This window comes from Falco cherrug, chromosome 2 (genome assembly GCF_023634085.1).
Source record: "Falco cherrug isolate bFalChe1 chromosome 2, bFalChe1.pri, whole genome shotgun sequence".
Taxonomy (NCBI): Eukaryota; Metazoa; Chordata; class Aves; order Falconiformes; family Falconidae; genus Falco; species Falco cherrug.
Window position 1 is genome coordinate 39,919,611 of NC_073698.1, and position 72,089 is coordinate 39,991,699.

Here is a 72,089-nt window from a genome sequence, read left to right on the forward strand (position 1 = left end):
AAGTACTGGTAGAATGAAATCCTGGGAATGGTATGAATAGAAGTACAAGTGCAATTTTGTTGGTGGTGGTTTTTGAGGGGGTGGGGTAGGTTGGGGGGATATTGTGGTCATTGCCACTCAGACTTGTTAAAATAATATCAGCTATGACTGCAGTAAATTTTATTTTGGCACAATTTTTTCAAAACCTTTATTTCATAGTATCTTGTTGAGAAGATTACCTGATTCTTCCCATATGTGGATTACAATCCTTCAGCTTCCTTTTAGTCCTTCCTTTGGTGCACTAGAAATGCATCTAGTGTATGATTGATAAATACATTCTAACATTTTGTTCTAACTCTACTGAAGAGACTAATAGTAAAGCTGCTTATTTGTGCAGCTAAAAATATCCTCCAGCAGAATAGGAAAATTAGTTTTATATTTCCTCTTCTGTTATTGGCAGAGCACCCAGTAATTATTTGTGTAGATGTTTTCAAGAAACCTTTTATTTTTTTTCTTTATTTCAAGAAATAAATTTTAATCTATGTGTCAGTAAACTCAGTTAAGAATTCCAGAATTTGGAAGAATAAATTTTTCAATTAGTTTTAGAAAGTAAGCATCTATAGAAAAGGCACTGCTTGTGTCAATGAAATGAGGGATTCTTAAGTGTAGGTAGAAGTCTGGTCTAAAATATAAGCAAAATGTGAAATTACCCTTACCGCATTTGGGAACAAGAAATCTCTTGCAAGAATCATTGACATATGCTAGTAGACTGTTAGATGATAACATATATCACTGTAGCATAAATCCAATATAGCTGAAGTATTCATATGAAAATAATATCATAATGTGTAAATAAAATAGCATAATAAAAGTATATCAAAGTCATTCTTAATAAAGAAGATCAACTCAGTTTTCTCTAAAAGCCATACCAGGGGATATAGATCAGCTTCATATATACACAAGTTCTGTTTTATAGTTTTTATAGTAAAAAATATACTCCCTACCAGAATCATCCAGAAGCTACAGATCAGTAAAAAGTCCTAGAACTATTTCGTCTGCTTTTAGCAGATTCTTTGTATTTTTATAAACTCATAAAATGACCAAACTGCAATGAGAGTATTTTTCCTTTTGACTGTATGTGTTGCCCAGAGGAAGTGTTTGTTGTGAAAGTGTTTGTTGTGTAATATAAAAGGACTTCAGTTAAATAGGGATGTTAATCTTAAGAAAAGTAAGGAAACTGATGTTTCATTGTTACTGTAACAAACATAATTTATACTCTTAGTCACTTAACAGCTAATGGATTTTTTTCAACTAAAAAAAAATCTAAAACTCCTATTCACTTATTTAGATAATTAGACACAATATGTCTCTAATTCCCTTTTTAAATCATTCAGATCCATAGTACATTTTACATGTAATTTGATTTTGAATAATACAACATTATAAGAGAATAGAGGTGAAAACCCCCAAACATTCAGATATAGCTACAATATAGATGACATTGCAAGGTCCTTTCCAATAATTTAATCTCACTGCATGTGTTATAGGTTCAGCCACATTTACACATTATCAATAATGAAACAGTTTTCTTCATTAATACATTAAAATAATAGATAATTTAAATAGAGTTGATTTTTAATTTTACTTCCTTTATATAAAAGCAAAGAATCATACAAAAATCAAATATGATTTGAAAATACTGTGGTACATGGCATGTGTGAACGCTGTTTTAATACCTAAGAGATATTTGATGTCATAGTAATTAAATAAAGAAATAAGTTATTTAAAGGTTAAAAAGAATGTTTCTAGACTATCCCCAGCTAAGTCTTATACAAATAGACTATGGGGAAAAAAATAGGAAAAAACCACATTATTCAATTCCAATGGGAAAAGGAGGAAGAGAGACCACCTCCAGAGGAATAAAGACCACCTCCAGTGACTTAAGATAAAAACTAGAAATTGTTGAATTCCTGGTAGAAAAATTATTGGCCACACTTTTGCTACGCTGGAAATAATCAACAATAATCATCATCATACTTTACAGATGATTTTGCTTCTGTGACCTTAACTAAATACAATTTCGCATTTAATCTTTTTCCTTCATTTATGTGTGAAAGGTGCGGACTAGATTTTCTATGAATTCCATTAGTAAGAGCGAACAGGATATATGAATTTCTGTTCAGTTCTGTACCATTCTTGATATTTTTGGTTGATCGCTTTGAGAATTATATGCATCACAAAGAGATCTCTGGTCGTCTTATGCTTGTCTTACCTTTACTTACCTCAGTCCTTAGGACTAATCTGTGTACTGCCAGAGACTTGGGGATTAAGGTCAATAAACCTTTTCATAGAATATCTTGATGAAATAATAATATAATAAATAATTTTAAAAATATATAGATACTTTGTCCTCAAGGATTTTATTTTACCTTTTTCTCCTTCCACTGTCTGGTAAAACATAAATAATGTTCTTAAAAAAAATATCCAAAGTACTCCTACTCATCAATTAGACAATTTTATTATTATTATATTTCTCTCTGATTTTATGCTATGGTTCATGGGCTATTTTGGGTTTAAATCTTTACAGTATCCTCTAATACACAATAGCTCTCCAACTGGTAAGATACTATAATATTATCTGGAGCCTCAGAGAAACAGGGGAAATTAAACAAGCTTCTGTAAGAATGAACAACTTTTTTAAAAATTGGTTTGTTTTATTCTATAATGACTTGTTAGGTTAATGAAGAAGACATTTAAGATAAGAAGTGTTCCAGTAGTGGAATCCGTTAATCTCCTATAAAAATATTGAATATATTATCTTTTTGCTCTCTTTCATGATCAGGGAAGAATCAACATTATATTTGAAACTGTGAGAAATTCTAATATCCTAAATCTTTGTCAGTGGAATGGAGGAAAGACCTGATCAGATTACCTGATACTGTGTAGTTATCCTAGCACTTATTTAATTATCTAGTGCTTTCTTAACATTTGGTAATAATCTATTAAATTACTTTGGTTTCTATGGACAAACCATTTCTAAGGCCAGAAGGGAATATTTATTCCGACTGCCTTTATAGCATAGGTCATTGAATTGCTCTAATATTTGTCCCCACATTTTGTGTTTGAGTTTAAAATCTCTTAAGAATGCACCCAGTCTTGACTTGAAGTTTTCAGTAAAGGACTTCCCTTTGGTAATTGGTGAAAAATGTATTCATTGCTTAAAATAGAATAAAACAATTTTGGTGAATCTGCTCTACTGATGGTCCGTTATCTCACTTTTTTTTTGAATGTTAGCTATTTTGGTGCCACTAATGTGGACAACTGAGATAACGTATTTGTTTCTGATTGATTAATTTAAATATTATATGAAAAAAAGTAATTATTTTCAGGAAGAATTATCTTACTCACAGGTTGTTTTGTTTTGGTTTGGTTTGGTTTTTTAAGATATTATCACTCCAAAACTCTTAAGTTATTTAAGTGCTTTGTTTTCTCATTGTATAGGTTTGTATCCGTTTGATCCCAGCATGGATTCCAAGACTGTATTGGAAACTGAAGGTGAGTTTGAGGAAGAGGTGATGTGCAACTCCCCTCCCACATGTGCCTCCATTAGCTAAGTCTCCAACTCCTGCTGGAATTGCCTGACAGCTTGGAGCAACCACTCCAAAACTAAACTTTACCTGAAAGAGGGACTTCTACATATAGACATACAGCAAATGATGGTACTTCAAGGAATTTTATTATCTAAATAGATGTAATCCTAGCCAGGACATGGTTTTGGCAATCTTCTGCAGGTTTCAAGGGACTGCTAGACCCTTGGTAAGGTAAGAAAGAAGAGAGAACAAAATTTTCTTTGATGTAGTGAAAGAAAATGCATGCTCCCCACCACCAAATAAATTAGGCAAAACAATGACCTTTGTTATGTGTTGAATGCGGTAAGCAGAACCTAGTCCTGTGAGGGAACATCATGGGCAGGCTGCTTCATGAGGGGAGGCAAGCTGGCAGCCAGAGGTGAAAAGAGGTGAGCGGAGCAGTGGCCTCACTGATAAGGAGTCAAGAAGGTAAGTCAGCGAATCCAGGGTAAGATCAGGTCCTGAGACAGAGTTCAGGGTCATGTACAGACCACTGATCACCTGGCAAGCCAGGAAGCCATATCAGAAGGTCAGGATCAGGGTCAGGGTAAACAACGTGGTACACAACCAGGCATTGACATGCATGTGGCACACTCGAAGTGTAGCACAGGTGGGACCAAAAAGGAAAACCTCAGCTTCAAGCAGCTCCAGAAGGAGAGACAAGCCCTCATGGGCTTTGTTTGTGTGGGGATTTTTTGGTGGGTTATTTTGTTTTGTTTTGTTTTCACAACAGATCTTATCCACAAAGAAACTGACCTTGGGCTTAACCAGCCAAACACCTAGAAGCAGGGGTTGCACTCAGAACCCTGACAGATGTTCCCAAATCCTGTCAAATTGAGACTCAGAAGCTTAATTTCACCAGCATCATAAACAGCAATCCACATTATTAAGCTTCAAACCTGCCTCAGTTTCTGGCATCTTAAATCATTGAGTTAAACTACTATTCTCTTAGAATCATAGAATAATTTAGGTTGGAAAAGACCTTTAAGACCATCAGGTCCAACCGTTAACCCAGGACTGCCAAGTCCACCACTAAACCATGTCCCTAAGCACTGCATCAATGCATTTTTCAATTACTTCCAGGGATTATGATTCTACCACCTCCCTGGGCACCTTGTTCCAGTGCTTGATCACCCTTTTGGTGAATACATTTTTTCCTAATATGCAATCTAGACCTCCTCTGGAGCAACTTGAGGCCATTTCTTCTTGTCCTGTTGCTTGTTACCTGGGAGAAGAGACCTACCCTCCCACCTGCCTACAACCTCCCTTCAGGTAGCTGTAAAGAGCAATAAACGTTCCCACCCGAGCCTGCTCCTTTTCTCCAGGCTGAACAACAGCCCTAGTCCCCTCAGCTTCTCCTCATAAGACTTATTCTGCAGACCCGTCACCAGCTTTGTTGCCCTTCTCTGGACACGCTCCAGCACATTTATATCCCTCTTGAAGTGAGGGGCCCAAAACTGAACACAGTATTTGAGGTGCGGCCTCAAAGTTCTTCCAGCATCTGACGTTAGAGAGTGGTGCACAAGTGTTATTAATGGATTATAATCTCATTTCGTCATTTCTTTTTACTCTTTTGACTGGAAGATAATCTAGGTGTGGAAAGCCAAGATGTGGAGATTAAATATGTAGCCAGCACAGGCTGGTCATGTAATAGGATTGTTAATGTGGGTAACTTGAAAAATCATGATCCAAACTGAAATAATTAACAAGTAGAGGAATAGTTTTATTAAGACTTTCCCTCTCAATGTCCTTTATTCTTTCCACTGAGATTATACAGAATGTGTGAATATATAGGTGATAAATGTGAAAGAAATAAAAAGAGTCATATGGGACCAGTACAGTTAGTATTTCAAGCAGTAACCCTTTTCAGACAAGAAAAGAAGATTGACTACCCCATCATCCTCTACATTGGACATTAGATAGCAATCATACACTGTAGGCAATAATCTTCCATTGGATCAAATGTGAATGTAGGTGCTTAACTTTACACACCCTGAATGCTTTGCTTGTAGTGATTTATTCCAGTTCAGAAAAAAATAGTGTGACAAAAAGAATAAAACTATGCACCTTATTTTAATCATAACTTGTTAAGTTATTGTTACTGTATTTGTTCTCACAAGGAGCATAAGCACAGCTGATCACTCCCAGTCTTTTATAAAAATAACCACAGTGGTGGTTCAATAACCTTCCTAAAATTGTTAATTCTTTTGTACTATTTGCCAACACTAAATAAATGCTAGTTTGATATCTGGTTAATAACTAAAACACTTGGGAAAAAAGCATACAAGCTATGCCTTTTTCATATTCCCTCTTATCCTTAGAAAATATTATTGCTGAAGGTAGAATTTTTTTTTTGTTGTTGTTGTTGCATTGTCTATTAAGTCTCCCACAAGGCCAGGGGAATTGTGTGAAAGTTATCAGAATAAAATTATTGTCATTAATAGTATCTAGACAGAACCTGTGCTTGATCATAATGCGAATATCTTCCATCACCACTTTCTGTACAACTTTTCATCCTCATTGTAATTTACTCTGCAGCTCCATTAGGCAGTAGGAAAGCAAATTATTGTACTGCTCCCAAATAGCTCTGAAACAATGGTTATTTCATCAATAATTGGTATCATGGATTTGAGGTTCAAAAGTTATAGCCTCATTCTCTTTCCTTTTCAGTTTTGTACCATAAAGAACTGCAAATATTTACAGAACTGTATGGAGCCAAGTGGTTCTACTGTTCAGTTACAAAATTAATATGTTTTTTTTGGTTCATGAGAGTTCATGCAAACTGAATATGCTTTGAATCTAAAGTTAGACCAATCATTTAAACGGACAGCAAAAATTAAATGAAACGTTTGATACCTGTATGTTCTCTGCTTGAAAAAATAGAAACTATCGTTTATGTGAACATAACGTCCTTAAAATTGGTCCAAGGATGCCTGTCATGGAGAAATGTTGAAAGATATTTATACCCTGCCACACCTTGTTCCATTTCAGAAAGAAGCAATTGTATACTTTCAGCAATAAAAAATATTAAGTCATGACCTTGAAGACGTGTGGTGTGGGTTAGCTTCATTCACATGCATAAAGCTACTTCACTCTGGAAATTACATACCAGAGAAATGTGGAGTTGTCTGGAAAAAAGCCAGGGTGTGAGCTTCCAAGTACAGTGTAGACTGTCAAGTGAAGATACGAGATTTTCTTTATTTAGAAAAGTACATTTATAATTGAATAATCAGTTTGATCTACTGATGACTTCCCTTCCAATTAGTGTAAAGTTCAAAGTAACTGTTTCTGGCAGTGTAAGACACACTAAAGAAACGCGAGTCTTTAATAGCAAACTCAACTGAGAATTTTTTTTTTTAATTATTATTTTATTTTGTTGTTGTTGTTGTTGTTAGAAAGAGTTGTAAATTCTCAGGACTTTGTTTCCATACAACAGTATGGCTAAATAATTTATATATATATATATACCAATATGTCTTCATTTAATGATACTGGTAGCATTTTTATGAAACATATCCAGCGTGGCCAACAAATACTGAATCTACTATCTTTTCTCCATCGGAACTCAGCCCTGGAATCAGCATTCCTTAGTTTTGAATGAAATCCTTTTCAAGATTGCTAAAATAGTGGTTTGACTGATACAAATAAGACATAAGCTGTAATTTAGGACCAGTACTACATGCAACAGCATGCTTACTATCCACCCCCACATCAAAAAGATTATACCAGTATTGGTGCTCTATATTCATGCAGACTTAGACTTCCTCAGTTTGATCCTCATTTCAGTTTCCTAAAAAGATTAGAGTTTGTTTAGGCAGTATTTATCTCATGTGTTTTGTGAGATAATCTAAGATCAGTAGGGATACCTAGATAAGCACAGATAATTGCTCTGGGGCCGACATTCTCTGAAGCAAGCCTCATAGTGTTTAATTTCCTTATCTTGTAGGCAAGTAGGAACTGGGTCTTAGTTCCTGTTTCAGAAATCATCAAATCAGATTTTCATTAATTTTTACCAGTGTAAGACTGCAATTATCCAGGCTTCATTGTAGTATGGGTTTTGGACAAATAGGGATATATGATTTCTTCCTATGTTGTATTAGCACATGGCTTCTTTTCACAGTTATAATGCCTAAGAAAATGCTATTCTCTGCCAATCATAAAAGTTGTCTGGCACTGCTCTGAGCTGACCAACAGGTTTTGAACCAAATAAAGAGGACAATACTTTCACTTGTTGCTTGTAATTCTTTTTACCAGTGGTGAATAGCACTCTTCATAAAAGAATTAATAGCTGTTTATGTGTGTAATGATAACTGACTGCAGCTATTTTTAAATTACTTGTCTTTTGTCTGCCATAGTTAAAAACAGAAAAAAATGAGTTTATCTTTTTCTTTCAGGTAGGTCTGTGTGCCCTTTTGTGCAATACATCCTTTTCAGCATGCATCAAACACATTGCGTAATTGGCATACATTTCCCTCAGTAGGGATCACATTGAGGAGAAACTATGGTAGGCGTGTGGAATTTGAATAAGTCATTAAATACTGTTTTTTGAAATGAATGGTATAAAATAAACAGTAAAAAATGTTAAATTTCTCAGGTTATACATCCCACTCTATTAAGAGTAAGGATAATATAAGCACATCTCTTATGTACATTTTACTGTGTCATAAGAGCACAATGAATTAATACCATTACAGAATGCGTTTTAATATAGATTACAAAAAAAGCCAAGACAGAGGTTGTTACAAAGAAAAGAGAATGCAACTGATCTCGTACATGGCACTTGAAAGATATATTTGGAAGATTTACTTCTCAGAAATGCATTCTTCCACAGCTGCCTCCGTCTGATGAAATGGTTATTTTAACTTATTTTGAAGATTCCTCCATCAAAGATTCTTCTACCTCCTTTGCCATTTTCCAGCCTACCAGTCTCAAACTATGGTTTAAGATTATTAAATTTTATTTGGCTGTTTCTATCATACAGAAAAATACAGTGGCATAGTATGGAACAGTGGGTACACATGCTGCTCATACGTAAAATATATTTCTTATAATATTCTTTAGAAAAAGAAGAAATACCATATGTAAAGGAATAAATTGCTTAGTGATAGAAGGACAAACTAATTTTATAGTGTAAGGTTGTGTCTGAACCAAAGTCTCAGGTTGCATGTTAGAATTGTGCATTACACACAATTTGCAGCCACCTAATGGTTATCTTATGAATCATTGGGTAGAACTGTTGTAGGTTTTTTTCAAATGTCATTAACTTTTTATTATTCAAAAAAAAATCCACCAATATACTTTGGATGAGCAGCTGGAAATATATCTGCAGTGTGAGATTCTGCATTTCTCTAAATCTATAAAGTAATTTTTCCAATTGTTTTGTTCTTGTAATTTTATCTGGATTTCAGAACAAAAAAAAATTAATTTTACTTCTCCCTTTCCTATTTTAAATTCCTTATTTAGGTGGCAGAGGCACACGAACTACCTAAATAATGCTTTGCTGTTAACTTTACTTAATATGCCAAATCAGTTTAATTACAGTTTCTATAAATAACTGTGCAAAATACTTCCCTGAACAGAATGCACTTTTCCTTCTGTATGTGGCACATTTTAATACTTAAAAGCATTAGAACAGATGTTAGGTGCCTCCTAAACTTGTTTTCAGTTTTCTTTTATTTATATGTTAATGAGAATTTAATTACTTCATGAATACTTAAACAACATGAGGGTGCCTGATATCATTAGCTTGAACATGACAAGCACCTCAAGTGACCACATGGGAAGACTAAAATTGCTTTTAGTTCACTTGAAGACAGAAAGATGAATTCATTTCACCCCCTGCTATGTTTTACCTGACACACAAAACTGAATAATCAGTGGCACTGATTCAGTCTCCCTTCAGTGTGACTGAAAGTATCTGAGGAAAGAATGTACACTGAAGTGCATAAATGGTTCCTTTTCAGTTTGCTTCACTATCCTCCAGTAAACAAACTGGGAATGTTTTTTTACTGCGTCTTATTTCTTCTTAATAGTTTAAGGCAAGATTGCTTTCTGTCATGTAAATTTCCTTGTTCAAAGCTTGAAAAATTATGTACAACTTAGACATACCCTACAGTGATCAAATTGCCTGAGATGAAAAACAGTATGGAAAATGCTTAACTATGTCTATCAGGAAAGTTGTAATAAAAGCATTATTTGTGGGTGTTTCAAAGTAAGAGATGGAAGCTGACACTGACCTATGGAAATAAGCAAAGAAAATAACTAAGAAACTGATATTCATGGAATAGGACTATTAACAGTAGCTTTATTTTCTGCATGTTATGTTTGTGCTTAAACAGTGAATATATGAAGAAAATAATGTTTCTGAAGTGTGTAGGACACTGTTCTGATTTGTTCTTATGGTTTCATGATACACACAAGGAAAGAAAATGGTAATAACATAAGTGCTAAAAGCAAGGATGGTAACAACAACAAAAACAACACAGCCCCCCCCCTCAAAAAAAATATCAAAAAACAAAAACCCAAACCACCTTTCTTTTCAGGGGGTGGGAGAACATTTGCCCAATTTGATTCATACAATTCATCCGATTGCACATCAAGTGATGTCAGTTCCCACCCAGTCACATGGCCAGCCAGCTGAGGGAATGCTCTCAGTTAACTCACTAGTCAGACCCTTGAAGAGGCAGACAAGGGAACCCTTACAGAAACAATGTCTTTATTATCAAGTACAGGATACCTCAGATCACCCCATGTTTACCAGGAAGAAGGAAAGCTGTGGCTGGGTGACATTCAACCAGATCTATGTTGCTTAATGGGAGTCTCAATACTGATCTTTGGTGAGGTCAAGCTGGAACTTTCTTTTGTAATGTTTTCTTGTATCCTCTCCCCTACCTCATCAGTCAGTCTTTATAAAAACCTCTCTGTGCTTTGCAGACCTGATTTCACTTTCTATTCCCCCTTGCTTCATGTGGTCTTCAGAACCACTTGTTTCCCTTACTACTAAACTAGGTTAGCTGTCTAAACAAATAATAGTTGTTTACATAGACTATATTTATTGCTACATCTTTGTTGTAGAGGTTAGTTTGGCTGGGAGTAGGAACTATTCAGGGATATCCAGGGTAAGACCAAAAAGCAAATTAACAAAATCTTGTTTAGGCATCTGTATCAGAGCCAGTCAATCACAGACAATCCAGTTGTACTCATTAAGGTGAAATGGATACTGTTAGAGGAGGATTCATCTTATCCTAAACTGGCATCAAAAGTAGGTCAGAAGAATCACAATCTAAAAGTGACCCTGTTGATGATAAGGGAGTGTATGAAATCTAGCTTAGGTTCATATGTCTGTAGTGTAGGCATCTAAAGTTAGATGAAAGATGTATTATCTCTAGAGCTAGAAATATTAGTTGCTACAAAGGGCAAGACTGCTCAGAATCCTATCTTCTGTAGTTTGAAAAGCAAAAAAGACCTATAACTCCTCTGTGTTTTTAAACTTCCATATATGTTTAAAATATCAAATGCCATCTTTACTACTAAGAAGTGACTTGGAGCAGTTGTTTTTCACTCCAAAAAAGCTCAAATGTTTAAGGGGAAATACCCAAAGCTCCCTGAGAGAAATTTTATCCCCCAACTGGTAACACTACAAAAAAATTTACTATAATGGATTTTTCTTAAGATGACCATCAGCTGCATTAATCAGTTTACCAGGGGACTTTTGAGAAAAGAGGGAGTCGGTTTGAAGGAAAGTATGAAAGAAGCATGACAATTTGTGCTGTGAGGACAGCCTTGGGAGTGAGAAGAGGGTGCCTGAGCAGCAGTCAAACCTGGTTCGACACTGCCAGAAGTCACCCTGTGGCACTTCAACCCCTGCCCAGGTTGGGCACTACAGCATCCCTGCAAGCTGCTGTGAGCAGCTGCACTTCAGCTAGTGGTGTGACACGAGGACCCACACCTCTGGTGTATATGTGTGGCATCATGGGTTGTTCTCCCACTGGCAAGTGCATTAGTGATGTCTAGGGTTCATCAGGGCTGCACAAAAATCTATAGCGTCTGCATCTACCCCAGCGTGGGGGAGGTGGTGGTGTTCTGTGTGAATCTTGGGGAGGGATTAGAAACTCCTGCAAAGAGTTACAGAAAAGTTTTTTAGGGTATTGGTCCTGAATGTGTAGTTCATTGACTGCTGGTTAATTACATGTTGTTAATAAATCAATAAACCACTTCTATCCTGATTTCTTTCAAGACAAGTAAATTGAGCAGGTTTTTTTCCCTGCAACATACAAGCTAAATTATTAATGATAATTTTAATTAATAATGCAGATCTCTGATATACACAACGGAATTAAAATAATTTCAGACAAAAGAAGAGACTGACGGACAGAATATCTCTTCATTTGAAAACAGAAGCAAGCAGAAATTAAGAAATAAACTGTATGAAATTTTATAAATGATATGTGAATCTATAAAATGGGACTGCTTTAAGTTACATGTTTTATGCAGTTAAAAGAAACAAAGTAAATAAAAAAAGCTGGTTAATTTTAAAAGCCTAATTCTTCACATTTTTAACTACTTACGGGTGCTACGTTTGACAACATTTTTTCATGTCATAAACAACTTATTCACAATTATCTATTTTTATAACAATATCTGTACCAGAGATGGGAAGGATGCTAAACAGACAAACCACAGGTGCATTTGGCAATTAGACCATCCCACAAGTTGTTCTCAACAAGTAGTTTTCATGCTGCCACCCCGTTTTGAAGGCAAAAATAATTTACTGACATTAGCATTGACAGGGTTGTTTCAGATAGCCTCACCTCCTGAGAACCTGCCTTATGGGGTATAGTATATATGCCCTATTAGTATAAATCACAACCTCACAGCAGAAAATATGAGGGAGCTTTCAGGACACCATACAATTTTAGAATGGAATGGAATGGAATGGAATGGAATGGAATGGAATGGAATGGAATAGAATAGAATAGAATAGAATAGAATAGAATAGAATAGAATAGAATAGAATAGAATAGAATAGAATAGAATAGAATAGAATAGAATAGAATAGAATAGAATAGAATAGAATAGAATAGAATAGAATGGAATGGAATAGAATAGAATGGAATGGAATAGAATTAGAATAGAATAGAATATAGAATAAAATAGAATAGAATGGAATGGAATGGAATGGAATAGAATGGAATAGAATAGAATGGAATAGAATAGAATAGAATGGAATGGAATGGAATAGAATGGAATGGAATGGAATGGAATAGAATGGAATGGAATGGAATGGAATAGAATGGAATAGAATAGAATAGAATAGAATAGAATAGAATAGAATAGAATAGAATAGAATAGAAATAGAATAGAATAGAAATAGAATAGGAATAAAATAGAATAGGAATAGAATAGAAATAGAAATAGAATAGAATAGAATAGTTCAGCTGGAAAGGACCTGCAATGATCATCTAGTCCAACTACCTGGCCACTTCAGGGCTGACCAAAAACTAAACCCATGTTATTAGGGAATTGTCCAAATGCCTCTTAAACACTAACAGGTTTGGGGCATCAACCACCTCCCTAGCAAGCCTGTTCCAGTGTTTGATCACCTTCTCAGTAAAGAAATACTTCCCGATGTCCAGTTCAAACTTCCCTTGACAGAGCGTTGAGCCATTCTCACACATCCTATCACTGGATGGATAAGAGGAAGAAGAGCTCAGCACCTCCATCTCCCCTTTGCCTCCTCAGGAAGCTGCAGAGAGCAATAAGGTTACCTCTCAGTCTCCTCTCCAAGGTAGAAAAACATAAAGTCCTTAGCTGCTCCTCATAGGACATGCCTTCCAGCCCTTTTACCAGCTTTGTTGCTCTCCTCTGGACACATTCAAGGACTTTCATATCATTCCTAGACTGTGGGACCCAGAACTGCACACAGTACTCAAGGTGAGGCTGCACCAATGCTGACTACAGCAGGATAATCACCTCTTTTGACAAGCTCCTTATACTGTGTTTGATGCACCCCAGGATGCTGTTTTCCCTCTTTTCTGCCAGGCCATGCTGCTGACTCATATTGAGCCTGATGTCAGCCAGCACCTCTAGATCCCTTTCTGCAGGGCTGATCTTTAGCTACTTCTTTCCCAGTTTATTCTTATGCCTGACATTACTCCATCCCAGGTGCAGAATCCAGCATTTGGTCTTGTTAAATTTCATGCCATTGATTGTTGCCCAATGCTCCAGTCTATTCCAGATCCCTCTGCAAGGCCTCTTGTCCCTCAAGAGCAGAAACAGCACCTGAATTATAATGGTGCATTTAACTTCTGCTTATTTATTGAACAGAAGTGGGCCTAGGATTGAGCCCTGAGGAACATCACTGATCACCAGCTAGATGTAGGCCCATTCACTACAACCATTTGAGCCTTGCTGTTCATCCAGTTCTTCACCCAGCGCACCATGTACCTGCTCATCTTGCAGCTGGACACCTAGTCTAAAAGGCTACTGTGAGGGACATTATCAATAAGCCTTACTAAAATCCAGACCAGCTACATCCACTGCCTTCCCATCATCCACTAGGTGGGTGACCTTATCATAGAATAATATTAAATTAGTTTGACAGGACATTAATTTAATTAATATAAAAGATTGGGGGGGGAATCAACAAAAAGCATTAAATGTCTCCACCTTTCCTTCATCCCCATTAGTCAGGTGACCGTCTTAATCAAGTATTAGTCCAATATTCTCAATAAATGACCTCTTGTTATTAGCTTACTTTAAAAAGTCTGTCTTTGTTGCCTGACACAGCACTGGCCAGTTTCAACTCCAGCTGAGCTTTGGTCTTTTGTATTTTCTCCTTACACGTGTAAACCCCAGCTCTGTAATCTTCCTGCAAAGCCTGACCTTGCTTCTGGAGATCATATAATTTCTTTTTCCTTCTTGAGCATCACAGGGAGTTCCCTGTTCAGCCAGGCTGGTCTTCTACCCTGCTGGCTTGACTTTTGTCACTATGGGATTGTCTGCTTTGCTCATTTTAGATGGTTCTTAAAAACTGACTAGTATTCATGGACTCCTAAGCCCACAAAAGCAGATTCCCAGAGGATGGGACACTGTTAAGTAGCTCCCTGAACAGCTTAATATTGCTCTTTTGAACTTAAAGGTAGCAACTCTGCTGACTTTTTTTCTCATGACACTGAAAATTTTAAACTCAGCCATTTCACGATCACTGTGGCCAAGACAGCCACCTACCATTCCGTCTCCCATAAGTCCATCTCTGTTCACAATCAACAAGTCTAGGAGTACACCTTTGCTAATTAGCTCACTGAGTCCTTGTGACAAGAAATTATCTTCAACATACTTCAGGAATTTTGAAGACCTATTAATCACAGACACATGATATTCCCAGTTATCTCTGGAAAGTTGAAATTTCCCATAAGGACAAGGACTACCAATCCAAAGAATTCTCCTAATCACTTACAAAATAACTCATCAGTGCTTACACCCTAGCTGAGTGAGTGATAGTTGATATACACAATGACGTCTGCTTTGTTTTCCATCCCCCTAATCCTCATTCAGGTTCTCAACCACATCATCACTAACTGTAAGGGCTGTACAGTCAAACCTCTCCCTTACTTATAGTGCAACACCTTCACCTCACCTGCCTTGCCTATCCCTCCTGAACATCCCATAGCCCTTCATCCCAGCAGTCCAGTCATGGCACTCATTCCACCAAGTTTCACTAAAACCAATGATATCATAGCTCTGGAAGGTGGACAGCACTTCCAGTTCCTCCTGTTTGTTTCTTTTACTGCGTTTGTGCGTTGGTGTACAAGCACTTCAGATATGCTCCCACGTCCTCCTTGTTCCCTGGAGCAGTGTAAATGCTCCCATTAGCACTGCCACCCTCAGACAGTTCCATGCCAACCCTTGACTTGTCTTCAGGTCTCCTGATGGTATCCCCTTCCCCCATTGATCCTGGTTTGAAACATCCCCAATCAGTCCTACCAGCTTACAAGCAAAGAAGCATTTTCCCCCATTGGGACAGGTCGATTCTGTTAGATCCCAGCATACCTTGGGTCTTGAAGACCCTTCCATTATTACAAACTAAATTCTGGTGGAGGCACCAGTCTTGGAGCCAGGAGTTGATGTCCTGGGCCTGCCTGTTACTACCAAAGTCTCCCCCAGTTACTGGGAAGTTTGAGGAATATACTACCTGTGCACTTGAATCCTTCCACACTTTTCCCAGGGCCCTGAAATCTCTTTTGAGTGACCTTGGACTTGTTGCAACATTGTTGGCAACCATGTGAAAGAGTAGGAGTGGGTCATGTGAAGGCTGCACTGAGCTGATAGTTTTCTGGTGACTTCCCTGACCTATATAAAGTGCTCTGGTTCCTTGTTAGTTAACAACACCAGTGAAATAACAGCAGTACTTTATTCACTATTTTATAGGTATGCTAACATAAGATTAAACTATTAATATTTCTTAGTAATATTTCTTTGCTTGGGAATATGATACTTCATACTCTATGAAGTTCCAAGATGAAATCCTAAAGTCTTTGAACTATGCCAAAAAAAACCATTGTATTTGCAAGGTTTAGGATGACACATGAAGTCAGTTAAGTAATGTCCTGCACAAATCCAAATTACCATGATTTCAAACAGTTTAGCACTGAGTTTTAAAATTTGTGTATCTGATCCAGTGTCCCAAAATACTACCTTGGGATGCAACACTGGTCTTGTCCTTGCATTTTTAGTATAAGAATAGAGAACTTTATAGTAACATCTGTGTTACTTAAAGCTGCAGCTCGGGGTGGGAAAAAATAACTTATAACGTAACATTTAAGATGAATTAAAATGCCTAACTTCAAAAATTAGGGGTTTTGTTTCTATGTTTTCTGCCAAAATTAAAAGGAACAGAAAGTCATAGAAATATGAAATTATTTCCTATAAGTTTATGTCCACTAAGATAGAAAATCATCTTTCTCAATTTTCTTCGGTCTCCATTCTTTGATAATCTATATAGCAGTAGGATGGGATGTGCTGTTTTTCCTCCCTAGAGTCTGGAGGTTAGAGTGCTTTCTTGTGAGCTAGAAAAAATTAGTCTGAAACAATCTTTTCGAATAGATCAAGGATGAGTTCTCTAAGCTAAATGGTACAGCACAAATTCCTTTTTTTTTTTTTTTACATACTTCAATACAAGCAAACAAAAATTTGCTAATTCTTTTGCTTGACTAGTCAATAAAGTATTTCAGGTGCTGGATTATACAAGTATAATCTAAAGTATAAAAAGCAGTTTGTGGACAGGTCATGATATACCTCCATATGAATTCTACTTTTGGATTATTGATATACATCTATATTCAGAAGAACCAAGTAGGATCTGAAATTTGACAAACCTAATGCTCTTTCATATGTATTTATGCTCTAAGTTATTAACTGGTAGGAAGATTTTTACAATGTTTTCATTATTTTAAACATTTGCTGAAAGTTTTTCTTCTGGTATTTTTTTCAATAACATTATTGATTTCATGTCACAGTTGACAAGTACAGTCTTCCACCTTTTTTAACAAACAAAAACAAACTGCCATGTCGGGAGTTCCTGAAGCAAGTAACTATACTTTATCTAGGATGGATGAGTGTATTCTGTTTTGTTTTCAAAGCAAAAGCTTGGCTTCTGCTTATGTGGAGTTTATGAGAATTTTATGAAGTATAAACATGTGCATCACTTGAAATAATAACATAATGTAGTTGACCAAGAACACTAAGCAATTTCTTTGTCATTACTGTAATAAATTTTGCATGAAGCAATTATAATTAAACACTATTATAATTACACTAAACTTTATGTACTGATGATTTTATTTCTGTAGTATTGTGATAAGATATTGTCTTTCATTTGAAATAACTCTTGAAAGGTTTATATTTGATAAACAGTGAGTATAAGTGAAGTTCCATGATTCCCTGCCATAAGAAATAACATTTATTTAAAAATAATCTGGCTTTAATCAGAAAAAAAATATAATTAGGAAAAAATCTAAAACAATACCTTTATAAATCTACTTAGAATTATTAATTTGTAAGTAGCATATAGTCTCCAGCCTGACTAGGTGATTCTATCATTTCTGAGACCACGAAACTCAAAGAAATGAAAAGGAAACTAGCATAAATGCCTCCAAAGAATTAAATCAACACCAGCAAAGCCACCATGTAGGAAGAATGTTTCTAGCTGGCTGTAATTGTTTACTCTTCCCAAGTTCATATTTAGCACCAAAGGAGGATACCAACTCACCACGATATCTTAGGCTTACAAAAGTTGCCATAATTTCTGTTGTTTCACAGGTAATCTTCTTCACACTTTGTAAAATAATTCCTAATAGAGAACTTGAAAAATCAAACCATTTAACTGTGTTGCATATATTTATCCTAGTATTATGTCAATTGGAAGACCAAAATAATCTATAGAGTTTAAATGTAATGAAAGTTCAAAAATCAGGCATTTCCTCTGGTTTAGGCAGATGTTAAGAATCCAAAGAATAAAAAGGGACAAAGCATTTTCCATTGAGTGTACAAGTTTTTCTATACATGTCGGCAAAATATAATTAAGTGTGTACAAACCTAATTCATTTAGTCTGATCAAATGTCAGCAAAACCAAGACATTTGTTTTCATTTTCTTTGACACAATTGCTAGAGGATATTGCTTACTGGTGTGTGTGCAAGTTGCTTGCAAAGGCAGAAATACTTACAGTTCAGTTAAATAGTGATTTTTTCCCTCCTTTGCTGTGGCGTATAGATATTTATGTTATCTTCATTGGCTTTGTAAATTATAAGTAGGATAGTTTTGTCTATCAGTGATATAACTTACTCATGTCCTAGGAAAAGCAGAAATTAAATCTATGCTGGATTTAACTAGTGTTTTTGGTTTATATCTCGTATTTAACCAGCTTTCCTGTCGGGTATTTGAAGTGGCGTATACAGTCCAAAATGGAAGGTAATGAGCATTAGTGGCTAAATTCTGGATTCAGGATGGACTGTGTGCAGTAATAACCACTTGCCTCCAAGCATTCCTGGCTGATACAGTTTTGCAGACTCTTTCAAAAAAATAATTACATTATTTTATTGTTGTGCTACAATGCTATGCTATTTGTAGTAATTACATATTAACACATACACATTTTTTATTATATAATTGTTATACCACTCAGTTCTGGAATTTGACTACTGACCTGTATTTTGAAGAAGCAGAATCCTTATTTATATTCATTTTGAACCTCGTGAGCTGAGCTACGAATTCAATATCTGGCACTTTTGAAAACAATAGCACCATTACTTTTAGTGTCTACTTTTAGCTTTTCAGTGTTGCCGTATATCCATGAGTAGATAATACATACAATATTTTACTTAAGGCTGCAAGGTATTGCAACTCATACTTTTGATATTCCATTAGAAATTAAAAAAATAAATAATAACAGTTTATGACCGCCTTCAAAAACAAATAAAAAATAAATGAAGGAAAACAAAGGAAGTCCATATGCCTTAAAGCTGAAGGAAGTTTTGAGAAGAGATAAGTTTGTAATGTTTGTCAAAACTGTGCTTGTGCTTGGTTGTGAGTTTATCTTATGTCCATGCTGATATACACCAGCCCAAACCAAGTTTCGATAATCTTTGTGAATTTGGAAAAGGAAGAGGGAACCTGTATTTATTTAGGATAGATCTAATACATAGCACTGCGCTGTCTGCCAGCTTCCATAGTGTCTCTTACCTTTTCTTAAAGCCACACATGAGAAAAAGAAGTCATGTAGGAAATTTTGCACAGTGTAGTAGGATTTTGATAGTGGACATCTAAGATTTGAGAGTGATGACATTCAGGAAGCCCTGTAAACACTCATAGAAAAACTTCCAGGTAATAAAAAAGGCAATGTGGATGCATGAAAAAAGAGGAAGATAGTTCATTATGAGCTCTTTTCCTGGCCTGGTATAATCGAGCTTTAAAGATCTGTCAGGGTAAGTTCTTGTTAGACTTTTGAATATTTGAATTTTCAAATGAATGAAGAAAGTACAATTACCTTCCTGTAACTTCACTAAACAAACATAGGGTTTCCAAAATCTCATAATATGTAAATACACATAACAATTAGGCTGTTAGCTAAATCAGTAAGAAACATGAAAAATGTTTAACTATTTATATGAGTTGAATGGCTTTATTGGTCAGCCTGATAGCTTTATCACAGTGAAAGGTAGTGATTAATGCAGTGTTCTAACAGAGAGGAAAAATAAGTTGAAAACCTTCCAAAGAGAGAAAAGATTTTTCCCTGTATCTGTTAAGTGAGTTATAGGATATATAGTAATTTTTTCTTTTCTTTTTTTTTGCCCCAGCTGCATTTTGTTTTCAATATAACCTTGATATATTGGGGGGTGGGGGTGGGGTGGTGCGGGCATGTGCGTGTGTGTGAGTGGGTGCGTGTTTGTATATGCATGTTATGCATGTTCATATATGTTAAAATATCAGGGTATGTTTTGGTAACTGTTACATGGATCTCAACAACAGAAGTGGGATTTATCCTACTTTGAACCAGCGACCTAAGTTCTACTTACTTTCAGTGTAAAAAAAAGGGATAAGGCATATCCAGAATTAATATAAATGCCACCCTAAAATAGATATCAAAACAGGCACCTTCACAGCGTGAATTCTTCTCACCTGTGAGCCTCTGCTGACTACAGAGGGAATTAATTTTTAGACAGCTAAACTTTATTCTGAGGAATCCTGCCTCTAGACTCTCAACAATTAGTCCAGGCAGATATGTTATTACTAAAACTCAGGCACCCTCAAATATTGGTTGCTAACTGAGGTTTTACATTTTAGCCCTAGATGTCTAAAATTGTAGTTAAGCTTTGAAGTATTTCTATGTATTTCTCTCAGAAATGAATTCCCAGGGTTATGGAAAAAAGTTTGAATGGAAAAGAATCTGAACCCTAAACTCCCCAAAACCAGACTGATTAACCACTGCTCTTCAAAAGTGCATGATTTAAAAAGAATAAGAATGATGCTGTCCTGGTTTCAGCTGGGACAGAGTTATTTTTCTTCTCAGTAGCTGGTGCAGTGCTGTGTTTTGGATTTGGTATTAAAACAATGTTGATAGCACACTGATGGATTTGGTTGTTGCTGGGTCATGTTTATACTAAGTGAAGGACCTTTCCATTTCTCAGGCCCTGCCAGACATAGGGCTGGAGCGGCATGGGAAATTGGGAGGGGACACAGCCAGGACAGCTGACCTGAACTAGCCAAAGAGGTATTCCATACTATGGGACATCATGGTGAGTATATAAGCTGCGGGGAGAAGAAGGAAGGGGGGGACATTTGGTGTTATGGAATTTGTCTTCCCAAGTGACCATTACGCGCTATGGAGCGCTTGTTCCTGGGGATGGCTGAACACCTGGCTGCCAACGGGAAGTGGTGAATGAATTCCTTGCTTTGCTTTGCTTCTGTGCATGCAGCTTTTGCTGTTACACTGTTTTTATCTCAATCCATGAGTTTTCTGACTTGTAATCTTCCGATCCTCTCCCCCATCCCATTGTGGGGAGAGTGAGCAAGCAGCTGTGTGGTGCTTGGTTGCCAGCCAGGGTTAAACCAAAACACATGCTAAGAATAGGATGACAACAGGACTTTCTAGCATTGTTTGGCACAAAAATGACTACTGTTTTCATTTGGAGCAATACGTGATAAACTAGCAAATTCTGACTACACACTTTCATCAGGATTTGTATTAATCTTCTATTCAAAGAGACAGGACTTCTGAAGTCTTCCTTTTCCCTTGCCTTGCCTTGCCTTTCCTTTCCATTTTTCTCCCTTCCTCCCCTCTTGTCTCTTGGGTCAGGTGAAGTATAGATCCAGGTACTGCTTTTATACCTGTGAAAATTGCTGGAAAGATTTGCTTGTTTTCTCACTGGAAAAGTATGCTAGTGATAGCATTATATATCCTATTTATATTTTAATTATGCATGAAATAATATTACTATTTTGTAAGTAAATGAAAAAATGCAACTACTTTTTTTTCTGAACAAAATATTTTCTGGAAAATTCTGTATATAGTCACAAGGTTGGGTTTTTTTTTCAGAAACCTCTAATATTCACAAACTGACAGACATTCAGATAAAACTGATTAGCATGGATTTGAACTCATTTCTCTCATTTTTTAAAGTAAGACTACTGTGATAGGTTTTATAATCAATTTGAAATGATCACACATCATTTCTCACCAATCTGCATGCCAATACTTTGACAGAATAACCAACTTTATCCAATGTAAACAGAGTTCTAGGCAGCCATGCATCCATATTGCTATGGGGTATAAAATAAAAGAGAATGAGCAACTTCTGCTGTGAAGCCAAAAAGTACAGTTATGGAGCCACAAATTAAATGACAGGCTAGGACATGCTAATTGCTAAATCTATCCTTCTAGTTAAGCACAAGTGTCATACTTTAACCCCGGCCAGTAATTAAGTGCCATGCAGCTGCTCACTCACTCCCTCCTCACCCAGAGGGGTTAGGAACAGAATCAGAAAAGAATGTAAAACTTGAGGGTTGAGATAAGAACAATTTAATAGTTGAAATAAAATAAAACTGAAAGAACAATAATAATAATGACAACAATAGCTGTTAAAATGAAAAGGAAGAAGTGGGGGAGAAGAAGGAAATCCAAAGGGAAGGGAGGAAAGAAAACAAGTGATGCACAGTACAGTCAGTCACCACCTACTGACCGATGCTCAGCCAGTCCCTGAGCAATGATCCCCAAGCCCTGGCCAGCCCCCCCAGTTTGTATATTTAGCATGATACCCCATAGTACGGAATACCTCTTTGGCTAGTTCAGGTCAGCTGTCCTGGCTGTGACCCCTCCCAATTTCTTGTGCCCCTCCAGACCTCTGGCTGGCAAGGCCTGAGAAACTAGTGATTCCTTCACTTAGTATAAACATAGCACTTCACTAGCTACTAAGAAGAAAATTAACTCTATCCCAACCAAAACCACAGCAAAAAATGTTAAGAGATGGTTTGTATTTTCTAGCTGACACTTCCATTTCATGCTTCATATTTTGCTTTCTGCTCTATCCATACACCATTTCTAACCAAGCTATAAGTTTTCAGTTATAAGTCCTTGTAAGAGAAACGGAACTCTGAGTAGCAAAATAGCATATTCTATGAATCACAAAAAAATGAAGAATTTTCTAGAACTGAAGTTTAGACTATTGTCAGAAGGAGTTACTTTAGGAGAAAAAAATATGCATTTCATTTTTGCATCAATGCACAACGTGAAGTAGCTTAAGAATTTTTTTGATCCTGCACTACTAGTGGAGGACCAACAAATCCTTTCCATTTGTTTTGTATTGTGATCTTGTAAGTCACAATTGCAGGTAAGGCAGTCATCACTGGCACTCAGTGGATCTTGTTTCCACTTACATGCTTGGAAAATGTATTTTACATGTGTCAGTCAGAATGCCAGCTATAATTCAACAATGACGATTAAAAAAAGAACAAAGAGAGTAGAAGGAATATGATAAATATACAATGCGTATATAAAGTGGTATCACAAAAAAACTGTGTTCAGCAATTGGTTTTGGTGCTGAGAATCCTTATTCATGGAGAATAAATAAATCTGATTTACAGGTATGTCAATTATTTCCTGTTTGAAAGATTTCTAATATTTTTTCAAGAGTCCATTACTTTGTTGTTGATTTGAGACTGATGTTTACAGTTAGCTATGAGTTATTAACCTAATTTATATATTTTTCTTTTGCATGAAACTGAATTTATTACAGTTTTTGATGTGGACTTCAAAAAAATAGTTAAATAAAATAGAATCAATACTATGCTACTACTGACTGGCAAAAAAAAAAATATTATACTACTGATGACTGAGAAGAAAAACAAATTGAATTAAATTAGTTTATTGCTTTCTCCACACCATTCTACTTGGTTTCCATCTTCACGCTGGATATTTTCATTTATGAATCAAAATAGTCATAAGTTTAACGAATAGTTCTACAGTTGAAAATTCCATTTTGTTAATGCAAATTTTCCTGGAAAAAAAATACACAAATACACAATTACTCTTGTCTTTATAAATATCTCTATTAATGTAACAGATACTAACGATCCCAGAAAACCAACACATCAGACTTGCAAATATGAGAGAAGATTATTTTTCACATATAAAAGAATGTTTGTCTTGTCTTTCTTGTAAGTCTATATAGGTTATATTTTCAACTCTCATTTAATATCTTGTTTATATCATTATACACATACTAAGATAACTTAAAATTCATGAGACCTTGAATATTTCTCCTACTTTGCTTCATGCACACCAAACAATATATGTGTGCATAGATAATCTAAAATCGTTTTACCCCTTTAGAATAAATATATACCTGTTTTCACACCTTTCGATTCATGTGCCTTAAACCCATAAATTCCTACAATCCCTTGATGCTGTAACAAGGCCTTTCACCTCTAACATGAAAATACCAATGTCAAATGCGACTACTGTAAATGAACAATGGGACAGTTGTTATGTAATTATATTATTTTTTCCCTTCCCTTCCCTTCCCTTCCCTTCCCTTCCCTTCCCTTCCCTTCCCTTCCCTTCCCTTCCCTTCCCTTCCCTTCCCTTCCCTTCCCTTCCCTTCCCTTCCCTTCCCTTCCCTTCCCTTCCCTTCCCTTCCCTTCCCTTCCCTTCCCTTCCCTTCCCTTCCCTTCCCTTCCCTTCCCTTCCCTTCCCTTCCCTTCCCTTCCTTAAAACCTAGTGGAGCTAGAGATGATGGTTTCTCCCATGGGCTTCTCTTCAGCATCTCTGAGTGTGTGCCAGTGTTTCAAACTCTGGGAGTGCTCATTAGCAACACTGCTGCTCATTGGGGTAGGAGACAGTGACTGTACAGTGAGTTTTTCTTTGTGCTGCACATCTCATTAAATAGATTATATTGTTCCTCAAAACCAGGAGATTAATAAGAAGGCAGAAAAGGTGCCAAAGAATGAATAAGAGGAAAAAAACATATGTACCAACATGAGGATTTATTTCACATAAAGTTGCCCATGAAAGAGATAAGGAAACCTACAAACTGTGGCCAAACAGTTTCATAAGATTCATTTCATTACTTTCTTCATCCAAACCTCACTCTGGTATGTGTGATATAGCTGTGGTATTAATATGACATTAATCCCTAATTTGAAATGGAAACACTGAGAAAATCAGCCTTGAGGCAATGAAAGGGAAAGAAATAATCTTTTTCTATAGAAAATTGTATAATGATATGTTTCCCAACGGATGATTGTGAGAGCAAAGGTGAAAAAGCCATCCTTAACTGACAGGTGAATAGTTACCATCATTTAGTTGTTTCAATCATCTGCAGGAAACTCCCTTTCATGAGACGTATTTACATTACAGAGATAAAATGGAAACATTGCTGAAGAAAATTAAGGACAGGTTAACATGAAGTCTGGAGTATCGCTACAATAATTTGCAAGATTGCATTCTGTAAAAATATGGCAATTATTTAAATACATTTACCTATGGTGAAATAAAAGTATAGACCTAAGAAAATGTAATTCTAGAAGTGTAAACCATAAAGGATAGCTAAATAAAAATACTACAGTGTTCCTGATCTTTACAGTGGAACTTTCATTGATGTAAAAGTTCTTTGCTGCTTTAACTCTTTGAGAAACTTAAATATATATGTATTTTTATTTCTTAAATACTTTATTGAGAAATATTTCAGAATGACAGTCTACAACATTGGTTGTGATCATTCATCTGGCTTCATTGCATTGGTGACAAGCTCTAATACTCTGAAGGAGATGAACACTTCACAAATGCGAAGCTGTCCAGCTCTGCAATATTAATCCTGTAAGGTCTCAAAATCCTTGCATCTAAGAAGAAGTATTTAAACCTAAAATTTCTCAGTGGGGAGTGGGGGATGGGGTAGGGTATTTTTCCATTTTTCTGTTGTTTTCATTGACGAGACAGTATTTACTATGTTTAGTATGTCTGCTTTGACCTTGCAGATCCAGAGATAGTTATATGATTAGTGTTTAGGAAAAACTGCAGTAGTTAATCAATTGGTAATTTAACTTTTTGATGTAAACAAACCAGGCTCTTTATGCTTTATGTTCTAGGTAAAAGTTTTTGTCAGTAGTTTGTCAGGCACTTGGACTTTAGGATGGTGAGAGAGAAATATCTCTTGACATGAACCTATTTCTCCTCCGTGAAAGTTGTTATTTTTAGGCTGTTTGCTTTTCCAAGACTTTTCTTGTCTTTTGTAGGAAGAAAACAAACCCCAAAACCCAAACAACAAAGAAAACCAACAAACCTATCCTCCCACACCCACCAAACAACTCCCAACGTTGTTTATCCAGATGCCTAATTGCCTGATATTAACTATTTTCCCTTTAATTTCAAAGACACTTTATCAACAGTCAGGAATCAGTCGTTTGCTTTTACCTAATAATATTTAATTGTCTATTTTCATGAAACTGTCTAGCAGATCTACAGACATGCGGTACATCTGAGTACAATATAATGCTTTCCCCAAGATTCAAGAAACAAAGTTTTGATCGTATCACAATTCTCCATAATGTTTCTGTTATAATTTTTCTTTTTCTCTTAAGAATTATTTTACCATTATGTATATCTTATCTTTCTAGTTTTAATCCCTCTATTTAAACAGAAGAATAGGTTATATCATAATCAAGGATTACACTTTTTTACTCCTTATTTGTATGTCTTTTTTGCTACTCAGGGTTACTAAACATAGGTCTCTGTCTTTGATCTTCTCGGCCTGCATTTCATTATTATGTTTCACTGGTGTGTGTCTGGGTCTGTCTAGCTGAGAATTATTACACTAGCAGCATTTATATAAACACACTTCTGAGTAGTAAATTGCTTATTTTATGCTGGACAAAAAGCAAATTAGATTTAATAGACAGCTTTACTTTCAAGGTATAATTTTATTTCTATAAATAAAATTCATCACCCATGCACAGATCCATCAATAAAAAGTATACAATTATTTAAAATAATTATTTCAATAGTAATTGTTATTAGCTCTTATTTTTCTAATTAATATATCTATAATCTATTAATATGTTTAAATTAAAGCCTTTCTGTTCTTTAGTTGAAAAAATATCACATGATGACTTATTCATATACACAAGAGGATCATCAACAGTTATTTGGCAGGCAGATTGTTTACACTGAACTAAATAAATTATCAAGAAAGACTTAATAAAAGGTATGAAGGCAGGTGGAAAAAGGACTTATTTGGAAGTATATTCAATGTCCATTGCCTGTGAATGTAATAAGAAAAATAATAAAAATAAACCACAGTCTTGTTCTTGTACAATGTTTTTAGCACACATTAACATGTGTCCTTCAAATTAGATTTTACGTTGTGGAAAATAAGATTGCAGGAAATATTTGGCTCATTCAACAGGCCTAGTAATTCTTTATGTGTATTTAATAAAATAATAATAGAACTGAGTTTGAATCTGAACCTTTGCATGCTGCACAAGTCCCTCAACAGCACCACAGACAAAATATGCTAACAATGGAACTGATAAAGTGATTGTAATATGAAAAATGGCAAATATGAAATACATAAGTAACCAATGCAATGCTACAATAAAAGTACATTCTTATAGAAAGTGTACATTTATTGTACAACTTTTGTTTTATTTCATTTTATTTTATTTTCTCTAAAGTTCACAAACAGTAATCAAGTACTGTAAGCCCACGCAAACATGAAGAAAAAACAAGAATGACTTAGGCTAAATAGTCTAGATGTAGCTAAAAAACCCAAGGGCAATAATTACTAGATATTCACAATACCTCTTAAAATTATTCAAAATTTCTTTTCAAGTAAGTATTTTTGTAGATCCCACACAATGAGTCAGAAGGAGGTCATGGAATGAGGGTTATGGGTGTTTTGGTGGGAGAGGTACCTGACTACATGTAGGTCAACCAAAGAATTATTTGGAGGTGTGCCTGCTCTGAGAATTTTGAACCAAATATTCATCCTGGTTTGCATACAGGTTACAGATACCATGTTTCAATTGAAACTGAGAAAAAGCCATCATTAGTCTGAGGACTAGAACTGTTACTAACTGTTAGGATCTTCTAACTTTCTTTTACTAATGAAATTCTGAGTCACTTCGTAAAAACTGAAAGTTTGCCTTTTTCCTAGAGCTCCACAGAAGCTGAATGACATGGATACATACGTTCTGAGGCTACAAAAGAAACTGAGAGACCATCCTGATGAGATTATAAGAAAACTATATGTCTGCATGTAATTAAAGTATATAAATGTATATGCTGCATTGAAAATGCAGCATCACCAAAGTCAGAAAATCTGAATAAAGAACACCAGTGAGTTTGCTGGTTTGGGTTTGGTTTTTTTTATTTATTTGTTGAAAAAGCTTCCAAACTTTTAAACCATGTATTGTCTGTGACTCTGATGTGTATATGCAATATAGAAAACTTTGTTTAGAAATAAATAACTGCCAATGTGTCGTGGTTTAACCCCAGCCGATAACCAAGCCCCAAGCAGCCGCTCACTCACTACCCCCACGATAGGATGGGGGAGAGAATCGTAAGGGTAAAAGTGAGAAAACTCATGGGTTGAGATAAAACCAGTGTAACAGGCAAAGCAAAAGCTGCATGCACAGAAGCAAAGCAAAGCAAGGAATTCATTCACCACTTCCCATGGGCAGGCAGGTGTTCGGCCCATCCCCAGGAAAGCAGGGCTCTATCACGCGTAATGATGACTTTGGAAGATAAATGACATCATTCCAATTTTCCCTCCACTTCCTTCTTCTTCCCCCAGCTTTATATGCTGAACATGACTTTCTGTGATATGCAATATCCCTTTGGTCAGCTGGGGTCAGCTGGCCCAACTGTGCCCTCTCCCAACCCCTTGTGCCCTCCAGCCTGCTCGCTGTTGGGGTGGGGTGAGAAGCAGAAAAGTCCTTGGCTCTGTGTGAGCCCTGCTCAGCAATAACAAAAACATCCCTGTATCATCAACACTGTTTTCAACATACGTCCAAAATATAGCCCCGTACCAGCTACTATGAAGAAAATTAACTCAGTCCCAGCCAAACCCAGCACACAGTGCAAATCCAGAAACTTCCTGGTACTACTGCCACAGCATTTTTTCTCTAATAAACATTCCTCTCAGGAGGCACAGCACTGCACTAAAGCCATCAGCATATGCCCTGGCAGACCAGATTGTGGGCAGAGCAAGCTCATGTCACTCTGCACCTGCCCACACAGACACAGCGGTCTGCCTTCTCAGCAGGCATGGCTGTTGCATTCTCACTGGGTTGGTCTGTGGTGTGAGAAGCTGCCACTGAAGACTTCAGATAAATGGCACTGAAGGCAGTGGAAAACGAAAATGGATTTTGATATGAGTGTCTGTGAAAAATTTCATTTAATGTTTAATTTTGAAATACTTTTTAAAATATTCAGCGAAATTATTCAAAGCAACTTCAAACTGAATAATTAGCATCAGACAATTTCCACATACTGGCAAAATATCTCAATAGATAGAAATCGCAGTAGTTGAAAATATCTCCATATAAATTTCTTTCTCTCAATGTTTGTACCACAGTAATTAAAATTGTTTCTTTGTATTTCCTTTTTTGTTTGTTTGTTTCAGTACATGATTTCTCACTTGTGCATGGTTAGAGTTAAGGCATTTGCATAACTTTTTTACTTACATAAAGAGGTATGACAATACAATAAAAAGGTTACACAAAAACTTCCAAATCTTTGTAGCAGGAGTGAGGTCTGTAAAACCTTTTATCCTAGGTATTTCTTGAGGATAAAATTCTTTACAATCATTCCCAGGAGCCTACAGAATTATCCAATAAACAACAGCAACAAATAAAAAAGAGAGAGGCTTTGATGTATAGAATAATGTTTTGAACATTTTCCCCTATTTTTTTCCCAGATCCATTAGTATCCAAGGAAACTAAAATAGCTGCTGCATACATGTATATCTGTAAGCTAAATACAGTATGGGTTGCTTAAAAATTAAAAAAGGTACAGTTAGTATGATTTTTAATTTTAATGACAAATTCTTCTTGTTGATTTCATAACAAAATATTTCACAGTTTCACAGAAACTTAGAAAACACAGAACATTTTTATTAATCACCCTGCCACCTGGGGTGTTTTGCAGTAATATTTTCTAAAAAATATACTTATGCCATTGTGTCTTTTTTACCTTTTATAACCATAAAGAAGAAAAAACTTGGGAAGTGGGGTCAAAAAAAAAAAAAAAAAAAGAAGAGGGCTTGAAAGTGTCTTGTCAGAATAACAGTTTATACTACTTATTGACAGACCCCTAAAACCTTAAATTGATTTAGAGGGATTTAATTTGAGTGACAGAGTCATCTCACATCTGATGGAGTTCTTCGTAATAAATTCAAATACTTTCTGGTGGGTTTACATACATCTGCCAAAAATCTTATCTAATACTAAACTTCTAACAGTTTAGAAAAATGTTCTAGTCTTCATAAGTTTTAAAAAGTGAGTTAGATGGACATGGAGCACCTAAAAGAGGGTAGGAACTGATAAGCAAGAATCAAATGCATACTCTCAATTGCTTGGAAAAGCTTGCACTTGTCTACTTGGGAACAAGGATCACATCTTTCTGAATCCTTCTCTATGCAACATTTTTTTCTGTTAGATAAAATTCTACCTACACCAGAAATGAAGATGTCACTTTGGTCATCTTTGGGACTGTCATCAAGATTTTTCCTTGTCAGAAGTAGCTGAAGAAAAAGTTACCTATATTGAAGTTTTTCATGGAAGAACTAAATTTTCCATGGAGATTTAAGTTCTCATCATGTCTGTCTTTCGAAAAAAATAAAGTATTTCTCTTTAACAATATATCTGACTGAATTCTGATCTTTAATGATACACATTACATGTTACATGTTACAAAGAAGACCACTTCAAATGGCTTTAAGTATCTTGATTTTGGGGGGGGGGGGGGGGGGGGGGGAGTGTCTTTTACTTCTTTACTTCAGGTTTGAATGCATTTCATTCTGACTAGTGCGAATTCAAATACTTGAATGGATTTTTTATAGCTAGGTCTAAATAAGACACGATAGCAGTCTGATCCATAACCCAATGAAATTTATGCTAAGACTCTTTTATTTTAGAATGATACTGTTCGAAGCCTAATAAATTTGCATATTGTACCTACTTTCCTATAATTATGTAGGTTAGCAAGATTTTCCCAGGTATCATACCATATTAGATTTCTAAAGCCATCACAGTTTCTATCAGCCCTATTATCAAAAATTTTATGCCCCCCTCCCCAGGATCTAGTCTGCTAAATTTAAGCATCTAGTGTAATTGTTATATTAAAGTGAACAGAATTTTTTTCCTCTCTCTTCCTTCCTTCCTTCCTTCCTTCTTCTTTCCTTCCTCCCTCCCTCCCTTCCTTCCTTTCCTTCTTTCCTTCTTTTCTTTTCTGGAGCCATTCAGAGTCACCTTTTTCTCTCTGCTGTCTGGTGAATTAGCTTTATAAGGAATAAGTCTCTAAAATCCTAACATTAGACCAAAGTTAGTTGCTTTAATTAAGTTTTCTGGGTCTCTCATAAATTACAATAGCTTACTTGCTTGCGGAAATAGAGAAAGCAAGTCAAATTTTACATTGGTAGAATCTACATTTCATTTCTGTAAAAGGATGTAATAATAGTATAAATAGTAATAATAGATAAGCTAATGAAATATATTGTAAATATTAAAAAATAAGGTGAAAGAGGAGGAAAAAATACTAAATCTTCAGCTTTATCCTGATAAATAAAAACTGGACTAGTTGTATTGCAGCTATAGCTAGTCAAGCCATTAATCTTCAAATATTGTTTCTAAAAATAATTAAAAAAATAACCACTATAAATATAACACAACTAAATTACATAAAAATTGCTTTGATGATTCATGCCAAAGTGTTTTAACTTGCTTAATGAAGTGAGCTTTAGATGCACTTTACCCAAAACAGTTAATCTTCCACTCTTTTACAAAATCATTGGCTTATATTATTGGAATCAGTGTAGTAATAATATGTTGGTATTTTTGATTAGTTAGTAATCTGTCTGAGTGACTGTGGCTATTTATAGTTCAAGCAATAATTAAACTACGCTTATTACTGAGTACACGAACAGTTTCAAAAACTCTAGCATTTTCACAGACAGCAGGCTCATCATTTAAATTTTATCCAGAGTCATATACTTTTTTGTTTTGACTGAAGTAAAATTTAAGTTAAGAAAAAAAAAGTGCTGCTTGAAATTTAATTATATAGAAATAAGTTTTCTGTCTGTCTATATATTGGTGTCTGTATGTATATCAATACACATATTGACAGACTGCTGAGGGAATACTGTGCTCATTCAAACATGCTTTAGAACACTAGCCCTTGATTTTTCCTAAATATATTTTGAAAAGTGCTTATCAGCTATTTATTTATAGTCTTAAGGTATTTTTTGCCTTTGAAGAATGTGAAAATATTAAAGAAACAAACAGTAATTAGCTTTGTGTTGCCTGCATAACTCAAAATTTAGTTGTGAAACTCTGGAAGAGAATTTCCAAGGCTGACTCAGGTTCCTAAGTCCACACACTGTATTTTCTCAAAGACAGGGAGGTTAGAGGCAAACTTTGAGATCAGTGTACTAATTTTACTAGTTTTACTAGTGTACTGACCAGAGCTCTTTTTCCTGCATGGATTTTAGCATGTCTCTAAACTACACATCCAGTCTTCTTTCTGAATCTAGGATTTTGAATTTGATAGCAAGTTGTATGCTTCATAGTTTATATGACTTTTAGATGTGGAATGAAGTTTCAGGAACAAATATTGCCCTGTGAACCTGTTAGAGCCAAGACACTGCCCAGTAAAGCATTCAGCAGTCATGGATACTGTGAAGGAGGGGTTTAATGTGTAAGGGGGTCAATGGGTAGCTTTGGTCCTGATTCCTGCTTCTTTGCATTATGTCTTATTTTATTCAGTGGTTACTTAAACAGCTTCTGAACTCAGGAAACCATTCCCATCTGAACATCCTAGGATGGGATTATATGTGGGCACAACACATAGCACTTTACTTTCATAGCTCAACTGTCATCTATATGCTTATACAACAATAAAGATGACAATGACAATGATGATGAATGCTAAGCATTTATGCTAACATTCTTGTCCTTGTTCAAAGTATGGGGATAGAGGCTTTTTACTAGCTTAAAAACTAGAGTAAATTGTTTCTATTAGTGGCAGAATTTTACAAGCTAACTCAATTTTCTCTAAAAATTTTTCAAAGTAGCAGTCCAGTATCCATGCATAAGTATATTGCAACTAACAAACTACACCCCAACATAAAATGAAAACACCTTTGCTTCACCTGTGATACAGCTATTTCAGTGTACAGAGAAGTGTTTTGATTTTCACTTTGGTGTGTCCTAAAATGTGATTTCACTTTTAGAGAGATTCTAATATGTGATTCCACTGTCAAAAGCAACTTTGTTTTCTGACTTTGTTCTACAATAACTTCTAAAACTGCAGTCAATCACCTGAGTCCTTTATTGCTCCAAATCAGTCAACCCTAAATGTATTTGAATGCATGCAGAATTACAATTCACGTATCAAATAAGAATATATATATAAACCATAGTAATGTGTCTGTGCCCACTTACCCTATAAAATGCATATAACTTCTGAACGCTGAGAGGAGATAAACAGTATCTCTCTTCATTATAAGGAAAGTCAAGCTTAGCATCAATTTGACAGCACTGTTATTTTTAAGCCTTATATAACATATAATCTTGCCCCATAACGTCTATAATTAACAGAACTAATGTGCGTGAGTCAAACTGAAAATATGCCCTTTGATAAGAAAGAAGACGACTTTTTAAATTAATGTTTTACAGGTCAGAGACAGGATTCTGGCCTTGAGGAAAAGAATAAATTTCATTTTAAAATAAGAGAAAGTCAGAAAAAAGGAAAAAAACCTCCAAATATCTAAGTGGCTCACTGATCAATGGTGGGAACTTGAGGCTGTATGCTAATTAGGTCCCTTAGATAGCTACTAGTTCTAAACTTGACAGTAAAGTAATAAAATGATTCTTGCCATTGACTGAGGTATATGAAGTGACACTTTTTAGCCTCTCTTTCCCACTGATATCACTACTTTTTGTACATGTGCACACATAGACTTACTTTGTACTTCTCACGTGTAACAGAATAAATCTGAGAAATCTCAGATTTATTTATCAGTTTTATTCATATTACATTTAATGTTTCTATCCACAAGGTAGAATGTTCCTTTATGTTACAGAGTTTAAAAGTTACTTAATTCCTAAATGATAAAATAACAACATGAAGCACTGAAAACTATTAGCAAAAAGGAGTCCAATATAAGCCAGGTTTACCCAGAGGAGCAAGTAAGTCTCAGACTCAGTAACGCTATACCTACAACATCAGTGCCCATGCTAAGTATTTTCCCTTGCCCTCTAGACAGAAATGTAAACATAATCAAGAATCTTTCATGTTCTTTTTCCATCATATGTGAACAACTTTTTACACAAGAAAAAAATGTTTATGGAGATTTTGGTTTTGTTATAGAAGATAAAACTAGAGAGCGTGATTTCTGTTACAATGACTTTTAATGACAATTTGTCTACTGAAAGCAGCTATTTTCTGTCTTGTTTAGGTGCAGAAAAATAGGAACTTTAGAATGAAGCTGAACCTATTTGCCTTAGAGGTTTAGCTTAGGATGGACTGTCACAACATAGAAATGCCTGTTTCCTCATATGTAGAAGCAGACTACAGAAATAATGTGATTGTTTCAGGAAAAAAAAGTCTGGTTTTCAGATAGCTAAACTAAGATGAGACCAATTTTTTTTTTTTTTTTGTAAGTATAATACATAAAAAAATCAACAGAATGAAGAATGAAAAAAAAAACCAAACAAAACACCCCAACAACAGACCACACATAAAAGAGCTATAAGCTATTTAGAAGCTCCTGGAAACAAATTATTAGCAGTTCTACCTATTTCCAGTTCACCAAATTCCACTGAAAATTCCCAATGACACAGCGCTCCTTCTCCTTAACATACATACATTTTACTTGGCTATCGTGAATGTTAAATGTGATTGAAAATATAGCCCAGGGTGTGGAAAAGCCCAATATTTAATATCAAAACTAATTTAGAATTTTCAATTGATTTTCTATGAAGAGTGGAGTGCTTGGAGTTTGATATTAAATTCTGTCTCTATCTAGCATAGACAGATAATTATTTATTCAATGAAGTTTGGTAATAAAAATGTAAGTATATAGAGGCATGGAGAATGAAACAGAATACAGTTACTTTAAGCTTTTGAAATTATTCAATACTAATTTGAGACAAACAGCAAAAAGAAACAAATATTCAAATAAATCAATGTGTTGCAACTGAATCTGCTATCATGCAATGTCATAATAACGGTCTGAAGTTAGAGTTTGATTGTTGAAGTGCATCTGCTACTGGCAAAAATGAAAGTGCACAATTAGGAAAGCAAGCATTTGTTTGTTGAATTCCACTCTGTTAAAAGCTTCATTGCATATTGTTTCTCAAATAAAAATGTTTATATCTGTCTGAGGTGTCTTTTTGTTGGATTGTTTGTTTTATTCTTTTCTTTTGGAAAAGTACTAAATACAAATCACTCTAAAAACAGTCTTTCCAATGAGGTTTCCTAGAAGTATATTTAATTCTTTTTTTCAGTCTTTCTGAAATATTATATTTTTCATAAGCAAACAGTGCCATACAGTACTGATTATAAAAAATATGCCCTTGTGTTATGCCAGATCTCATGCAGACAATTCTCTTTATTTAATTCAATTCAATTTTTCCACAAATGCTTTAGCTGTCTGGCTACCTATTGATTTCTTCTGTTAGATCAACTTTCTGTATACTACAATACTAAAAATAAAATAAAGACCTAAATATTTTTTCGACTTTTCTTGTTCTTAATTTCTACTTTAGTACAATTACTTATTTCAGCTGCTTAAATAAGATTTTTAAAATGCAGAAGTCTGATGTACAGAAGAGAGAAGAAACGTCATGGTGAACTCCATATTGCCTCATGCCTTCATAAGTAAATATTGAAGTATGATACAAGAAGAGATGGCACTTTTGCCATTTAAAGATCTTTAATATTTAAAAAGAAGCTCACATTTTCATATACTGAGTACTCAAAAGTAAAGTCATAACAATTCCACTCATCCTCCTTCCATTATACATACAATGTCACATGACCTATATTGTTTAGCTTGTTTTGACTGGTTAATACCAATATCATTGTCAAGGAAAGAGTAACAATATCATTGTCAAGAAAGTTCTTTCCCCAGACTTCCATAATGGGAACTAAATACTGAGTATTATCTGATCTTGTTAACTGTTTTAGCCTCTTGCAGATTTCAGTGTTATGCTCTGAAATATATCTTTATACAGCAAGATTTGCCAGTGTCATCAATTGCCAGTTTTAGCACAGAGAAGCTGCCAAAACACTTTGTTCATTCCACTTTACTGTATTGCATTTTGTTGCACACCACTAGATTTTGCACTGTACAATATTATAAGAATTTTCCTAGTAGAATTTCTGCTGATCTTCCTTTTCCTTTTCTTTCCTCTGAATCATCACAATTGAAAGAAGACAGCAATGACATTTTTAGTAACTTTTTTTCCTTCCTGAGGATAAGTGAGTGCATATGGGAGTTGACTTTTTACTTTCTTTGAAAATCTGCAATCTATAATTTTATGAGCATGGGATGGAACCAGGAATAAAAATAACTCCCCTTTTTAACACCCATCAAGAACAGAAAATGGGAAATTTAATTGTCTTGAACACAGTGCTAAAATAAGATGTGGTTTGATTGAGACTCCCTAGAATCTCCTTTTTATGATATATATTAGAATTAAATTCACCTTAATTTTACAAAAGGGATATTATTTGACAAAGAGGCATGGAGCATGCTGAAATTATCCATCTTTTGGGTCTGATCATTTTGATCACTTTTATGATGTAAACAGAAGGCTCATCTAAAATTTCACACTACTGCTAAAATTCTAAACAAGCCCACAAAACCAAAAAAACTCACAAATCCAGTTATTAGTGATTTAAACCAAAAAATACAGATAAAAATTATTTTTCTCAAAATTCAAAATAATTAGACCTACCTGAGATATTTGTTTAATTAATAAGTCAGTTTCAACAACAAAAAAAAAGAGCCTTCATTAAATATCTAATTATGTTGAAAATCTAGCTTAATTCTAAAATGCAATTGACAGTTCATACAGAATAGATATAACTATTGTTTAAAGTAATGGCACTCAGCATGGTTAAATTATACTTTTAGCATACTACATATTCTGGTTTTTCTTTGGAATTTTTCCTTACTAGATTTCACTCTGCTTGGATTAGCATTATTATAGCTGTACACCTCTTTGAATTATGTAATTATAAAACTTTACAGAATTATAACATTTTTATTTTACAAAAAAAAAAGGGGGGAGTTTGTGCTTTTGGGAGGAAGTTGAAGGGTGCGGATATGAACAATTAATAATTACTTTCACATATTTTTTTGTAAATTACTCCTCTTGCACAAAATCTCATAAATCATCCTTATGTTATTAAAAATGTAATATCAACATTATTAAGCTTTTAAATGTAAAAGAATTCCAAAACTCCTTTTTCTTTCAGTCAGTGGAATCCTGTATTTTTTTGTTTTCAGCACTTACCATTTCTACCTATGCATACTCAGATAAATCTGTTAAGTGCTTTCTAAGATCTAAATATGCCAAAGTTCAACCTCATTATGTACAGATAGTGTTCAGTGTTCAAACATATAATTGTACAACAGCAAGCAATGACCCCAGAGTTTTGCAGCACTGAGATTCTCATGATCATTTAATATCCATGGCTAACTGACTATGAGTCAAGGACTGCTGGCCTCCTGGGATTCATTTTATGTGGGCTGCCAGCTACCACGGCAGATGCTGCAAGCTGATGATGAATGTCAAATCATTTGTACAGTTATTTTGCATTTCTTACTATCTTGGGGTTGGGGGTGTGTGTTTTGTTTGGGTTTTTTTATTCGGTATTAGTGTTTGGGTTTTGGTTTTGTTTTTGTTTTTCAAAACTAAAAATGTCTTTGTTGCTAGTTCTGATAATTGAAGACCCATCTCCTTTTTCTTCAGGAGACATTAAGAAGATTGAGGAAAATTTGTTGTTGTTAGTTGGTTTTCATTTTTGTAATGTACTATAACCTCTACAAAAATACTCTGAAATAAATTATTTCAAATTAATGTAATAATCATATGCCTATAAAATGCTTAGGTCCTCCAACAGAATTAATAATAGATTATAACTCCCCCACCCCCCAAAAATATAGTAATAAAAAAAAAGTCAAATCACTTATATAAAAAATTCAGGGTGCCAGACTTCTTTTAGAAATACTTTCCACTGCTATGTCATAAGGCTTCTGAGAAATTACGTTTTCAAATAAAGCCTCTATCTCTTCTGTTATGCCTCCAAGTTCACCTATTTCAGAGGTGGGAATTTTTTTAACAGCCAGCTACTCCATTTTGGAGGAGATGTCTCAGATATTCCTTCTGACCAGAAGTGTAGTAAATCTGACAAATGGAGCAGGTTAATACCTCCTAAGGTACCTCAACGTTTACTACTTAAAGTTATTAATTCTAAACATTTATTCAGAGACCAATAGACAGCCAGAAAAAATGAGCTGAATTAAAATAACACATTCCCAACAACATGACTTTTGAAGGAGTAAACTTCTAGTCTATGTATTATTGTCAGTCTCCATATAGTTTTAAGTTAAAGTCCAGAAAGAAGGGAAATATAAGAAGTTTAAATTCCAAATAAATATTAGCCTGAGAAAGGATTCACACCACCACACTTTCTGGGTACCCTAATAAAGAAAGATCACAGTTTCTGGATAGATGGAGAAAGTAAAATACTGTTTTACTACTGTAGTATTCCAAGTGAAGATATGTAATGATACCTAAGAAATACTTCTGGATCTAAGATACTTTTTTCCCTATTTTTCAGATTTTCCTAAAAACAACTGTCCCCTCCCATTCTTACTAGAGTTTGAGAAAACTGAAATCTGTCTATGACCTTAACAGACTTCAGGATATTGCAGACAACTAAGTGTAATATGGCATGAAAACAACATACCCCATTCTTCCATGCGGTCCCAGATATGTGTTGAGCAAGGGGACAAACTATCATAGACACCCCACATGTAATAGTTCTTCAGGAAGATTAATATCATAAAGGTATATACAGATCACATTGGAAATATCAACAGCATTGATGACAGTTAATGAATCTAAGAACAAAAGCACTTGATTTCCATCTATTATCAAATGAATGCTCTTATTATTATTTTTTATATCAATACTGTAAAGTTCTTCATGTAGTTGAATCAATCAGGATCGATCTGTGTTGCAGTACTGTTCAACAGAATTATTTTAGGGAAATGAAAGGCAACTTACAAATATTCAAGACTTTGTCATTATTGTGAGAAATGCATGTTTTTACACCCAAAAATTCAGTCTGAAGCACCTTTCCTGGTATAAAAACCTAGTACAGAACCACAAAATGGCTGAGGTAGGAAGGCATCTTTGGAGATCACCTAGTCCAACCCCCTGAACAAAGCAGGGTCAGATAAAGTATGTTGCTCAGGGTTCTGTCCAGTTAGGTTTTGAGTATCTCTAGCAGTGGAGACTCCATAACATCTCTGGGCAACTTGTTCTGGTATATCATGAATTCTCTATGGAACCTTTTTACACTGAGAATATATTTACTCATGGTTTTGACTTTTTTTGCTATTGAAAGTTAACCCTTGTTCTTCTGACCACAATTTTGTTTAATTCTGTACAGCAGAAATGCAGCTCCATCTTTTACTTGAAAATGTATCCAAAATATAGAAAAGGCCATTTTATTCTGCAGAAAACTAACTTAAAATACTAACTTTTTTATCCCAAAATATTACAGTAGTTTTTAAAATAATATATTTGCATACTATCTTACTAGTTTTCCAACTAAACATTCTGCCAACCTCCAATCAAATATACTTCCCCACAGTCCTAGAAAAAGTTCTGCTTATCCTCAAGACAGCCATCTCTCAATGTAACCCCTTTAAAGGAAGCCACTGTTTTTCAGAATTCAATTGTTTATAATTAATGCAGAACTAGCTAGTTCGTTTAACTGTTCTAAGCTAATAAAATAAAGGGCATTTTTCCTCTGAAGGCTCCCTAATACTGTTCCTATTGCAGAAGGTGGCATGCAAAAACGGATTTTAATGTGGGATCCATCCAAATAAACATAGATACACATATCTAAATTAGTCATTTCAGGCTCTCTTTATAGCCATTATATAGAAATAAGAATATAAGGGCACAATTTCTCTGACATATGTTTTAGATGTCTTTGGGACCATGTCCAATAAATACTTGTTTTTCTCTGGCATTTATAAAGGGATCTGAGAGTGACAAATTCATATGAAGATGTTCATGTGGTAGACATTTATTCCTACATAAGCAAAATCCCATGAAGAACTGCTATTGTAGAAACAGTTCTGTTGTTAAATGCTCCCTGGCTGTTGATAGTTCCCTGGTGCACAGGCTATACAAAGGAGTATACGGTTGAAGAGATACACTCTAGAAAATAGAAGAAGATTAAGAGAAAGATGACTGGAGTGGAACAGTATTAAAAACTGAAGTTTTCTCCTAAACTGATTATTATATTACAGTTGAAACTACATTACTGTATGGCTGTCTTAATACTACCTAAGAGTACTCTGCATAAATTTAACTTATTCTTTCATGGGAAGACCATGGAAGAAGCCTGTGTCAATATTAATGATAAAACAGGTTTAAGTCTTTTCATTGATATATTGGGTTCCTGCTCCAAAACGGAATGTATAATCACCAGGTCCTTTCTCTTTTTCTTCATGATTTCATTTACTTCTCCTGGCCAGTTTCCACCAGTCTGGATACTTCTGAGAAAAGAGAAAATGAGAAGTCTATTATGTTCAAACCAAGAATTCAAAGAACAGCATAACTTTAGTAGAACAGAATAGAATAAACGCAGAATTCCAGAAGAAAATTCAGTTAAAAAAATAAATAGAAAAAAGCAATTTAATGAGTTGAATTAAATTGTGAAAATTTAATATACATTACAGAGCAAATAACTATATATTGATTCACTCAATTTTTTAATCTCATTCTTTTTTTTGGTCTTGACCTCATTGAAATCAATGAAAGGCTTCTTAAACCAAAAGAGAAGAAAATGTATTATTTTCTGTCCCTTCTCTCACTGCACCTCTCTGCTCTTGTTTTGATGCCCATTCTAATCCTTCTGAAACAGTTTTTTACAATTTATGGGGTTTTTTTCTTTTGGGAAATTCATGGTGTAAGAAAAGAGGAGGAGGAAGAAGATTTGTATTCTCATACAGATTTATTAGTTTTGGGTGATAGAATAGGAGAATAATAATAAACCCTTTAAAATACAAAGAATGTAATAGTACCCTAGTTCTACAAACCTTGCTTAGATGCACGTTTTATCAAAATATTTTTGAGAAGAAAATTTATGAAGGAATAGGATATTAATTTATGCATGACTTAGTTTATAGCCATTTAGTTAGTTGTCCATGTAATTATATTGCAAAACCCTAATAAAGGTAAAAGAATTATTGTTGCTTTTAATTGTTTAAAGATATCACCAGATTTGCTAGCAGGAAAAGATAGACAAGAATAGATGATCTAAATCTTCTAGATTTTAAATCCTTGACAGCTTTGGGTTAAGTAGGAAAAATTTAATAGAACATTAAATAAAGAAGAAAAAGCAACCACTGGTCTGTATTATGTATATCAGTTTTTTCTTTCATTAGATTTTTGTTTCAGATGTGTAGTCATTATGCATTTATTGTTGATAGCAACAATATTTTGCTTTATTGTATTATCTTCCTCCAGGTAAAATGTCATGTCCTGTAAAGAAGTTCAGAGTTTTTCTTTATCAATTTAATAAGGTCCTAATAGCAGTGATCCATGACTTGTTGATCAGTGATTGATAGGTGCCTGCATGTATAATAATGTCATTGTCTGCAATAAAAATATAATACATCTAGTGTGAAATACAAATTGACTTCTAAAGTCTCTGAAGTGTCACATGGATACTATATCTACAGAAAATGCTAACACTGTTAATTATTATTAATGTATTTCACAGTTGATATTTGAAGTAATTTTAGTACATTACACAATACTTTTGTTATATACTACTGTGTCCATCAGTTGAATTCAGGTCCCACCAAAGGAGTCTTAATTTCTAAGTTTACTTCTTACATCATCAACTTCTAAAAGCAGCTTAGGGAGTTACGATTTACTGTCAGTCCACCAAGAAATACCAATACACCAGAATAGCAGAAGCAAGTGCCATATAACCAGTAATGTTACAGTTAAACAAACATAAAGGTGATTTATGTCAGCATTGTCATTCTTATCTTTTATGCAAATAAGCTTAGCCATACAGTGTCTGTGTCTAGAAAGATTTTACTTGATATCTAATCATAGCTTCACATGGGTTTATTTATGCAACATTTCTAGAAAAAGGAAAAAAAAACCAAACAACAAAAACAACAAACAAAAAAGACCACCCAGAAATACACAAGACTGTAGTCTGATTAGATACAGATATTTATCTGAGATACATTTCAGTAGTGCCCAGCAACAAGACAAGGGACAATGGGCACAAACTGCAACACAGTAAGTTCCATCTGAATATGAGGAAGAACTTCTTTACCTTGAGGGTGACAGAGCCCTGAAACAGGCTATCTACAGAGGCTGTGGAGTCTTCTTCTCTGGAGACATTCAAAACCTGCCTGGACATGCAACCAGTTCTAGGTGAACCTTCTTTAGCAGAGGGGATGAACTAGATGATCTCCAGACATCCCTCCCAACCCTGAGCATTCTGTGATTCTGATTCTGTGGTATGCAGTAGTATATACAATGACACTTAGAATGTAGCACAAGAAAGACAGAAAAACTTTCACAGAAGCTGAGTAAAAATTTATGGGGAAGGATAAACATGTTAATTCATTAAAAAAAAAAAAAATCAATTGGGTTTGCCATCCATAATTCTGTATGAATTTTATGAAAGTGTAGTAATTCTGAAAGGAAAAATCTGCATGGGAGGAAGAAAGGAAGACAGCAGTGAAGAAATGCATTACAACATATTTAATTCATGGACAACGTTAGAATGTTACTGGCAAACTCTGCTATAAAAAATCTTGTCTTGTTTCCTTCCTTCATAGCTTTTTTACAGGTTTTTACCATGAACAAGAAATTTATCTCTACAAGAATATGTTCGTTCAACCTGTTTGTAATTTGATGTTATTCCAAAACCTATTTAATTTTTTTGTTCTGATTTTCTATATTAAAAAAACACCTCACAACATTATTAGTAAGTAGAGAAGCTGCTTATTTAAAAAAGGCACTAATAATTAATTTTGTACTGTGAAATAAAATTTCCATGTCTACATAGTTAATACACTCTGAGATATTTCCTCTATGGAGAAATACTGAATGTAAGTAGCAAAAAGTAGTAGCAAAAAAAAGTAGAAGTAAGTAGCAAAAAATATACATACATATATTTGTAGGTAGCCGATTAAGTATTATAATTAGCTTTGTTCCCATTATTACTGAAAAGAGAATGTGAAAATAGAACACATTTTCAATAAAACCCTCAACATTTACAAGCAGAATATGAACATTTATAAGTTAGGTGTTTAAACAAATTTAAATACTGAGAAGAAATTAGGAGTAATTCTAAGCTGTGGCAAAAGCTAGTTATCAGAAACCTAAACTTAAGTATCTGTAATATTATTGTGTACATGCAAGGTGAGTATCTAAGCCCTCATTAGTGGAAATTTGGGGCTTTGTCCATTTGCATAAGGACTGCTGAGTAATATGATTTGAAGCACCATCCTTCATCACAGAGAACTGTTTTCTGTGATATCCACAAGGCACTGGCTAAGGCAGCACCTCAGGAGATGCATACTTTTTTCAGCATCTTTTTGTACTCATATAAACTGCATTGTTGCCAGTTTGGAACTTAGTTACATATATATTTACTACATAAACATATTCTCCTAAAAAATGTCACTTTAAGCTGTTTCATCCATCTATTTTCCACTGCTTTTGACTTTTAATTTACACCAATATATGTCTATTAACAGTGGTAGTGTGAGTCATCCCAATACTAAATATTATTTATGAAAACTATTAATTAGTAATTAGACACCTGCTACAGCATGAAACCAACTCAAAAGCACTGCCCAGATGAATTAAACCCTGAGTACCCCTCCTCAGCTGTAACTAAATAATTAATCATCTGATATGAGCTGGAAAACAAAGAAAAAAGCAAAAGATTAACTTTGTTCCACAGATGCTCCTAACTGCACTTTTGTAATGTATTTGGGACATATCTATCACAGGGTGATAGAAACCCTGGGGACAATTGGGCTGGACATAGATATCAAGAAACCCCAAAAGTCTGGCTTGCAGCTGTGTGATTAGCAAGGCTGTTGGCAGTTCATGCCAACAGTCTAATTTAGAAAGCAATAAATGATTAAAGCAATGGCCTCTGAAGAAGGCAGGGGCGGGCATCCTGGACATCTGATGATACTGTGTAGAACATTGAGTTAGAGGTAGAGCCATTACAGGAACAGCCAGGACCTGACAAGTTGTCTGGTCAGAAAGGCTATCCCATTCCCCTACATCCATGACATCAGTCAGAGATAGATTGGAGGTGCTGGGTCTCTGAGGTGTCTCAGGTGGGGTGGGTGGAACAGAAATTATAGAAGTGAAATTGCTATCCACCCCCTGACCCCATCCTGCTGAAAGATTTTAGACTATTATGTTAGTGAGTCATGTGGTTGTGTAGCTGTGTCTACCTCACTCCTATGCCCTATGACAGACATGTGAGCATAAACTAGCCACTGAAAGATGCATTTATAGCTGTAGAGAAAAGGAAGTCAAAAGAACATTTAATTTATTTATTTATTTATTAACTTATTGTAGCTTAGGTGTTTCATTCCAGGATTGTCCTCTGGGTGTTTCTGCTCTTTTAGTCTTGGTGTAAAGAACATAAGTATTTAACTCAGGGCAAAATGTTTCCTTTTTCTTCTTCAAAAATTACTCTAAAGTCAGGTAATATATACCAGAACAGGTGAATATTTTGTAATCTGAGTGTCTAGAAACACAAACCCTGACTTAGCCTTGTACTTCCAAGAATCTTCGAATAATACCGTTCCCCCAAACCTGTATGAATAATTGGTCAGGAATTACAGACATATCAATGATAGACAACATTAACAGAACTATTAATACATTTTAAGTTTTCTTTCAGGATTCATTTCTAGACCATGAAGTGGAGAGAAAAATTGTTTTCTTGTTTAAATATGTTCCAATATTTAAATAAACTCATTTTAATCATTAAGTTCATTCAGGTTAACTTGGTGGTAAAAAATAAGTGTAACTGAAGTTTTTCTCCTCAACAGAAGCAGTGGGTTCAAAAATCAACTTTTTTACAAAACAGTAACCTTCATACAAAAATATGAAAATAAGAATTGCAATAATTAATAATTTATTATTTTAAACCAGTTTCCAAGTAAAGTGTTGCACCCAGCAGTCAAAATTTCCCATGTTTTAGATGTGAAAACCACCAGCTATCTGCTGCTATCTAATAAAACTTTCATTTTATTCCTTATCAGTCCTTATGCATTATCTATACATAGATCTGTGAGTCGTCCAGAGCTAAAAAGAATGTTACTCTTTTAAAAGTGTGTCAGCATAGCAAACTGGAAACTACACAGTGTCCCTGCATCAGGATAGGGTTGTGAAATCAAGAAATGGACTGGAGCATAGAGGAATTTCCTAGAAGTACGCTCACCTTCCCAATGTATGTCTAAAATCTGCAAATTATAGAAAGAACATTTATTTGTATGTGTGTGTGTATATATATATATATACATGATACAAAACTTCTAATGCAGAAATCTGAAACTGATTTGTAATAGTTTATTAATTCTAAACTTAACATGAAATATAAATACTTGAAATAAACCAATGTCCATCCAAAAACACTCCATAGTCATAACTTTTTTCCTGGACAATAATAGGCAGGCTGTTCCAAGAGTTTATGAAATACAGCCTTTTCTCAGCTCTGACATTTCTACCATATTTCACTGAAGCCTTCCTTTTCGATATAGTTTCAAGTAAAATAACTCCCATGCATCAGCTGAAAATTAATCAACCTGTAGCTTGTGCATTTGTCAACATTCAACACACTTTCAACAGTCTTAAAATCTGTTTTTCTGAGCTACAAATAACATTTCTGCTCTGCATTTACCTTCTCAGAAAAAATGTTTTAAAATGTCAACACTCAACATGACATAGCATAATCACTTCATTCTTGTAATCAAGCATGAAATAAAGAACATAAAAGGACTCAATACAAACATACAAAAAACCCAAAGTGCTGTTTTTTTCAGTTTCAGGAATGGTAACTTGCACAGGGAGATGTCAGAGAATACTGATGATCAGCCAAAGACTGGTTTCTTCTTATTTCACTGTTTTTCAGTCTGGCACAGATAAATTCTCCCTCAGCTACTTTGAGCTGTCTGGGTAGGATCCACCTGTAAACTTAAATCCGTGTTAACACAGTCCTATGTTTGAGTTAGTAAGGCCTGCTGAGAGTAAAAAACTGTGGAGACTTACCAAATGGGTGTGAAGTACAGGTCTATCTACAATTTCTCTTGCAGTAACGAACTTTATCTTTGTAGAAGTCTCACTTATATCGTATGAAACAGGGTAACCTGCGCAGATCCCAATTAACACAGTTTCAGGGCAAAAAGAAAGACAAAAAATCCATTGCATTTTAGTATGCTACTCTGGTTTTCAATACATACACAATATTAGTTTTTTATTCAGATACAATTTCACTAAAATGTTAGTGTTCTTTTCTAGATTCTTTGCTAAGCAGGTCTTACCAGTGAGAAAATCTTTATGGAAGTTTGGTTCAGCAACTATAAATGCCATTAACCAAATATGTATTCTCCAGACTTAATTACACATTACAATATCAACTGGCTGAAGGCCCAAAAGATAATAAAGTGTAGCTGTCACTACCAAAAATGTAATAATACCTTAGTAATTTAAAACATATTATATCTCAAGAATTATAGTCGAGACATAAGAATTTGCAAGTGGGGTGAATCACCTATCCTGCTAAATAACATGACTTGTGTGAAAGAATGACCAATCTATTTCTAATGATTTCCTGTCTTAGTATCTATGCCTCTTCTAATTGAGTATCAAAATTCATTTTAATTATTCTGAAGCATATGAGTGACTCCCCATTTTTATAGAAGCATTACTTGCTTACTTTTAAAATCTGTGAAAATTTTCTAGAAGTCTACCTTTGTAGAAGAAAGTCCAGACATCTAGTCCAAAAATATCTTATAGATCAGCACAGAATCTCTGATCTGTATCATTCAGAAAGGTAAAGTTCATCCTTAATTCTATCAAGTCATATGCTTGCATGACCCACCCTTAGCAAATGGCCTGGACACCACTTAAAGTAGGTAAGTGTAGACTGTGTGCATGTGAATTGAATACATGAAACTGTCTGAAAGAATGTTTCCCACATATTGATCACGCTAAAGAGGAAGCCAGTGGGATTAAACAGTAACTGATGAGAGAGCCAAAGACACTTCTGAAGCAAAGAATGAGACAGCTGGAAGAGAAGACTAAAGAAAACATGAAAATACTCAACAGGAAGCAAGGGAGAGACCTTGCAGTGGAAGCAGCAGCAGTTGGACCTGGTTTGACGCAGCAAGACATCACCCTGTGGCACCAGGTCTACTGCCCAGGCTGGGCACAGCAGCCTCCCCAAAAGATGCCATAAGCCACTGCACCGCAGTCAGTTTGGTGACACTGCAGGGTGCAACACAGGGGCACCAACACCTCAGCTGTGTGTGTTGCCTCACGGGGAACTTGCTCTCCCATGTGTGCACTTGCAGGTTGTAGGGAGCAGTACCGATACAGGCAAAACTCAGACAGCCATGTCTTCCCCAGGAGGAGTGTGTGTACCTTGTACTCCCAGGGGAGGGTGTTGCTGGCAACCTGCAAACTGAGGCTTCCTCAGAGAGGGAGCATGCATGTAAGTGCAGCCGGCATACGGGTATGTGGACTTGCATGTGTGTCTCTTGGTGGGGAAAAAAACATTTTGGAATTAGTTATAAAAGTGCATAGGATTTTTTTTAATTTTTATTATCATTTCATATGTGTCTAGTGTTGGGTTTATCTGATGTATTGCTGATATTGATCCTGAACATACAGTTTGCTGATTGATGGTTAATTACATGTTAATAAATTGATGAACCACCTCAAACTTTGTCTTTTTTGTTTATTTGTTTTTAAAATGAGATAAGGAGTTCTACCTTGCAGTAATCATGTCATAAAGTAGAGTAACATAATGCAACAGTAGTTAGTGAACTCTCAGCAAAAAAAATAGCACAACTTAAATCTACAAAAAATGTTTGGTCATGCCACAGTGTCACACAGTATGTTTTATTTACCTTAAAGAACTTTGACAGGCAAAACCGATAAACACAGTTCTCTTAAAAAACAAGTTTGTGTTATGTAACCCAAGTTGGTTACCTCAAATTTGATACATTTAATATCAATTGAATTTTCTAAAAATGTCTTATAAAATCTGTAGAACAAGAACAAGTTTTGGGCAATTTTCCAGCCTTCTATGATGAACACATAATTACATAATCTCATAATCGACCAGTTGACTTAATCGGCTCTTAATTGATATAGGATTTCCAAAAAAGAGATTTATATTTACAGATCATTAAACCAACGATGTTGAACAGTACGGCATGACTCATTATGGGTTGTACTGTTAACATGGCAGAAAGATAAACAGCAACAACTGCCAAGACTGGTATATCCAGGTTGTTTAGCAAACCAACAACGTACCCTGTCCCACTGTGGAATCATGCAGATTCTAGGAAGACACTCTTTTCTCTGTGAGTTACCATCAGAAATACTCCCAGGCTCAGCTTCTGAGGTATAAAAATTTCTAAATAAATTTCCCATATAACAAGTTAAGCTACAAAGCATGCCTTTAGGAAAATTTTCTCTGGACATGAGGATTTTAACTTAAGGGTCAGAGTTTCAGTAGGACTTGGGTACCTGAACGACTTGGGTCGTTCTGATAATCCCAGCTTAAATGTATAAGCAATGAAGATTAAAATGTGAAACACATTTTCAGTATTAAAAGGAGCCTTCCACATGAAAACTTTTCATGTAATGCAATAAAGTACAACAATTTGGTGAAAATAATTCCTCTTCAGAAATCGTTCAGAAGGTCTCTTGCGAAAGAATTAGTATCCCGAATATTAGGCAAACATTTTAAAGCTGATGAAATATTTGAAAATACTGACTTATGTAAAAAAAAAAAAAAAATCTTTTTTTTTCATTTCACCCTCAACAAGATGCAAAACTCCAAACATATATCTGTATTTTTGTTTTTGCATTCACACATGCACTCATACTTGTGAATAAAGGGAGCTGCTCTCCTTTCTCCTCTCTTATTGCTTTCCCCTTTTTCCGCCCCCTTTTTTTTCCCTATGTCTTTGGGAGTTAGGTTCTTTTTTTCCTTCTCAGTGATTGCTAGAGAGGCCTCCTCTCTTTCTTGAGGCTATATGCTAGCAATGCATTTAAATACTGTTCTGCAATAGCATTCCCCCTCCCTGATTTTTAACTCACAAGCAAGCAAAGTGAATTTGTCAAGGGGTGGTTGCAGCTTTGGGGGAAAGGAGAACCACATACAGCAGCTAACCTACTGCAGTGTCTCTGAGAAATTGATCTTGTTCTGCTGTGACAGAATAAGACTTTGATGATAATGACATTTTCAGCTGCAGACAAAATCCTTTTTAATTTATTTGAAAGGGGAAGAGACTGAAATGATTTTCTATTCCAGGATGTGCTTTACAGCTTGACTTACTTTTAAGGACTAACTCTTGGTTCAGGGGCAGGTGTGGGGTTCCTACTGACACGACCCTGTAGAAACAGAAACATTCCAAGGAACTGGAGGTTTTAAATTATTCATTAAATGCTTTTCTTTAGAGATCACATCTTCCAGTCTATTACTTGAGAACTAAGTTAGGGGTGTAACAGCAATGCTGTAGAGTGAGCTGACAAACTTTAGGAAACTGTGAGATATAGATGAGGCAGAAGGGAATAGAATCCATTTAAAAAATGCAAATTATTTTAATTTCTCCTGTGCCTCTCTCATATTGGTGATATCATGTCCAGTTCCATGCCAGCCTAACTGTAATCTTTTTCTTTTCCCTATTGATTTTTGCATGTTTTCATTATTTTCATGTAGGCAGCCGTATGCTTAGTTGAGTATTTCCAGAATGCCCTAAGGTCCAATGTCATCTCCAGATACTTGATTCTATTTCAAAGCATCAGATAATTTTTCCCTCATATTAAAAAGTCCTTCAGTTTCTAAAATTACTGGTATGTCACCTCAATCAATAGAGAATAGGAACTATTTCCAACATAAGAACTGAAAGACCTAGATGATTTCTCTTATAAAAAGTTTTTGTCACTTTCATGAAAACCTGGGAGTTCTGAGAGGTAAATCTGTTTCTGATTCTCCAGACAGTAGTGCCTGTGCCATTATTTTCAGGGTTTAGAAGTGACATTGAAAAGGGTTTATGTGCTTAAATTTATTTTTTTAATCCTATCTTCTAACATTAGCATTCCAGCTATGCACATGGAATTTGCCCACAGATGAGGGGAGAAGTAGTTTGAAAATATATTCAAAGTCTTGGAAATTTTACAAAATCATATTGAATAGGACCAATAGGACCAAATTCTCTGAGTTATTGTGTTGCTTCTCTTTTACGGAGATTTAAAAACAAGAAAAAGAAAAAAAAAAAAAAAGTCCTAGAGGAGCAACAAATACTTTATTGTTATCCAAGGAAGGAAAAACAATTCTGCAATGACTCATCTCATCACACTGCAGTTCTTCCCTCCAGGAAAGCTTGGAGATTTTTTGTAGGAACAGAACACTAAGGAGCTTTCCTTCTTTAGCCTACCTGATCTGAAGGCAAGGGACAGCTAGTACAATCAAGTTCCTCCATGTTATGTTTGCATTTCTAGTATGGACAGAGAAGTGCAAAAAATGCATCTAACTAAGAACCTATTCATCCATCCCATGACTGATATCTGTGTGGTGTCATTAGTCTTTTCGTTCTAGGAGTATCTGTTCAGTCCATCGGGAATTACTAGTGTGGACTGGCCATGTCAAAGCAAATTATTGCCTCCCACCATTGCCCAATTTCAGTGGGGATTTGTCTAGAGGGAAACACAAGATGTCTCAAAGACAAAAAAAGTGTATTATTGTTTAGTGTAACTAGTAGTTTGTGCGGACTGGATATTTAGCTACTATTGTTTAGAATTTTTTTGCTCGTAATTTGAGGAAGAAGTCATGCAGATATATGGAAACTTTCTCTTGTGGCAAGGATATGATCAAGTCACCAACTTCTTGATCTTTGAAAACTCTCTTCAAAAATAAGCATATGGATTTTGTTCCTTATTCAGAGATGAGTCTTGCAATTCTATCCTGACACTTAGAGGTTACTTATGACCGGAATGAAAGTAATGAATGTACAGAGGTTGGTTTTATATAATATTTATGCAAACAACACTGCCATAAAAATAAAAGTTCATGTTAAAATTTATATTTGCATTGAAATATTTTTTTTCTTTGTGTCTTTGTTTCCATGCACCTGTGCAGATATAGAGATATAGTTACAAATGGATACATACAAACATATAGATACAGATATAGATACATGCTTTTAAAGAAACAAAGAAAAACACCCCACATACAGAGGACTAACTCCTCAGCTGGTTGAAGCCAGTGTCTCTCTTTTCAAAGACAGAAATAGTCACTGTCCCTTTAAGAAGTTGTGAGAAGAAGGTATGTGTAAAAAACTGAGGAATTCTGAAAACCAGAACATTTCAAATAGATGGCTAACATACTGTTAATTTTATCTAGGGAAATTGCACTAAAAAGGGGAAAAAAGTTAAATAATTTCACATTTATACCAGAGGGGAAAGGTTCATAATAAGAAATCACATTTAAGATAAAAACAAAAACAAAAACAAAAACACACACAACCAAGACAAACAAACAAAAAAAACACACACAAAAACCCCCAAACCAAAACCGAAAAATCCTAGGACCAAGGTGCAAAGTGCACAAAAACACTGGAAAGAAACATCACTGATCATCAGAGATCACTTTTTCAACTAAGATGCTGACAGATTTCCTAACACAAATACGATTCCTGTCTATTTAACTTTTAGTATCCCCTACTTGAAAAAAATTCAATATACTCACTCCATTTTGACTTGTGTACTGTAGCTCATAAGGTCACAGCAACCCTCTTATCAGCCAACAGCAGAGCTGCAGCAGTAATAGGAGATGCCATCTTAGATTAATGCAAGTGAAAATTGCCTGCAATTTTTTATACTTCTGTCTCTTGTGTGGACTTTAAAGTTTCATTTTTATCTCAGAACATCCTTGGTCACACCAATCCTGATACCTCAGGAAAATATTTCAATGCATCTTTAAGTATAATTATTTTCCTAGAATTTATGAGACATTAAAAGAAAATATATCCAGGAATTATGTGTGGATCACTGTAAATATATAATCATCTGCCTTAAATGTACTCTAAAAATAGCATAACTCACATTTCAGTTACTATCTTAGGCATTGGCTCCCTTGACAAAGTATGAGCCAAAAACTTGGATTTCTCCTAACAGAAGAGCAATCAGAAGCTTCTTGATACCCTGATCATTCATAGAGAAGATAATTTTGAATTATGCATGAGGCCTGTACATTTTTAATCTGCAATGTGAATGTCATATCTTTACATTGCTGGCAGTTTGTACTGCAGTCTCCAAAAAAACCTAGGATTCTTTTAACAACTTCAACAGGGCAGTAAGAAGTCCAGTATATGGAGGGGGTTTTAGTGCTACATAAGAATGCAGTAAAATCACTGTAATTAATTTAGCACAAAATTCAAAACAAACAAACAATAAAAAGAAAAGCAGGAAGTATAGGAAAGTATATAAAAAAAATAGTTTTGTTTTACCTCAAGATTTTAAAAAAATTATCTCTAGAACAGTTTGTTGATGTTTTTTTTGTTTGTGGGTTGTTGGTTTTTTTTAATACTGTACATTTAATTAAAATGATGTCTTTCTAAAATTAAAAAATAATTGTGGTCTTCACTCTGTCTTTTGCAATTCTGCCATTCTACCAACAACAGTACATTAAAATCTACATTATAGTCTTGAGTTAACTCAAATGTGAGGAGGCATTATTCTTTGCTGAATAAGACCTTTTAACAGGCTGCTGTCATATAAAGGAATAGTTACTTCCAGAAAGTTAACATTTTTCATATTACTAAGGGTAAAATGTAAAATAAAATATGCTCAGAAATGTGCTCGAGACATACCTGTTTCAGATGACTGTGTCCCTGCAAAGTGTGCACAGTAATCACAAAAACCACTTTTGGCCATGCCAGATCTCGTTAAAAGGATCCTTGTGTACAACTGTGGAGGACAACCATATCAAGCCTAACACATTCTGAAGTCAGCATAGTTTGAGGCAGTGACAGTTTAGCATGGAAGCTGCTATTAGATTGTATAAATTATTCATATTTTTATCAAAATTCTCATGTGGAAAGCAAGGACTGTAGAAAAGAGCTAGACAATGTGAAGAATACCATAGTAAGCAAATCTAAATTGTTTGATACAGTTACAAAATCACAGAAATATTAGACCTCATTTAAATAACATACATTATAAATATATTTCAAAAAGATATTTTCACAATTGTAATTAAAAATTATTTACAAAAAGGAAAAGGAAAGACAAGAGAATTAGTGTTCCCATTTTGTGTAAAGAAAGACCATAAGCCTGTAATCTCTGAACAGAAAAAGGGTCAAGGAGCAAATTTTAATGTTTATAATATCTTGGCTGAACACTTTGAATTTTATCTGGTTTTTGTATTTAATTGTTCATACAAATCAATAAAAATAAACATGTCTTCATAAAGATAATCACTGACAACAAAAGATCTGGGTAGATCCATACCAAAGTTCTGGCTTACACAAGGTTCTAACACATTTGAAACTGTTGTAATCTTCCATACAGAAAAGTAACATTAATACTTGTAATTTCTTATGAAAACTTATGCCTCCAGAAAATTGCAAAAGGCATTAAAAAACCCACAGAAATTGCAATACAAAATATATTCTGAGTTTGATGTTGCTGGACAATATATGAGAAATGATTTACAGGATCCAGAACAAATTAAAGTAGATCCACCCCGAGCACTTGATCAAAGATGATAAAAAGTCCCCCCACACAATGCAGGAAAATATTTTACTGAGAAGATTCCAGTGGATAATTAAGGAAACTGGGTTTTTTTCCATGTTAATACTTCAAGTTTTGATCAGAGAAAAAATTGCACAGTGACAAGTCTACTTGAAATGGCTGAATTCATACCCACATAATAGCATAGGTGTAAATAGACTAATGACTAAAAGGCATGACAATTTAAAACCTAATTGTTTTACTCACAAACAAACAGTAAGATTTAAAATCTAAGTCCTTTATAATAAATCCTGTCTCAAATTACAATGATACTAACAAAGGATTGAAATTGTACTAGTTTTGGCTGGGATAGGGTTGATTTTCTTCATAGTAGCTCCTATGGTGCTGTTTTAGATTTGTGACCAAGACAGTGTCAATAACACAGGGATGTTTCGGTTATTTCTGAACAGTCCTTACAGGTTATGAAGGCCTTTTCTGCTTCCACACACCACTGCACCAGTGAGTTGGCTAAGGGATGTGCAAGAGTCTGAAAGGGGACACAGCCAGAACAGCTGGCCCCTGCTGACCAAAGGGATATCTCATACCATATGATGTCATGCTCAGCAGTAAAAGCTGGGGGAAGGACAAAGGAAGGACATTTGGAATTACAGTGCTTGGCTTTCCGAGTAACTGTTACATGGGATGGAGCCCTGCCTTCCTGAAGGAGGCTGAACACCTTGCCTGCTGGTGGGAATGGTGAAATAATTCCTTATTTTGCTTTGCTTGTACACACAGCTCTTGCTTTATATATTAAACTGTTTTTATCTCAGTGACAAGTTTTCTCACTTTTACCCTTCCAATGCTCTTTCGCAATCTTACTGGGGTGGAGTGAGCAACTGGCTCTGTGGGGCTTACATGAGTGAGGCAATGAAAACAAACAGTTATAATGGTTAGGAAAATTAGACCCATCCATTTGTTTCAGTTTGAATTGGATTAAAGTGAGAATGAAGTCACTATCTAATGGAGTCACAGGGTTTTTTCATATTAATGAAAAGGATGTAAATGTAACAACATGGGTACCAGGGGCTGACTTCTGACCAATGACCTGGTTACAAAATACCCACAATATGTTGTAGACAGATTAAAGTAGGTCTTTAATGCAATTGCACATTCACATCTATAGTAAGTACAGAAGATACAAACCACTGAAAATTCAAATTTCATAGAGTTAACTATGGATACATTGAAGAAAATCATGAAGACTACTATCGCTACTATCTAAGTGCACTAACAGAATTTGCCAACAGGAAAATCTGAATGGAATTCAGCTTACAGTTTCAAAAACTCATATTTAATTATCTTATCTCATTGAATACATTTACATCAATTATAAACTCTGATTACAATCAATCAATGTCTACTCAGTATAGTTGGTAGAGTATAATAAAGAGTTATTCAACTAACCTGTTATTAGTTAACTATTTAGCTTAGCCAAATAGCTCTTGATATTCAATCCATTATGCAGAGTGGATTCCTACCACCTATAATGTCTACATGGTCAAATGCAAAAAGAGGGAATAGATTCAGGATATTATACATTATCACACTGAGGTACTATTTACAGTGAGAAGGAAGTTCAAATGACTATGGGTGAACAGTAAGCAGAAAGAAGTTTCAGCAAAAAGTAGGATCCTTTAGTTCACGCAAAGACTGAGACACTAGGTGGCATATGAAGGCATGAACCCCACGTGAGATCCCCCATTGCAAACATAAATGCTCGTTATATACGATCACTTACCCACCCAAGTTCTGCCCCAGAATGTGCTTTGAGCCAGTTTAAGCTCCACCAAGCTGTTTACTCTCTCCAAGCTCATCTGAGGAAGTCTCTTTTTCCCAGATCAGGATTTAAACTATGGGAGGCTTTGGGCACCCCCCTCACTGCAGACAGGTGTGCACAGAACTGATTTGCAGGTGAGCTCCAAGAGCCAGATTTAGTGCTGGCTGCTTCCTCACTACACTTTAAGATATCATCTCTCTGTAACCTGACACCCAGACAATGAAAAAGCCTTTTCATTATCTCCACATCTAGGGTTCAGGAGCAAGCAGGAAAAGCCTGCACAGATTTCAGAAAGAGCCCTTACACTATTAAGGAGAGGAAACAGCAAACAGTGATGCATCAAGGATTAAAAAAAAAATAAATTAGGAGACTGCACAGTTGCAGCAACTAGGAAAGAGAAGGTTAACAAAAGCAGTGTCTGGAATAAAAGACTCAACAACATTAGACATACACAAAGTTTAAAAAACAGTATATAACCCCTTTTTCTTTTATATTTTTTCCTTCCTGGTCCTTGGAGATCGTTTAGAAATAAAAGAATTAAGAAATCTTGCATTTTAATGAAGTTTGGCTTTTTAATGTAAAAGTCTTTTAGCCTTCCTTTGGGAAGCTACCTGTAGAAGAATGGCCCAGGAACATTCACTTCAAAGATACAGTCAATTCATAGTCCCATAACAGTTTAGTATTTCTGAATATAATTCCTTTATCAATATTTATACTAAAAAGAAAAAAGTAATTTACACTCCAAGAAAAGTCCGAAAATCCAAATTAAGTTGAAACCATCTCTTCTAGTCAATATTAATTCTCATGTCCATGGTATCTTGTAGCATTTTTTGAGTAAATTGGACTGTTTAAGAACTCAGGTTACTAGCCAGAGTAACCAGGAAACAACAAACCATACAGGAAGTCTTACAGATGAAAACCAAGGCTAATACTGACTGTGTACATAAGTAAAAAATGAAATTACCAAGCATCAAAGACCTTGTGTTTAGAAAGAATTGTATTCGTGTTGTAGTTTTATTATTAATGGGAAATTAATGGATAAATAATTTTACAGTTTAGTGGCTACTATCCATAGCCATGGCAAAAAAATATTTTCTTAAATGTTCCTCATATCCTGAGTGTTAAGGGATATTTTGAGCAGCTACCGCCTACAGCAGGAGAAATTCTTCCTGCCTGGCTGCTGGAGACCAGGCGCCTGGGGACCAGGGCTCTCTGCCCAGGCTGAGGGTTGTGGCTGCTGCTTTCCCCCTTGCAGGTTCAACCAGTAGTGAAGCTGAGCACACGCACAGGTCCCTGGCTCACCAGCTGGTCCAGCTTAATGTTCAGTAGAAAACACACAGAAATTCTACACTTGCCCCACATGCACCCCACATTCACAGGTCCTCCCAAATACCAGCACAGACCCTTTCCTGCCTGATACCTCTGCCCAGACTTGAGCCCTCCTTGCTGGTCCAAAACTCCCTTGCTGGTCTAGCTTGGAGTTTTCCAGCGACTAAATGACTGCACACCTTATGCACACCTGATCTGGGCAAAGTACAGACACTTGCCCCCAGTAACCAGCACTTACTGACTTAAGTGTTGGTGGACAGATGAAACTTATGAGCAGTTTTTCCATTGGTTAAACTGTAATATTCCCAAGGAAACTGCCTCCAAATTCAGGAAAATATGATGAGATTATTGCACATAAAATAAAAGAACACTTGACATAGATTAATTTAGCTTACTATCCTCCCCAACATTTTTTGAAAAAACAATACTCCACAGAGAGATAACAGAGATCCTTTCAGACTGATTGGTAGCTTCTAAAAAAAATTTGTCTATTAAAAAAAAAATCTATAAAATAGTCTAAAAATTGTACTAGCTAGTTTATGTTATGTGGAATGGGTAAAGTCTGAAGATCCTTAAAGCAAGAATGCAAGAGAAGTCTGCAGGACATACATTCATCTTAAGTTTAAAAATAATAAAATTAAATAAATAACTTCATAGCTTAAGCTTATACTCTATGTATGAGAAAGAAGGAAGGCAGGGGAGAACAAGATAGCAAGCATGAAATGGCATTTAACTTCCAAACCACCAATTAATTTATAAAACTTACATAAATATAAGATTCTCAATTATCATTGTATTTCTACATATTATATGAATGTAAGTGACCGAGTATGGGGAAAAATACCCTTCATATGCTCTTATTATAGTAAAGACAACAGTGTAAACACAGTCACTATTAGACAACAAAGAACCAACAATCTCTTAAAATTACCCCAATATTAGTAACTCATTATTGTCTCTTGATTGTAGCTTGCACCTTCTTAGACACAAAGCTAATCACCACATAATTGCTAATCCATAAAATCACACATCATTAGTTCCAACATTCATGGAAGTGCTTACTTAAAAATGATGATGCTACCTCTAGAAAGCAATAAATATGCATTAGTGTGAAATAATGTTCATATTGTTTATTTCATTCCTTTCTTTTTTTCTTTTTTTTTTTAATCCTTATTAATTTGCAGCTTGTCAATATGCATGTAGAAAAAGTTCATTTACAAGAATTTCCAAATCACTTAATTACACCTATTTTGCAACAGAAGTGTGTTAATAAAGCTGTATTCTCTTAAATTAAAACTTAGAAAAATATATTTTGCCTGGAGAGGGCAATTTTTTGGTTTGTCTGCGTGAGATGCATACAGGAAATTTTAAACTACATGTAACTGTCAAACCTACTGTTTGCCTTTTTTGATTTACTATTTACTTGTCTTATATTTATTGTTAGCCCTGATATTAGTGACTGAGCTCTTATATAGTAACAAATCTACCAGACCTTTTTTGGAGTGTATATTTTTCCAGTGTACTATGCTTTCTAAATATTTAGCAGGTTTGCATATCAATGTTTTTCCTTGCAAATGCCTGAGGGACTCATTTCTCAATAGCAATGCCAGACATACAGTAAAATGTTTGACTTATTTTTCTATCAACTATTGTTCTATACCTACATAGCCTTTTCTATTTGTTGCTGTCTAGAGGATACAGCACTGACCCTGCCTGCTCAATGTGCAGGGACGCATGCCTGCAAGCACCAAGGCTTTATAAAGCTTATCCCTACGCCTTTACTTGTCATATCAGCAGCTTCATCTGCAGAAATACATTCTGACTGAGCAAGCCTGAGGTAGACAATGCTTAATTCTCCATTACAAAGTCTTCGAGGAAGAGAAGAGATATTCAGCTGCAGGGTATCCATCCTGTCAGCACCCTATTATCCTAACACACCGTTTACTCTGTTATTGGTTTTAAGCTGGCCTTATTCAGTCTGATTATCGTGTTAGAGCCTTGCCCTGGATCACTGTACAGCCCTACACAGGATATATTTATTCAGCTGCTGTTCTGAGACTCCAGATTTTTGTCTTTCTTGTACCTGCTTATTGTCTACCAATGAACAAACACAGTTCATAAGATTTCTGATACTTAAATTAGATGTTACAAGGTCAAAATGTGAGCCAGTTATAAACTCAGAAGGAAAACAAAATTAAATAAAATAAAGCAAAAGAGAAACCGCTGGTAATAAAATAGAAATTATAGTTCCTAGGTTTTATTCTCTCATAACTGACAGAATAAATCCATGCTTTGCATTGATATGCAACACAGTTACATCTAACAGTGTTGGATCACAAAGATCACTCACCATTTTCCATTTTCCACCACACAACTTTTACTCTCCAAGGCTTCTAGGATCTTATAGTAAACTTAGCACATCAAATAAAATTATCATAGGCCACTGCATCAATATCCAGCACAAAGAAATAAGGGAAGATTAAGAGCATTAACAACCCATAATATATTAAATATACCTCCAGTTTTATGAAATTATTTCTAAGGGGTTTATGAGTATTTGTCAAAGGAATCTATCCAAACTTCATAATGATTCTGACTTCATCCAGCTGAAGATGAGGGTGTTAACGAAGTTTTGCAAAACATAGCTGTGTTTTCAAAGGACCAAGAGGCAGAAGAAGTAATTTGAATAGAAAGTCAATAAAACTTTGGAACATTACAATGTTTTGAAAACTTCACATTTTAATTCCTAAGAAAGTTTTGTGTTCAGTAACTTTGTTCAGTGTTCAATTTTATTTTTCTTAAATTCATATAAATTATACAATTGTCTTGAGTCTGTTATCTGCTTTTTTCCACCTGTAAAACAATGTATAAAAGTATGTTAAAACTCTAACAAAGAACACATTTTCAAATCATATTTTCTTTTTAAATTACAAGACATTTAACACTATTTTAACTACCTAATAGTATGGAAAAAAATGGCTCCAGACAATAAACCTTATGTAATTCTAACTACATCTATTAATCAGCTATTGAGGTGAAACTGGTCACTTAAGATCTGTAGACCTGGTTGCTTCCTTCTTCAAAGTTATAGAAGGAAGTATAAAGAAAAATTATTACATTCTGAAATGACTTTTTAATTTATCATGTGACTAGCACCACTTTACAATCTTGGAAAAAATATCAGTATAAAGCTTTACACTGTTACCCAGGTCTAGCCCATCAACGTTCATATGCCATCAAGGGTTAATGGCTATGTCTCATAATGTTTTGAGGAATGCAGTGAGGATGTCCTTATAAAAAGTCTGCATAATTTTGTCTATAAAACCAGTAGACCTGTAAGTAAGCACTGTAAATAGGCTCTTTACAGAGAAAGTCATTCTGTAGAGCAGGTAGGATCCTGTATGCTCAGGCATGCCCTGAGCCTTAATGTGGGTATGAGTAGAATTGTACATACACTAATAAGTCCAAGCAGGAATACAGGGTTGATGACCAGATTCTGCTGTGTTCACATTTCAAGGAACTGACTTCCCTGGAGGTTAACTTCTGTGAAGCCAACACAAACCACACACGCAAGGTGCTTTTCCACACTCCACCCACCCCTTGCCCCGCCCCCCCCCCCCCCCCCCCCCCCCCCCCCGTCTGTGGTTAAAATTTGCTGATCAATAATACAAAATGATGATTAGGGTTTAGTGACTACCAAATACCACTGTGTGATTTTACATATTTCAAGATGAACTGGTGGAGAAGTATTTAATATTTAAGACGGCTAAAGTACTGAAGTAACAAAAGAAATAATTCCTTTAATGTAAAATACAATTACTATAAAGTGTTATTAAGACATAGAGTAGATTTGTGTTCATTAAAAAAAATAATAAAATAAATCCATCAATTGATGTGCTTGGATCATTCAAGATTAAGCAATTCTACAGAGAGAGACTTTATCCACTGAAGTGGAGAACAGAACACTGATGGATAGTTCTGCAAGTGAAATAGTTTTGATGCCATCATCACTGAAACACAGTGGTGCTAATAATTTAGGTTCTTGTTCAGGGTATACTGGCAGGCATGTAATATTTCTTTCTGCCACCATCATAGTCATCGTGGCTGGTTAGTTGAAGGAGGAGAATTGATACCAAAGTTTCTGACAAAGAGTCATTCTACAGAATTTCAGAAATAATGTGAAACTATCTCAATTCTGTACATGCATAAAAAATGTTGGAATCTTATAACAAAGAGAAACAGAAATGTGTTTTTTTCAGTTGTACCTTCTGTATGTCAGAAAGTTAAAAACTGAAGAACAAAAACACGCTGCAGAAGAAGCTTGAGGTAAAATTGAAATAAAAATGTCAGGATCATGTCAAAACCCATCCACACTGTAAAAAGTGTTTAATAAGACTGAGTTTGTTTTCTTCAAATATGCAGTTATGGTTTAAAATCAGCTGCATTTTATCATTGTGGTACAATTAACAGTGTAGATCAATTCTGTCGGAACCTCATGTTTATTTGAAGTGAGTATCATCTGTAAGCTACAGTCTGGTTTGGCTTCACTACAATGTTCCTTATGATAGCTGATTCAAATTAGCAATACACTTTTTTAGAAGGGAAGGCAAAACTTGAACGTAGTTACAGAAGGAAAGTGATCCTGATAATTCAGTGAGAAAATTTATTCTTTTTCCTCCAGTGCTTTACTAACAGAACTATGAATCCATAAAATTATAATTTTTCATTGTTTTTCTGTACCTTTTATATTAATGGATGTACTTAAAGAAAACTATTGTGTAATCTAAGTCGTAATGTTAGATTTAATGAAGTAACTCAGTATTCACTTTTGTCTTTATATTATCAAGACTTTTCAGATCCGTACTACAAAAAACATAATCGCGTACATGTAGTTGAGTTTTATGATCGACAGGGCAAAAAAATTCAGTCTGGTTGGTTGGTTGACGTTTTATTGTCAGGATTTTCCCAACACCTAATTTTAAAGGTTAACATTAGGATGTCTAGCTAATGACTATTCAAAAAACAAACTAAAAAACAATAACCAAGCATTGATCAGAGAGACAATGATGAAGAGGGGAACCCAAATAACAAAAAACAACTCCTAAGACCATAGAAGGTGAAAAATTAAGTACTTGTCCCTATTGCAAAACCTACTAAGATGATTCAGTAGAAGAAACTGTCTCCAAAATACTATTCAAACTAAGGGTGACTATCAGAAATGGTGTAGCACTTACAAGGTATCTGGCAGAGGGTGTAATTTTGGAACTGAACACTTGGGATTGTGCCAGGCTGATCATGGGTTATCTAGAGAAAGGGTTAGGGGAGGGGAAAGACCAAGACAGATCAAGGATGAATAGGTCTGGGAAAATGGAGGGAGAGGGTTCAAAGGAGCCAGTCATTTGTAAACTGGCAGCTGATCAGCACACTATACTGGCTGAGCCTTAGACAGTTTTTCCTATCTTCTCATTAAGCTTTATTTCTAACTTTCTTTTCTGTGTGAAAATGTTCATTATTCTGTATGTGCATGTGTGTGGAGGGATGCAGGTGAGGTGATCCACTGTTGAACTCAAAACTGTATCTAGTGAGCAGAACAGGTCTGAGAGCTGGATATTGGGTTTGGTGCCAGATTTTACAAGGACTGTCAGGGAGCTAGATGCCAGACACACACATGAAGAGGGGTTTATTTTGTATGATTTTGCTTTGTTTTGTTTCTTTAAAGTATGTTCAGGACTACTTTCTGGCTCTGAAGGTATGTGGCATTGAATGACACAATTTCACACTATTAAACTTTCAGTTTCTAAACGAGGGTGGTTGTATACAAACCGCTTGTTATTGAATGGTTCCTGGCCCACACACACTTCAGAAACCTGTTCAGGAATTCTTTGGGATAGGATTAGTTGGCTTGTATCAAAGTCATGTCTAACCATTCTAACAACTTCACAACATAGACAAAGAAGTCCTAATGCCTGGGAATGTAACTAGCACAATTTAATTTCTGAAATACGCATAGCCTCACTGACTTCATAGTATGTTGTTCTATTTACAACTGTTTGACCTTATGGACATTTCTCCTCCTTAATTTTTTAGTTTATTTTACTTATTTCATTCTTTAAAATGTTGGAGCTGTTCATTATTCCTTCATTTTTTTCTTTTTTCTTTTTTTTTTTTTAATCAGGCAATTTAAGTGCAAAATTATATATTCAAAATATAAACATTTTATTTCTTGAAAATCTCAGTGGCAAAATAGAATTACTAACAGTTTAAATATATTTAACTTTTCAAAAGGAACTATAAATTATGTAGTATTTTTCTGAGACCCCCATCTGTCAGAACCTAAATCAGGTAAATTGTCAGGAGATTGGTATCTGAAGCCTTAATTTCTGCGTTTAATCGTTTTCTAGAAAGAAGCATTCTTTTCTAGTGAATACTTCCAGGCATATTCATATCAATTATATACACAGATGTGGGAAAAAAAAAAAAAAAGCCTTTTTAAAATTAGATACCTTTCTATTTGTGACTAAGACTGCTACAGTAATACCTATTAGAAGACAGCCAAGTACCTTTAGTAGTTTTCAAAGGATGACACAGAGACCCTTAATTAGGAACCCGTCTTAAAATAATGATCTCAAAAAAAATAAAATTCAGCTGAATCATAATACTGGTATTCAAATACATTTTGTCAGTGAACTGTGTGTCTGAACTGGAGCTTCACTCATGTTTCACAATTGGTGTACCCATCCACTAAGTGTTCAGAACAATAGGTTGATTTTTAAGAATGGACAATAACTTACTCTTTAGCAAAATAACCAAAGGATTAACTTACCTTCTCCCAGATTGGAATAGCTAGAATTATGGAACCCTATTCCCAAAGGTAAAGGGTATCTCAGATAAAGGAACTTCACCTGTTCTTTTGAACTTAGTCTCCTATACAGGCAGGAAAGCAAATGTGTAAGTTTGAACTGAGATCAAATAAAAGGAAACTCACATGATCATTCAGGTGCAACTTAAGCTTCAGGAAAGTTCTTGACTAGTAATTGACAGTAACTCAGAGATTTTGCCACTGAAATCATCTCCCTATACTTCTCCTGTTTCACATACTTACCCCACAGCCTTAGTTTCTGCCTACTGACAGAGGATGAACAGTTGATTTGCTGATGGGACCCAATGCATAGTTTCTCTATCAAAATAAATTTTGTTTATGTGAGAAGGGATAAAGTTGTCATTCCTATCACTGTTCCATGGGCATCTTCTGTTTACATCCAATGGCAGTCTGACTGTAGATTATACAACTATTTCTCCAGACTAAAATGGTTCTAACTGGGCACATAGACACTTCTGTATTTTAAAACATTTACTATTAAATTGTAGATACCTTCTGTAATTGGATTCAGATGAGAGAAATTGAATCACTACATGAAACCACCCACCTTTGTGGCTTTCTGATCCACAGTTTTAGCTAAAGTTATAATTTTATTATCCATGTGTACATTTTAGCTCAAACTATTACACAAGTCTGGGCAAACTTTCAGTTCCCTGGGAGATAAACTAAGGTGCAGATTGTCCTATTGGCACAGTGGACAAAGCACATTTAAAATATTGTATTCAAGTCTGAACATAAGGAGCAAAAAGTAGCACAGAAGTATCTTACAGTACCAGTTTGATGAACTGAGTATGTTTTTGTCAGATAAAGTCTGCCCTAAAATATGTATCAATATTTTAATGCAATTTGGATAAAAGGGCTAGAGATGAGAAGCTGGCCTTCATAAGCCCTGAAGAACATTCTGTCTTTAGATACATGTAGCTAAAAATTACACTAAACGTCTTACTATGGGTGCAAGGACATACAAAGGCCAAGAGCTTAATATTAGTCTAATTAAAACACTAATTGTCTAATCCATACACAACAACTATTATTATCATTACAAAAGTTCAAATTATCTAATTATTACATAAAAGAATCATTAGTAACACAGTTAAGAATGCTGTACATAAACTTTCTGACATGTACCCCTTTTCTTTAGTGTTATGTTCACCTTTTCAGTTCTTATCTGAGTCCTAAGGCTTACAACTGCTTTCTTCCTCAAGCAGATTAAAGAGAGTTTACAGTGAGTCACCAGTGTTCTGAGTTCTTTGTCATGAAGAGTATCCCCAGAAAGTCGGGGTGGGGGTGGGGGGATAGGGTTGGGGAATGGGGGCTGGAGGCATGGGGAGGGAATATGTTCACAGCTGTTCAAGTTAGGTAAGAATGTTCTGCAACTTGCAAAATTTAGTTGGGAGCCCATGAGAAGGAAACTGAGTATGAAGACTTAAAAATAGACCCAAACAGATTTGATGACACCACCACCACTTTTGAACTCCTCCTGGTGAAGAGCTCAGGATGCTGATTGATACCCTGCCACTTCCCTACTTGAGAAAAGCTGGTGCTACTGACCCCAAGTCCGAGAGAAACATTGATTGGAAGGGTGAACAGAACACCAAAGAAAAGAGGTTGATTTAATTTTTGTTTTAATAATAATAATAATTTTAAGGGCATTTTTAATGTGATCTCTCTTTATTGATTTGGATTATAAATTTCAGCATTACTGTAGCCGGTCTGTTATATCTGATAGCTACAGTTATACAACTATGTCTCCTAATCCAAATTCAAATTCACATCCAATTCTCTATTATATAAAGGGTTAGCTTGCTAGGCCTCTTACCACACTTAATATTCACAAGGCTAAACTAAAATATGCTATGTATCTGACCTCTAGAAAATCAGAGCTTCAACAAGCCCAAATCATATTTGATCAAGGCAAGCCCAGAAAGGTCCCAAGGCACTGCACTGTTAGGTCAGCGCAAAGCCTTTTAACTTCTTCTAGCAATGTCAAAATCAGATTATTAACAGTATGAAACAGGAAGAACTTTATAAGATGTAGTAATTCATAAACATATCTTAAAATCACAGTGTCTTTTTGCTTCATCTTTGTTTTGTTTGATTAGGAAGAGAGAGAAGGAAGAAAATTACACATTTATTTTCCTTGATTTCAATACAAGCTGAATTGTTAGAGACAGTTGTAGTCAATCTTTAAATACACCTTTATTTCCAGAAAAATGATCAAATTGTAAAGAAAATCCTATCTGTCTCACATTTAAATTGTCTAAACACTTTACCTTAAAAAAGTAACTATGCTACCCTTTCTGATGACAATAAGTCAGAATCTATGAAACAGTTTATTAAGTAACTTGGATGCTTCTGATGAACATACTAGGCAACATTTAATGCAAGACTATAATGGAAAAGCTAGGTCTGATACAGCAATGTCATTAAGTAGATATTTAATAATAAACACATACGCTACAGGTAGTACATCAGTGCTGAAGTATTTTATCAAAACAAAATCCAAAGTAGGCTAAGCCATCAAATTTTCTGTATTTTACTTTAGACTGCCTCTCACATGATCTGACGTGATACAGTCAGTTAGTTGAACTGGACTAAAAACTCATTATAATGTTAATTTCAAAATCTTAATCTATATCTCAGCAGTTAACAGGAAAAACCTGTAGACATAACAAAAATATGAGCGTTGCTGTGGGGTTGGATTTGTTCGTTTTAGTAATTCAACTTCCTGTTTTTTTACTTTCTTCACCTCCTTTGTATATTGCAATTCAGTAGTACTAGTGGATCAACAACTAGAGCTCTGATGTAGGATTTAACTTTAAAATACATATGATGAATATGCAGCCCTGTCTAGGAACCAGGTTTGAGAGCTATGCCTTTAAAAGGGTCAGACATTTTAATCCTTGTATTAACTTTGCCATGCTGTGGAACTCTTTCACATGGGATACTGCAAAACCTAAGTGTTTTCTAAAGTTCAAAAGACAATCAAAGAAGTTCCTGGAAGAATAATCTTTCAAGGGCTATTAAATATGCACTCACAGTCTCTGGTTGAGAGATCCTCTCAAGCTGCTCAACTGCTTTGTGATTGATCTTTTTCTTGCATTCTTTCTTAAGCATCTGTTGTTGGATATCATTAGAGTCATGAAACTTTTGTTTGATCTAGTTTGGCAGTTTTTATTTCATACTCTTACAGAATTAAAGAATTGAGCTCAGCCAAGGTGGAAATGAGGCAGAAAAATGATGTCTTAGTTAACAGAAGAATCATTACTGCTTAGTTAAATGAATTTTTAGTGTACTAGTTAAGATATAATCCATTATATTAGGGAACAATTGCTCTGATTAGGAAAAAGAATTGCAACTCTGATGAGAAGGGGCCATTACTATATAAGGAAATGAAAACAGAACATAAGAGTTAGATGATATTTTTTTCCGTTACCACTTTGAATACACAACAAGATTCACTGGTTATAACAAGGTTAACTTAGCTGGCTTATGAGCTGCCAATCTATTCCTCTTGTTTAGCCAAGTTATAATCACAGTTCTATAGATGTTCATTCTCTAAATAAGCAGTACTGAAGAGTGCCTCAAAAATCTTCAGTTTTTACTTACAGATTGTAGGGCATTGAGATAAACTTGCCTCCACAGCAAGACTATTTATAAGTCTTGTGAAAAAAGTACAAGAGAACTCTGGTTCAGATGGTTCTGGAAAAGACAGAAAACATTTGCCTGTTTTCAGCTTTATATCCTTGTTCTTCTTTCTCCCACATCTATATAGTATCAAATAAGGGAATGCAAAATTTCCTGTGTATAGGAAAACACTTTGATTAAGGCAAAAAGGTCGGAAATGGTGAAATTATTATATGCTAACATTGGACATAGAAACTGATTCAGTCACTGAGGAGCAACAGATGTAATATTTCATTCAGGATAAGCAGTATTCATTGGACATGGAAAAACAATGGCGGTAACTCCAAGGTTAAAGCTAGGAAGCAATTGATAAATACTATCCATACCAGTAACATTTGGCTCTATTGTCAACATTGTTAGTGTAAAGACATTTCACACTATGGTAAAGTGTTAAAAATGTTACAGAGCTTTTGTATCACTCCTTTAGGTATCTCACCCAATGTTACAGTTTGGTACTAATGAGGGTTGGGGTCTTTTTCTTTTTTTTTTTTATTGTTCCCCCTATCCCTCACCCAGTGATAGTGAATACATTTTTAAAACAGAAACAAGTCTTTGTTGGAAAGGGTAATCCAGTGGACTCACTTCTTCTTTGACCCTTCTGTAACAGTGAATGTATATGGCATTGGAATTGATGGCATGTATGAAAAAATACAAATTCAGATTATGGGGTAGTGCTTGTGTCTGCACTGACAGTAATTCGCTGGATTTCAGTGGCAGATTTCCATATGAATTATTCATATGTATCATAGACACACAGAGTCATTAGCTTGGAAGGGGCTTCCACAGGTCACCTTGTCTAGGCTTCTGCTCAGACCTCATCGATTTAGTGCAAGATGTTTAGGGTATTTTTAATATCTGTAAGGATGGAGACTACACAGCCTCCTTGGGCAATCTGTTCCAGTGTTTGACCACCTTCATGATAAAATTTTATTTCCTTCTGTTGAGTTAGAATTTTCCATATTGCAACTCATGTCATTATCACATATACCCACACCCCTGGCACTTCACATCTCTGAAAAAACCTGTCTTTGTCTTTCCTCTGCTCGCCCATCAGGAAGTTATAGGCAGCAGTCTATCCTTGGCTCAGCCTTCTCAACATTGACCAGGCCCAGCTACCTTACGTTCTCCTCATATGTTATGTGCTCTAGCTCCCTGAGCATCTGGGTGGCATTTGCTGGACTTGCTCTAGTACATCCAGTGTTTGTGGTATATGGATGCCCAAAACTGGATGCAGTTCTTCAAGTGCAGTCCCATCAATGTCAAAGAGAGAGAAATTATTCACTTTGTTTCAGCTGGTGTCTTCACCCCAAAATGCAGCTGGCTTTATTTGTCCACCACAATCACAAAGACTCTTTCTGGAGTTTTTTTCAGCCTATTTTTCCAGCCTGTTGAGGTCCTTTCCCACCAAAGCAGCCCTCCTGCCCAGTTTATCTACTTCCCAATTTAGTATCTTCCATAAATTCACAGAGGGTGTACTCTATCCACACTATCCCATCATTCAGGTCATTAATAAACACATTAAACTTTATTGGATTCAGTATAGAACCCTGAGGTACACCATGAGTAACTCACTACCAGGTAGACTTTGTGCTCCTGCTTACTACCATTTCAGCCTGGTAGTCCGCCTAATTTTCTACTTACTATAACATACACTTATCCAGTCCATATCTTATCAATTTGGCTATAAGGTCTTTGTGTCAAAGACGTTGCTAAAGACAATTCAGTGAGCTAAGTACACTTTCTGCACAACCTTTTCCCTAAAAATAGGCAGTTAAAATTTTGAGTATTCAGTTAGATAAAACTTAGCTACCATAACAATCATAGTACTTACTGTTCTTTAAAAACAGCTACAATGGTATGTAAGTAACAGTGAATCCAAACGCAAATGTTTTTGAGAATTGATTCAAGGACAAAGGAGATATATTTAACACACATCTAAGGTCTTCCTGGCACATTTATAAATGTGGTCTAAAAAACTACAACAGAAGAGTTCATCTTGTTTTGAAACAAATACAAGTGTTAGCTATGAAACAGTGCTATATTGGTACATGAGTCTCAAGTATTCATCCTTAAGTACCAGAAAATATTATTTTCTATGCCTAAGTTTTTCAAGTGAGGTAAATCATATTTGTCAATAATAATTTAGCAATTGCCAATAATTTTCCATAATTTAATAATTCCTAGAGAGGTAGCCTAGATATATTAGACCTCCTTTTAAACAAACAAAGAACATAAGAAGTATTTATGGCACACAGAAGTTTAAGGAGTCCAAAGCTTGTTTTTGTTTCATCAGGAGGTTCAACAGTTTTCTTATAAATAAGTATTTGAACAGGACTTACATGAAGACTTTTCTCTGTAGAAGCTGAGAAGCAGCATTTGGTCTCATAAATAAATAAATAAACTTTTTGCTTTTTGCTTTAGTCTTAACTAGTATAAGATAGCCAAATCTCAGAAATGTTTAATGGTAATTATAAGTATGTCAAAAAAGTAAGAAAAATATGTAAAATTCTGAGATATAATTATCATATGTATACTTCCTTTTTCCCTTATTTTCAATAAAATTGCCTAATAATGCTTATTTCTTTTTCAGCTAACACCTAACAATTTCCCTTTGCCTAATTGGAAAATCATTGCTGCTTTTCCTCTCAGTAATGCCAACAGAGTCTTCTAACCATTGCAGAAAAGAACAAATTACATAAAAAGTCAGAGGTAAAATTTATACGGGTTCTGCTTTCAATTATTTTACTTAGAGGTATGCTATAGGGAAGGATGGCATATGAAGTCTTACACATATTTAGCATAGTTCAGAGGAAGTAAAATTGTGTTGGGTCTGAGATGCTGCCAGCTAAAAAATGAAAAATAGTACCATGGAGGTTAAGGGCAATTCTAGCCCTTAGGTAAAATTTCATAGATAGCATCTGGAGAACTTTCTCCTCCTGTCCTGTTCCAAAAGAATCAGTTATTTGGAACAAAGTCAGAAGGGGATTAACTCTTTTACTTGTCTGAGGAAGACACCCAAGGGAAGCGGGAACTCTTGAGTACTTGGTGTTTCCTGATGATTCCCTTGCTAGTGTACAAGTTATAACCTAGTGCTTCATAAAACCCTTATAAGGATTGGCTTTTTTCCAGATTTGCCAAGTATGACTAATAAAGCAATACATTTACATGTACTGAGCCCACAGGGGCTTAAGGATTAGTCCCTTATAAAGATATCTGGCCCCCAAGTGTAAAGAAAATTATTCTAGCAGAAGCAAGCAATTTCCCCTCAAGGTGAAACAAAGACTACAGCTAGAAAGAGATGCGAGAGGAAAGACAGGCAACAATTCACTGTGCAGTCTGGTCCTGCCAAAGTAGAATGACAAGAAAGATATTTAAAGGGTGTTAGTCTCTTGAAAGCTTGTTTGTTTCTTTTCCAGGAAGGTGATTTGGCATAATGTTATATATCCTATATTCCTACAAATGTCTGTTGAAAACATGTTGACAGAAATAGTATGAAATTAGTATAAGGATAGCTAAAAAGGTTAATTATACAAAAAATATTTTTTGAAATGTTTTTTGTTATCAGCCATTTGAGCATCAAAGTAGGAAGTTCTTTTAAGTAAAAAAAATATTCTGGGTGTGTTAGTAGTTAATAATGATATGTAAAATATGGCATGCAGATCCATCTCCAAAAGTCATGTTACAGTTGCATTCTAATTAGTGCATTACAATGTATGCCCAAATGCAGCAAATGGGATCCTCAAAATAGCTTTTAAACTGTTATCTATAGCATAAGAATGACTTTTGAACATCAGAGAAAGACAGAAAAAAATTCTTATAAAGTAAATTGTCCAAGATTTCACAGCAGATTAGAATTGTGATGTGTTGACAGGTCTGAAATAGTAATGTAACAGCAAAAGTATTTGGAAAAGTTTGTATTCTTTGGGATTATGGATGCTCGTAACTGGCAAATGAGGACCTATGTATGCCTAAGGACATTTGCACTGCAGAAAACAAGCTTTTAGATGTTTAAGCACCCTAAAAAGTTTGTTTTATTAGGTATGATATAAGCTTGACTAATTCCCTTGAGTTCTGCGATGCAGTGTCAGCCTTGTTTATTATATAATATTTCAGTGCTTAGGATACTCAACCCAGAAGTAAAAGTGTATGGGCCTTTTCCTCATTCTGATTTGATTTGAAATAACAAGTTC